The sequence below is a fragment of the Oncorhynchus gorbuscha genome, linkage group LG24, assembly GCF_021184085.1.
Source record: "Oncorhynchus gorbuscha isolate QuinsamMale2020 ecotype Even-year linkage group LG24, OgorEven_v1.0, whole genome shotgun sequence".
NCBI lineage: Eukaryota > Metazoa > Chordata > Actinopteri > Salmoniformes > Salmonidae > Oncorhynchus > Oncorhynchus gorbuscha.
In genome coordinates this window covers 45382808-45443755 of record NC_060196.1, presented here as the reverse complement: position 1 = coordinate 45443755, position 60948 = coordinate 45382808, and the positions used below count along the sequence as shown (strand labels likewise).

General features: G+C 45.4%; 2 protein-coding genes across 3 annotated transcripts; one reads left to right on the top strand and one right to left on the bottom strand.

Moving 5' to 3' along the window:
* The first annotated feature begins 290 nt into the window (after positions 1-290).
* LOC124013204 (stathmin-2-like) lies at positions 291-13285 on the top strand. 2 transcript variants are annotated; one of them, XM_046327448.1, is made up of 5 exons: positions 291-567; positions 9461-9556; positions 9874-10052; positions 10884-11075; positions 11350-13285. In XM_046327448.1, the coding sequence occupies exons 1-5, from the start codon at positions 549-551 to the stop codon at positions 11407-11409; spliced, it is 546 nt and encodes a 181-aa protein (XP_046183404.1). In that variant the 5' UTR covers positions 291-548; the 3' UTR covers positions 11410-13285. The 2 variants fall into 2 exon arrangements, with proteins under 2 accessions (XP_046183404.1, XP_046183402.1); XM_046327446.1 differs by lacking the exon at positions 291-567 and adding an exon at positions 1517-1977.
* Positions 13286-14882: 1597 nt separating this feature from the next.
* On the bottom strand, positions 14883-18557 carry LOC124012600 (hairy/enhancer-of-split related with YRPW motif protein 1-like). Its single transcript, XM_046326399.1, has 5 exons — positions 18319-18557; positions 18029-18104; positions 17823-17906; positions 17510-17591; positions 14883-17137 (listed from the first exon to the last, which is right to left on the bottom strand). The coding sequence occupies exons 1-5, from the start codon at positions 18402-18404 to the stop codon at positions 16380-16382; spliced, it is 1086 nt and encodes a 361-aa protein (XP_046182355.1). The 5' UTR covers positions 18405-18557; the 3' UTR covers positions 14883-16379.
* Between the last annotated feature and the right edge of the window lie 42391 nt (positions 18558-60948).

Here is a 60948-nt window from a genome sequence, read left to right as displayed (position 1 = left end):
CCTATGTGTTACCTTGTAATTATGTCACACACGAAACATTAGGCCTATATATTGTGATCAAGTTACGTTTCATTTACCTTCAAAGTCTATTTCCATTAAGTTAAGCTATTAGTAGGCTGCCTCGCTCTGATACCGTTTCAGCACCATGGACAAGAGCCATTAGGACCGGTTCCATCTCTGACAATACTTCAATTTACGGGCGGCACCATTAGAGAAAACAAAGAGGGATAACACCCACCCCGTCACCTTTCATAGGGGCAACTTGAGCTATCCTACACACAGGAACATTAGAGGAAAAAGCGACCGTCTCTTGTCTAGGAAATGCGCGTCAGGGGACCGCGGTAGCCAATCTGCTTGAGCACGTATAGACGCTTGTAATTCACCAGCCCCCTTGCTGTCTCGCGCAGTGCTCTCTTTCCCCACACAGCAGTGTTCTTGCTGACTCAGTGCCTTGCTCGCTTTTTTCGCCAAGCACCGATCAGTAACTGCGACGCACGCTCCCTCCATAGCCCACTTCAGCAGCACCAACGCCGCACAAACCGACAGACATGGCTAAAACAGCAATTGGTAAGCTAACGATGTACCGTTATTTATCTGTGTTTTGGGGACGAGTTGACAGTCACAGAGCGTTGGGTGGTGATTCTGCATGAGGCTGGAAGGATGCTGTGTGAGCATGCAGCGGCGACACCCTTGGCACAAAAGACTGCCAAGCATTTATTAAAGGGAGCGGTCAAAGTCTGTCGCACGTCAACAAATATTGTAGTTTTAAACTTGTGAATGGACGCAATCATGTTGCTTGTGTTTACAATTGAACCTGAACTGTACGCATTTGTTTTTTCTTTCATTCTATATCAACAGGGTCGGTTGATAATAGTGGGCTACAGTGTAGGATTAAGTAGCCCAATAACATTTTATTATAGGGATATTCAATCTCCCTTTTACATTGTGCGTAAAGCGAATACATAGCCTAGATTGAAGAAATCCTATGGACACATTTGCTGTAGATTATTCGAGCAGGATAGACGCTCTTGTGGATGCGGCTGCCGCACCTGCCGCTGTAGACCAACACATGCTCATACAACAGCATAATGCAGAACGACCGCACCCAACATCACGGTCTCTCTCTCTCCTCACCAGCCCAGAGCAGAATTAGGCTAAACCTTTACACATATGATTATAGGGACTGGGCTACTATTTATTATAATCTTATGCTCAATCAATTTGAATGATGAGAGGAATGCATGAGAAGAAATGAATCTCTAGCCGCACACTTTACATCTGAGCTAAAGCTGTCAGGTGAAGAATTACGACTTGCAATGAAAATGAATGGTCGTTTGTAGAATTAGATTTTTTTCTCTCGAATCTATATGGATACTAATCATATGGTCACATTTATTCCTAGTGGCCGATGATTGCCGTGTCATTTATTTATGATCTAAACATGTCTATTTGGTTATATGGAGGAATGGATGGAAGTGAAATGTGTCATCATATTCCGGGAATTTCATGCCTGGTCTTGATATCATTTTAATGCATGGCTAGGCCTGATTTGCTTACAGCCAGTCATGATAAATGTTTTAAGATATTTGGGAGTATAAACAGTACAGACCTATCCAAGATTGTCTAATGCTTGATGGAGCACTTTCATGCGGATTTGGGGCCCTTTTGAGTGAGTTGAGACCCGTCTCTATGGCGACAACGGTCAAGGGACTACTTGTATTCCGGATGACTAGGTCGGTGATGGATGGGTGGAGGAGGGTGCAGACAGAGAGCAATACATTTAACTGTGTCAGGTCCTGGCGTCTGCCTGCACCTGCAGCGGGCTGTTTCATTATGTCTCGGCTGGCCGCATAGCTGTTAGTTATGTATTTTTATTTATTTTATTTTATTATTGAGTTGCAGACAGACACTGGGCGAGTGGGATGGGCCAGACCCCCGGGGCACATGATCGTCATAGACGTCGTCAGTGGTCGCAAGGTAGGCAGGGCCGGCCGGATCAGTTGAGGTTTGATTATGTACCATACTGTCAATGACAGTGATTGTAATAGAACTAGAAATGTGTCCTTGCTGTTTATAGAATATTCAATGAGAATATGTTGCTTACATCTTTGGATCAACGCATTTTTAGCAGATAGACAGGCAGAAAAGCAGACAGACAGACAGGACTGTGGCAGGACAATGGCATTTAGTGGTAGGCCAATTAAATGACAAGCCAAAATTCAAATGTATGCTCTCTGCCCACTTGGTTACTGATTTGGCTAGGGACATCAAAAATGCTTACGTTAATGTACATTAAGATCCTTGTTAATTTATAAGATATACAGTGCTTACTGTGTGACCTCTCAGATAAGCCCATGAGTTAGGTGTGGCTATCAGATATCTATTCCCCATTATTTGTGTTAAGGGGCCAAAGCTTTCTGGGACAATGGCGCCCCCCAGAGGTCATAGCCGCCGCAGTGTCACTGAGTGCATCCCTGAACCCAGTTCTGCCTGAGTCACTCCTGTGAGTCTTGTTGCCATAGAGCTGTATTCATCACTTCCCAAGACCTATCAACAGTTGTAGAATAAAATGTATACGGATTAAGCAAAAGCTGAAATCAAATATCTCAGCCAGAGAGGGGAGGCTGTCATCAGCAATGTCTCTCAGTTTAAATAATCATTGTATCCTAATCAAATCAAATCAAATCTCTCAGCCAGAGAGGGGAGGCTGTCATCAGCAATGTCTCTCAGTTTAAATAATCATTGTATCCGAATCAAATCAAATCAAATATCTCAGCCAGAGAGGGGAGGCTGTCATCAGCAATGTCTCTCAGTTTAAATAATCATTGTATCCTAATCAAATCAAATCAAATCTCTCAGCCAGAGAGGGGAGGCTGTCATCAGCAATGTCTCTCAGTTTAAATAATCATTGTATCCGAATCAAATCAAATCAAATATCTCAGCCAGAGAGGGGAGGCTGTCATCAGCAATGTCTCTCAGTTTAAATAATCATTGTATCCGAATCAAATCAAATCAAATATCTCAGCCAGAGAGGGGAGGCTGTCATCAGCAATGTCTCTCAGTTTAAATAATCACTGTATCCTAATCAAATCAAATCAAATATCTCAGCCAGAGAGGGGAGGCTGTCATCAGCAATGTCTCTCAGTTTAAATAATCACTGTATCCTAATCAAATCGAATCAAATATCTCAGCCAGAGAGGGAGGCTGTCATCAGCAATGTCTCTCAGTTTAAATAATCACTGTATCCTAATCAAATCAAATCAAATATCTCAGCCAGAGAGGGGAGGCTGTCATCAGCAATGTCTCTCAGTTTAAATAATCACTGTATCCTAATCAAATCAAATCAAATATCTCAGCCAGAGAGGGAGGCTGTCATCAGCAATGTCTCTCAGTTTAAATAATCACTGTATCCTAATCAAATCAAATCAAATATCTCAGCCAGAGAGGGGAGGCTGTCATCAGCAATGTCTCTCAGTTTAAATAATCACTGTATCCTAATCAAATCAAATCAAATATCTCAGCCAGAGAGGGGAGGCTGTCATCAGCAATGTCTCTCAGTTTAAATAATCACTGTATCCTAATCAAATCAAATCAAATATCTCAGCCAGAGAGGGGAGGCTGTCATCAGCAATGTCTCTCAGTTTAAATAATCACTGTATCCTAATCAAATCAAATCAAATATCTCAGCCAGAGAGGGAGGCTGTCATCAGCAATGTCTCTCAGTTTAAATAATCACTGTATCCTAATCAAATCAAATCAAATATCTCAGCCAGAGAGGGGAGGCTGTCATCAGCAATGTCTCTCAGTTTAAATAATCACTGTATCCTAATCAAATCAAATCAAATATCTCAGCCAGAGAGGGGAGGCTGTCATCAGCAATGTCTCTCAGTTTAAATAATCACTGTATCCTAATCAAATCAAATCAAATATCTCAGCCAGAGAGGGGAGGCTGTCATCAGCAATGTCTCTCAGTTAAAATAATCATTGTATCCTAATCAAATCAAATCCCATTTTATTAGCCATATGCGCCGAATACAGTGAAATTCTTACTTGCGAGCTCCTAACCAACAATGCAGTTTAAAAAATACAGATAAGAATAAGAAATATAAGTAACAAGTAATTAAAGAGCAGCAGTAAAATAACAACAGCAAGACAATATACTGGGGGTACCAGTAGAGAGTCAGTGTGCGGGGGGAACCAGTTAGTTGAGGTAATATGTACATGTAGGTAGAGTTATTAAAGTGACTATGCATAGATGATAACAACAGAGAGTAGAAGCGGTGTAAAGGAAGGGGAAGGGGGGGGGGGCAATGCAAATAGTCTGGGTATCCATTTGATTAGGTGTTCAGGAGTCTTATGGCTTGGGGGTAGAAGCTGTTCAGAAGCCTCTTGGACCTAGACTTGGTGCTCCGGTACCGCTTGCCGTGCGGTAGCAGAGTGAACAGTCTATGACTAGGGTGGCTGTAGTCTTTGACAATTTTCAGGGCCTTTTTCTGACACCGTCTGGTATAGAGGTCCTGGATGGCAGGAAGCTACCATCTGTAATGCCTTGTGGTCGTAGGCCGAGCAGTCGCCATACCAGGCAGCGATGCAACCAGTGTGCTCTCGATGGTGCAGCTGTAGAACCTTTTGAGGATATGAGGACCCATGACAAATCTTTTCAGTCTCCTGGGGGAGAATAAGTTTTGTCGTGCCCTCTTCACGACTGTCTTGGTGTGCTTGGACCTAGATGACATTAGGTCTAGATGACATTAGGTTTAGATGACATTAGGTCTAGATGACATTACACTAAATAGGGAACATGACTCCTTGGGTGTGGTTATTAAAAACGTGTTTAGGCTCAGGCTTATTGGTCTGTTGTTTGCATTTCAATGTTCAACAATGCATACTAATGTCTGAAACCTCCCTCGCTGATAATATCCTCTATCTACCATCCCACTCAATAGCCCATTTCCACTATAGTTCTCCATTAATGCTGCAATTACACAACTGATTATATTGTCGTCTAGAGGCTAGGTTGTAAACTAAATGATGAGCTTTATCACACACACACACACACACACACACACACACACACACACACACACACACACACACACACACACACACACACACACACACACACACACACACACACACACACACACACACACACACACACACACACACACACACACACACACAGTCAGTCAGTCAGTCAGTCAGTCAGTCAGTCAGTCAGTCAGTCAGTCAGTCAGTCTGCTGTTTTAACTTATTGGGCCCTCGAGACCTGTAAGGCCCCAGTATTGGGTTAGGTAGGAGGGATGCTTATGGACAGAACAGGGCAGTATTGGGTTGGGGTGGAGGGATGGGCAGAACAGGACAGTAGAACAGGACAGTAGAACAGGACAGTATTGGGTTGGGGTGGAGGGATGGGCAGAACAGGACAGGACAGTATTGGGTTGGGGTGGAGAGACAGGCAGAACAGGACAGTATTGGGTTGGGGTGGAGAGACAGGCAGAACAGGACAGGACAGTATTGGGTTGGGGTGGAGAGACAGGCAGAACAGGACAGTATTGGGTTGGGGTGGAGAGACAGGCAGAACAGGACAGTACAGTATTGGGTTGGGGTGGAGAGACAGGCAGAACAGGACAGTATTGGGTTGGGGTGGAGAGACAGGCAGAACAGGACAGGAAAGTATTGGGTTGGGGTGGAGAGACAGGCAGGACAGGACAGTATTGGGTTGGTGGTGGAGGGACTGGCAGAACAGGACAGTATTGGGTTGGGGTGGAGGGACTGGCAGAACAGGACAGTATTGGGTTGTGGTGGAGGGACGGACAGAACAGGACAGTATTGGGTTGGGGTGGAGGGATGCTTACAGACAGAACAGGACAGTATTGGGTTGGGGTGGAGGGATGCTTACAGACAGAACAGGACAGTATTGGGTTGGGGTGGAGGGATGGGCAGAACAGGACAGTATTGGGTTGGGGTGGAGGGATGGGCAGAACAGGACAGTAGAACAGGACAGTATTGGGTTGGGGTGGAGGGACTGGCAGAACAGGACCGTATTGGGTTGTGGTGGAGGGACGGACAGAACAGGACAGTATTGGGTTGGGGTGGAGGGATGCTTACAGACAGAACAGGACAGTATTGGGTTGGGGTGGAGGGATGGGCAGAACAGGACAGTATTGGGTTGTGGTGGAGAGACAGGCAGAACAGGACAGGACAGTATTAGGTTGGGGTTGAGAGACAGGCAGAACAGGACAGGACAGTTTTGGGTTGGGGTTGAGAGACAGGCAGAACAGGACAGGACAGTATTGGGTTGGGGTGGAGAGACAGGCAGAACAGGACAGTATTGGGTTGGGGTGGAGAGACAGGCAGAACAGGACAGGACAGCATTGGGTTGGGGTGGAGAGACAGGCAGAACAGGACAGGACAGTATTGGGTTGGAGTGGAGAGACAGGCAGAACAGGACAGTATTGGGTTGGGGTGGAGAGACAGGCAGAACAGGACAGTACAGTATTGGGTTGGGGTGGAGAGACAGGCAGAACAGGACAGTATTGGGTTGGGGTGGAGAGACAGGCAGAACAGGACAGGAAAGTATTGGGTTGGGGTGGAGAGACAGGCAGAACAGGACAGTATTTGGTTGGGGTTGAGAGACAGGCAGAACAGGACAGGAAAGTATTGGGTTGGGGTGGAGAGACAGGCAGAACAGGACAGTATTTGGTTGGGGTTGAGAGACAGGCAGAACAGGACAGGACAGTATTGCGTTGGGGTGGAGAGACAGGCAGAACAGGACAGGACAGTATTGGGTTGGGGTGGAGAGACAGGCAGAACAGGACAGGACAGTATTGGGTTGGGGTGGAGAGACGGACAGGACAGTATTGGGTTGGGGTGGAGAGACAGGCAGAACAGGACAGTATTGGGTTGGGGTGGAGAGACAGGCAGAACAGGACAGTATTGGGTTGGGGTGGAGAGACAGGCAGGACAGGACAGTATTGGGTTGGGGTGGAGAGACAGGCAGAACAGGACAGTATTGGGTTGGGGTGGAGAGACAGGCAGAACAGGACAGCACCAGTGCAAGAGGAGGAAGAAGAAGAGAAGAGGGGGAGGAAGAGGGGGTAGGTTATTGATGATCTGTGGTCTCATGCTGATGGATTTCAACAGGAAACGTAACAACTGGCTCTGTTTCCGTGGTGAGGAGGAGATCTCCATGGAGATAAGAGAAGATGTTCAGTGTAGATCTTGCGGTAGAAATTAGAAAATAATTTTCCTTTGAGTCATATACATAAAAAGGAATGTATTTGTTTACTGTAGAATTGTGTGCTTTTAGTTCACCATAATAGAATAGCAATGTTTAGTTTAGAAATGTATTTCATATAAAGCTATATTACATCACATAAGGACAAGGCCCATAATGAATCACTTCAACTAAATGTGTTGACAACGTTCACTAAACAACAAAACACACAACAGGCCAGGGTAAGACCAGGGTAAGACCAGGGTAAGACCAGGGTAAGACCAGGATAAGAGAAAGTTGACACAACTACCTGCTCATTAAAACTTAACCTACAAAATCTGCTCCACTAAACCACCATTTGTTCACATCACTGACAAGATGTTATGAAGGGAAAATGGCTCCTGTCTGTGTTTCCTGGCACACACACTGCCCTCTTAATGACGACGTGACAGCCAACACACACACACACACACACACACACACACACACACACACACACACACACACACACACACACACACACACACACACACACACACACACACACACACACACACACACACACACACACACACACACACACACACACAGACACCCGTCCAGCGGGCCACCAGTAGAGATGGTCTGGTCCAGTAATAACAAATGAAAATCCCCTCCACTACCTCAGCGAAGTCAGTAGCATCCATTTGCCTGCCCTGAGGTCCCTCCATCTCTGTGGGAGTCAGCCAGCTCAAACCAGCCCTCCTTTCATCCTCTTCACCCCCCCCCCCTTTAATTTTCTCTTCTTCTCTATGGGAGGGGTTAACCGAGTCCTCCTTTTCTCCTTCTCTTCTGGGAAGGAGGGGTTAACAAGAGAGTTAACACAGTCCTCCTCTTCTCATCCCCTCTTTTATCTTATTTTCTTTTTCTTCTGGGAGGGGTTAACAAGCCCATCGGAGAGTCAGAGAGCTATTGCAACATGTGAGAGTTGATCTGATTTCCCGTGGCGTCTGCTAGGCTGAGAGCTGTCTGGTTGTGCAGTACCACTGCTGTGGGCACTAGCAACACTTCACTCAAACAGACAGAAAGACAGGGAGAGGGTTTGGCTGGTTAAGCAACAGCAGAGCGGCAGTAGGCACTAGCTACACTTCTCTCCTCCATGGAGAAGCTGTCTGAATGTAAATCTCAGCCTTATTTTGCTCAGTTTTGACTCCCAGCCAGGGAAATCAGTCAGTGATCGATGTAGCAATTTTCAGCCCTGCAGCCCACAGCGTGTGGTGGATGATAGATCATAGAGGCTTGGGTGCTGTTTGGCACGTTGAGGTGCCCGGTTGGACTCTGATTGTGCCTCCAATACACACTGTACTGACCACTACAGCACAGCAGTCAGGAGGACGAGAGCCAGAGTGTTTGCTGCAGTATGATACAGTAGTTTCACATCTTTGCTGCCTGCCTCATGGGGATGCTACAGTAGGTTCTAGTCCCAATTTGGGTGCCAAAGCTCAGGACCTTTGTAGCCTGTTATCCTAAAGTGAAATAATATTGAAATAGAGCAATACAGTTTGGATTCCAGGCTAGGATATGTTGGCAACATCAGCCATAATCATTCAGCCTCTAGGTGCTACCCCTGCTGTTAAATTACTGTTGGATGTTACCAGTGCTAGCTACAGACAAGGAGGGTAGCTTGCCTGCTAGCTAAGTAAATCAATGATATGCTGAAATGAAATGCACAGCTAATGATGAATGGAGAATGAATGCTGTGGGGAGGTGGTCAACCGTTCAGACCATATGAGGACACAGCAGACACCCTCTCACGCAAGTATGCACACACACAAACATACACACACACAGCCATCCCACTTCCCTTCAGTCTGCACAAACAAAGCTCCACAAAATGGGGCTTAGAAACCTCAGGCTGATTCATCTCACTAGACTGCCTTTGATTATCATGTTTTTCTTTTCTATTTAAGGATTTGCTGAATATTTATTTTCCTAAACATCTAAAGATGGCGATGCCATGTGGGATGATCATTTATGAGGAGGAGAAAGTGGGTTAACGATGTGTGTGTGTGTGCGCGCACATGTGTGTGTGTGTGTGTGTGTGTGTGTGTGTGTGTGTGTGTGTGTGTGTGTGTGTGTGTGTGTGTGTGTGTGTGTGTGTGTGTGTGTGTGTGTGTGTGTGTGTGTGTGTGTGTGTGTGTGTGTGTGTGTGTGTGTGTGTGTGTGTGTGTGTGTGTGTGTGTGTGTGTGTGTTCCCCACAGCATACAAAGAGAAGATGAAGGAGATTTCTGTCCTATCTCTCCTCTGCTCCTGCCTGTACCCTGAGGCACGCAAGAACCTGATGGGAGAGTTCCAAGGTATGCAGAAGAGTCACCTGACTTTTTTAGTGTTTCAAATCACTTTCAACTTACTGTAAAGGCAATGAAGAGGCAATTTTTTGTCTAAGTGAAAGTTTGATTAGGGTAATATTAATACTACTAATGCAGCATTTTGAGTTTCCTTCTGTGGTTTTCCTCCGTCTGTCCCCCTCTACCACACACACACACACACACACACACACACACACACACACACACACACACACACACACACACACACACACACACACACACACACACACACACACACACACACACACACACACACACACACACACACACTTCTCACCTTGCAGTAGCAGGCATGGAGGTGAAGCCCATCAACAAGCGTGCCTCTGGCCAGGCCTTCGAGGTGATCCTGAAGCCCCCCTCCCCGATGTCAGACGCAGCCCACTGTGTCACCTCGCCCCCTAAGAGGGAGGTCTCTCTGGAGGACATCCAGAAGAAGCTAGAGGCCGCTGAGGACCGGAGGAGAGTGAGTCACCATCTATCAGTTTACCGTAGCATAAGCCGACAACTTAATTCCAAAACTGAATCACACTAAATCACGCTAGTAAATTACACTTGGGACAAACGTTGTCCTAGCTTACTTGTCTTAGACTATTCCTTAGCTTGTTCTAGCCTATACCTTAGCTTATCTTACCCTATATCTTAGCTTGTCTTACCCTATATCTTAGCTTGTCTTAGCCTATACCTTAGTCTGTCTTAGCCTATACCTTAGCCTGTCTTAGCCTATACCTTAGCCTGTCTTAGCCTATACCTTAGCCTGTCTTAGCCTATACCTTAGTCTGTCTCAGCCTATTCCTTAGTCTGTCTTAGCCTATACCTTAGTCTGTCTTAGCCTATACCTTAGCCTATCTTAGCCTATACCTTAGCCTGTCTTAGCCTATACCTTAGCCTGTCTTAGCCTACACCTTAGCCTGTCTTAGCCTATACCTTAGCCTGTCTTAGCCTATACCTTAGCCTGTCTTAGCCTATACCTTAGCCTGTCTTAGCCTACACCTTAGCCTGTCTTAGCCTATACCTTAGCCTGTCTTAGCCTATACCTTAGCTTGGCTTAGACTTGGAATCCTACACTTACTTTATTATTACTAAGCAATGAGTACCTTCATCAGGCAAAGGAACAATAATAAAACTAACTCTTCTCTTCTTCCAACATTGTGTCTTGGCCTCCACCTGCATTCTATTCTACTTTATTCTATTCTATTTGAATTCCTTATTCTATTCTACTTCATATTATTCTACTCTTTTCTACACTACTGTACCCTACTCTACTTTACTCTACTCTATCACGTCCCCTCCTCAGTCCCAGGAGGCCCAGATTCTCAGGGCCCTTTCAGAGAAGCGGGAGCACGAAAGGGACGTGCTGCTCAAGGCCATGGAGGAGAACAGCAACTTCAGCAAGATGGCAGAGGAGAAGCTTACCATGAAGATGGAGCAGATCAAGGAGAACCGCCAGGCCTACCTAGCCTCCATCATGGAGCGCCTGCAGGAGAAGGTGAGAGGAGAACTTGGTGGGAAAAATTGTAGGTGGAGACAGCAAGACCAGGTGAATGGAAGGGGTGGACAAGATAGAAGGGTACGATGTGATAGGTAGGGGCTGGTGGCATCATGCAAGGATGGAACACTGGCAATTGTAGTTAAACATGTAAGCTGAAAGGGGGAGGACAGTAAGTTGACAGACTTGAATCAGAGAGTCTCAGGGCAGGGTCAGTATTAAGAGGTTTCTGGTATGTCCAACATGGCAGCATCTCTCTCTGTGTTGTCCTCAGGAGAGGCATGCCCAGGTGGTGCGCAGGAACAAAGAGCTGAGGGAAGAGCTGACAGCGTGAGCAGATGAGGGGCGCCACCGACCATCATACCCCCCTACAGCCACCCTTCCCCCCGACAGCCCTCCCCCAGATCCACCTACTACTACAGCCCCCACAGCATCAGACAACCCCCCCCCCCCTCCCTTGAGGGAGGAGGATGACCAACCCACCCACCGCCAGCCCACACCAACAGCGTTAGCAAATGGGGGGGTCACAAACAAATATGAAAATGTCTCCCACTCCTCCCTATAAAAGAATGTGTTTTGCTCAATTTCAAATGATGAAAAAGAAAGAAAAAGAGAAGCCAACCAAGTGAAAGTGGGTATTGCTTTTTGTAAATACTTCCTTTTTTGTTATATACATTATGATAATACAGCTAAAGTATTGCAGTTTGCTATTGGATCATTTTCTCTATCTATGGATGTACTTTGTTGTTTAGTTTTTCTCGGAACAAAAAACGTTTGCAGTTTCTCTTGTACTATCAGGCTTCTGTGATGTTGTGAGTTTGCCAGCTAGCTGACGTGTGTTTGCGGTGGTTATTATCTGACCATGTCTGTGTCTGTGTCTGTGTCTGTGTCTGTGTCTGTGTCTGTGTCTGTGTCTGTGTCTGTGTCTGTGTCTGTGTCTGTGTCTGTGTCTGTGTCTGTGTCTGTGTCGGTCAGCCAGTCAGTATGGGGATGATTAGAATGCAAGCTGCACATTGACTCCTGGAAGAGAGAGACTTCAGGAGACTTATTATAGCATTTATGAGCCGATTTTCTCCTGTCTGTCTGTCTGATCCCCCACTCTCTTACATACAGTTGTATATTCACACACACACATGCACGCACAAACAAACACATACTCTCAAACACACTTACACACACACAGAGACATTTTGAGAAATTAGGCAAACATGACACGTCGCTCAAGAGGAGCTTGCTAAATTCTGTCAGTTGGGCATTGCAGAGGTCACATGATATCCCTGGCTCATACCATGATGTCACAGAGGGGTGTTATGATCCTTCCTGGTTCCCAAGACCCCCTGCGTCCCCTGTCAATCACTCTCTCAGCATGTATGTACCATCTTAGACATGTAGATAATGTAATCGTGCCTAGAATACTACAAACTCATATAGCGGCTAACATAGAGGCAATGGTAGATCCATAAGTTACATCCATGTCCTACAAGCTTATGGGCCCTCTCATTTCTTTCACGTTGTACCAGAGAGGAACCAATGCCAAATGCTACTAGGAAGGTTTCACACTATATATGGAAAATCGTAGAATAACTCTTGCACTATGGAGAATGAATCATTGTACCTTCTTCTTAGTATTTAAACAGCTTTTAACTGGGTACAGCAGACTATGGCATACGAAGGGCATAAACAGCTAAAGTGGGCAACATGTAAGCCAATCAACACATAGACTTCAAATAACAGCTAGATGATGTTAGATGAGTTAACATGTCAAAGGAAGACAGTGGCCATCTGCAAAGGGTGCGTGTGTGCGTGTGCGTGTGCGTGTGCGTGTGCGTGTGCGTGTGTGTGTGTGTGTGTGTGTGTGTGTGTGTGTGTGTGTGTGTGTGTGTGTGTGTGTGTGTGTGTGTGTGTGTGTGTGTGTGTGTGTGTGTGTGTGTGTGTGTGTTTCAGGAGGGGTGGGTGGATTGTGTGTGCGTGTGTGTTTCAGGAGGGGTGGGTGGATTGTGTGTGCGTGTGTGATGGGGAGAACAGGGAGCACAGCCAGGAATTTGGAGCTGTATATCTGACCATCGGTCACATACTGATGACATCACAGCGTCCTGTCCATGGTGATGAATCTGCCTGCCTCTCTCTCTTCCTGTTTGTGTGTCTCCCCCCTCTGCATATATCTTTGTGAGCAACCTGTGGTTAATAAAGGTTTGGGGTTCTGTGAATGATATTGGCTGTGTGTGTGCTTATTCTATTTCTGATCTATTGTCTTTTTAGCTTGGAAGAAGACAAAAATAATTCGAATTGTTTTTGAGCATGTCCAATTACAAATGCAGATTAATCTGTCACATTAATCTTTGTTTGTATGTATTATTGTATTATTTCTATAATATAACTATATTTATTAGTCAGTCTCTGAATGAGCCTGAATATGGACATGGCCAAGGAAAGTAAGTGATCATCATCCACAGTTATAGAATCGCATATGACCAGCAGGTGGCGACAAAAGATTGCAATTGGCAGTGTTGTAACACCTTGACCCTTCACTATGAAGTAAATCCAGAATTGCCTGTAGGATTTACATGAGACAATACTAGACTCTGTAGTGTAGACTCTTCCCCCATAGTTACCGATGAGAATCACCTTACGAGTCTGGCAAACAAACGACAGGAAGAACGATAATGAGGATGGATGGAGACAGAGGGAGAGAAAGAAGGAGGGAAAGGGTGTGGGAGAGATACAGGAGAGGAGCATATTTTGGCAGAGCGTTGATGAAAGGAGGAGGAGGATGGATGGAGACCGAGTGAAAGAGAGAGGGATAGGAGGGTGGGTGAGATAGAGGAGGATGATTTGGCAGAGAGTTGATGAAAGGCGGAGGAGGAGGAAGAGGAGGAGGAGGCTCTGTTTTATCACTCCTCTGATGGGCGTCCCAGCAGCAGCAACAACAGTAACTTGGGGGAGCGTGGGAGCCAAGCACACCGGGAGGAGAGTGGGCTGCAACCATAGCTCTGGGACAAAGCAGCACTGTGCTCTCTTTTCTCTCTCCCTCCTACCTCTCCCCTCTATCCCACACTGCTCTCTTTCCCTCTCTATTCCCTCTCTTTCTCTCTCCCTTCTCTCCCACACCCCTATGTCTATCACACTCTCTCTTTCCCACTCTTTCTCGCTCTCTCTTTTCCCACTTTCCCACACTGCCCTGTCTCTCCCTCTCCTCTCCCTCTCTTCCCTCTCTGCCTCCCACACTACCCTCTGTTTCCCCTCTCTCTCCTCTAGCCTCCTCTCTCCTTTCCTCCCTCTCTCCCTCCTCCCTCTCTTCCCACGCGGTAGGGCCAGCCAAGCTGCCATTGTCCAGGACATCCCCTCGTTGTTAATCGCTTCCTGTACACACAGAGAGGCAATCAAGAGACCCAGAGGCTGTGGCTGAGACCGGGCGTCGACTGTCTCACAGCAAAGCGGAGAGCAGCGTAGGGACAGATAGGGACATGGACAGACAGGGACTGGAGCAGGGACTATTACCACTGTTACCTATGGAGAGCAGTGTGGAGTCAAAGTCGATATTACTACTGTTAATCACAACGATATCTTCCTTTATCTAAACAGACTTCGGAAATGTTGGATAATGTTGGTGAAAGATTGATCTAACAATTAAAATAAATAAGGAAGACAATCTCAACAGTTTCAGGCAGTCATATTAACCAAAGATGGATATAAATAGGGAGGGTTGAGTTTTGAATATCAGAAATCGTTATTAAAATGTGTCTTTCTCCACACGATCTCAATCACACCATAGTTTGGGACACAGAAGGAGCAAACAATGGATTTCATTTTCTCATAGCTTTTTATTGCAGATAAGTCACACAGATAGATAAGTGAAGGACGGAATAGAGTACCTCACATGCCATCCCAGCACTCTCTCTTTACATACATCCCATCTCTAGTGTACATGTATACACACAGTATATCATTATTAGATAGCTGAGAAATCTGATTTATCAGCGCTTTTTTTTATACAAAACACTTATGACAAAATCACTTTTGAGGTTTGGTAAAAATACACATCTTTACAAGAGGGGATGCTATTACTGTCACAGACTCGCCATAGAATCCACAGAGATATGGTCGGAAACAATCTAGAATTGGACCGTATAGGGGATATACGTAGTCTAGATACCTCTGAGCAATGACTATATAGAGGTACAGGGATACTGCAGTGTTTGAGCGATTGTTCCTATTGGCATCTATGTTTGAAAATGATATATGATCATTTGCCTATTAATTCATTAAAAAAAGACATGTTTTAATTGAGAAGAGTGTCACGCCTCCAGCACTTTTTATGGATCATATAATAGAATTGAATGCAAAGGAGTGTAAAGAATTTTTGTTGCAAGTCTCAGACCAACTAGTATTGTAATTCTTTGAAAAAGCATTGCATTTTTTTATTACACCAATTCCAATTGGTTCCATACATCTCAATAGCTGCCTGCTCAGCTCGCTATGACAGTATGTTGTTTAATGTTAAACAATTGTACAGCTACCACTTTTTGACTGCAATCTGCTAACAATCAGAAATATAGGGTCTTGTGACCTCTGTAAACATCACGTCTAAGGACATTAACTCTTTGTTGTCCTCACCCTTGACTCATGACCGTAAATACATAACTTCAGAGAGATTTTGCTGCGATAGAAACTCACACAGAGAATGCAAATCAAACGAATGGAAAACAAGAGGGTTCCGGATAAATTCTAACAGTCAAACAAACACCTGGTTTTAGTTCTTCCAGTCAATAAAATGTCATAAAAAGGGCACCAACAAGACCTCCCTCTCCATGCCTCTCTCTCTCCCTCTCTCTCGCTCGCTCCCTCTCTCTGGGAGATACAAGTACAGTCCAGGGCTCAATGGGAAAACAAAGGGGACAATTTGGCTGAGAACATGATGGGCGACTGATTGACAGCCTGACCATCTGTGAAATTTTCCCCTTACAGGCTGAACACACTATGGGAGGAGAAGCAAAGCCCATTAACAGACAACACATAGATAACTCAATATTGTTAATTAAACATTCACTTTGTTTGCTCTCTTGTAATTGTTTCCCTCTTTCGTCAACATCATAGAAAAACACAATTTCTAGGAAAATAAAAAATGGTATTCCTATAGCTATCTCCTTTATAGAATGTTGATATGGTATGATAGAAAAACAACATCTTCTTGGCCATGGAAAGGTCCAGCTCAGCTGGTGAGTTCTGTTCAGTTCGTAGTGATGGTGCACTCTCTAGCCATCTACTTGGTCAGTTTAGTCAGTGTGGAGGGGGGTTAAAGATTGTTCAGAAAGCCCCTATCTCCATACCCCAGGGCCGGTAAGGCTGCTTCCCCAGGCTGGCTTGGCTGGAAGGGGTGTGGACGGGGGGGCTGAGGGTGCCGGGGGACAGCAGGGGAAAGGCACTGAAGGGGAAGGGGAACGCCGATAGGGTGGAGAGGGAGGACAGGGAGAGGGGAGGGGAGAGCTTGGAGGCTGCAGCGGCTGCAGCGGCGGCTGTGGAGGTCACGGTGAGGTTCAGCCCTGGGGGAAGGGGGGCAGCACTGGGGGGGACACGGAGAGGACCCCCCTGGGCGTGACTGTGCTCAGAGAGGGGGGTGGCACCGCTAAGCCTGCTGGGAGCATGGCCATGGGGCGAGGAGCGAGGCTCTCTCTCTATCGGCGAGGAGGAGGAAGAAGAGGATGAAGAAGAAGTAGAAGAGGAGGATGACGGAGAGCTGTTGGAGGCGCTGCGTGGTAACGGTAATGTCGCCCCCTGCTGGTGTTGATGGTGCTGCTGCTGGAGGAGGAGGTGGTGGGCCAGGTGAGCGGAGGGGGGAGACCCAAAGGCCGAGCCCCATGCCAGGTGGCCCAGTCCAGACACAGAGACGGAGTGGGCCTCTCTCTGGGAGGCGTAGCTGTTCAGGTGGGAAACCAGGCGGATCCGCAGGGGGTCAGTGCTGTCCAGGCCTTCCATAATGCTCAGGTAGCGGGCCGTCTCAGCCAGACATTCCCTGAAACCTAGACCCCGGTAGTCCGAGGCCAGGACATGGGCATCAAAGTAACCTGGAAGGGAGAGGGGAGAAGCAGGGTTAATTAAGTGTTTTCAGACAATACCACCAAACAAGCAGCAGGAATAAAGGAAGTCTACTGAAGTCTACTAATAAAAATGAGTGTGACAAGTCAGGAAGATAGTTAAAGTTAGCAAAGAAACTAAAGCAGGTGTCTTGTGCTATGCCTGCCGGACTTATTAAAATATTTAATGAGATGCACATAGCTTGAGTTTACAGAACAACTCAGTGAAGAGAAAGATATTATACAAATCAATAACTTTACAGTCAATCAATATTATGTCAGTTCAAAAATATTGTTTCCTTTCATGATACAGTAATTATTGTATTATGGTAATTTATTGTAGTACAAACGACTCCACCACACCTTTTCCTCCAGCAGCATGAAGCATCTTCAGATGATCCACCGTCATCTGCAGAATCTCTGCTTTCTCCAGTTTAGCTGAACCCTGAAGGATTTCGGGACAGAAGACACATTAATTAAACGAATAAAAAGGTATTGAATATCGTTTAAATCATTAAAGATATATACTGGAAATTACTATTCGTTATTTTCTTAAAACATGTGGAAGGTTAATAAACTTTAACTGTTCTCTACCAGTTCAAAGCACGTTGACGTATCCTGTCAAACGTTTTGATAGGGCGATTGTTTTACGCATGACACAGGGATCGGATTTTACCTGTTTCTCGAACGCGCTAGGGACCAGTCTGCGCAGCTCGGTGAGGCTGTTGTTGATTCTGTCACGGCGACGTTTTTCAATGATCTGTAGGAGAGATAAGCGATTGGAACATTCAGTCACTGAAAAAAATTGAGAATTTAGTTGGTGTAAAAACGTGCGTATTACACACTTTTACGCACGACCATTCTAACAAGAAATGTACTCACTCCTCGACGGCGCTTCCTCGCATTCACTTGAGTTTTTGTTGCTGGAGACATCGGCCCAAGGGGAGAACTCATGTTCCTGAAAGAACAACACATTCAATTATTGTATTAATGTGCGTTACTAACGCACATCCGGCCTCGGAAATGACCAAATTGCTAAATATATTTTAACATTTTTGCACGTCTTTTCTTATAAACAATATCAAAGCAATGCAGGAGTAAGACCCTTGAAACGTAGGTTCGGAACATATAATAATAATTCAATGAAACGAAAATATTGGACACAATCTTACCCATTTTCATCGGCACTCTCCTTCTCAACCTCAATGTTCTCGTCCAGCTCGCTGTCCGAGGAGCTAAAATCGTGATTCCTTTTCATTTTTATCCGCTGTTGTGTTTCCTTCGTTCAGAGTACAATACAGTATGGTCCAAGTCTTTCAATTCTCCGACTCTCTGTGCGTCTATCAGCTGTGCGTCTATCAGCTATGCGTCGAGCTCATCCGTTTGAAGGACCCAGCTTTCCCACGGTATCATTTCTACATCACTGCCAGCCAGAAGGGGCTTGGCATTGCACCATAACTAGCCAATTAGAAGTCAGCTATGGTTTGAGTGACAGCACAGTTGCAAGGAAACTCTACGGCCTAAACACGCCCCACTCCTTTGAATGATTTTGACAGGGGTCCAATAGACTTTCGGTCCGTGACTGTCAACCCCCCTCCCCTCCCGAGTACTGTGGCTGTCTGTCCCGGTTGTGAGGAGTGGCTGGCCTGCTGTCACCACGCGCTTGCCGTGGGAAAGTTTCTTAGCCCAACGCTGATAACCAATCAGGGGCGACGGCAGTCTCCGGCGTTTGAAATGAATGGGGCAATTGGTCGGGGCGACGGGCGGTCTAGAGGCGAGCGTGTGAACCTGTAATCCAATACTAACTCATCTAAAGGACAGCCAGTGTTCAAGAGGAAACTATGAAGTCTAATCTTACCCATAGCGGACATGATGCACGGTAAAGATGCTTTAGGGACTGGAGAGGATGAGGACTTTGCCACACAAAAGGCATAATGCAATTAAAGGAGGCCAGCTTCTCCAGTGTGTCATCACCACACCACACCCTCTCTGGGTCCCAATAATGGCCACACTCCCAAATCATTTGACAGACATTGTTGTGTGTGTTTGTATATCCCCTCTCCTCATGTGACACGCAGATTAAGCTCTTGCTGATCCTTTTGACCTGTGTTCATGAGTCATACACACACACACACACACACACACACACACACACACACACACACACACACACACACACACACACACACACACACACACACACACACACACACACACACACACACACACACACACACACACACACACACACACACGTGAGAGGACCATACAGTACATCAGCAGTGTTTGCCCCCTGACCCTTGTCCATATAATCTTACTCATTATGATCTGAAAGGCAAAACTGATCCTAGATCAGAAATCCTATTCTGAGACAGTCTATGAATCCCTGATCCTTATCTCTAATAACCCTAGTCAGCAGCATGCATAATAGTCATCAGGCCAGGAGAGGAGCTGCCTTGGTAAGAAACATGAATGAGAGGAAGCTCTTAGGGCTGTTTTCATGTTGTTGTTATTGCTGCCTTCAGCCAGCTAGCCTCGAGTTCAGACATGACACAGACAGACGCATTCCCACACACTCCCACCTTTCTGCTGCCTGCTGATTGTTGGCGTGGCAGGGGGACACAAACATATACGTGCACACACACACGCACACGCACGCACGCACACACACACACGCACACGCACACACACACACACACACACACACACACACACACACACACACACACACACACACACACACACACACACACACACACACACACACACACACACACACACACACACACACACACACTTCCACATTCTGCTGCTGATTGTTAGTGTGGCAACAGGCAGGCAGGCTTGGCGGGCTGTGACTCGGAGGGTGGGTGGGATGGGGGGCTTCGTTCTCTCCCTGTTGTATTTCAAATTCACTGATGGTTCCCACGCTGCTGTTATTTTCTGCCTGTTGTCTTTGTTCTCCAGGCTCATCACATGTTGTGATTAGTGCCTTTCAGAGGGCTGCCTTTGAAGGTAACCGAGGCGCACGCACGCATGCACACACACACACAGACACACACACACGCACGCGCGCGCACGCACACACACACACACGCACACACACGCACACGCACACACACACACACACACACACACACACACACACACACACACACACACACACACACACACACACACACACACACACACACACACACACACACACACACACACATCCAGCCAAGGTAGTGGCTGTGACACAACATTATTTCCCTCAACCCCCCTGCGCTTGCCAATCAGACTGAAGCTCAAACAGTCTTATTTCATGTTGGCTTGGGGGTTTGTGTCCTCTGACAGTTTAGACTACACACACAGTCGCTGTGTGGTTGTCTTGAGGTTGTAGGTCATCCGACTGTCTGACACACATAGCCACGGTGTAGTTTACTCCAGGAGTTTATTACTCAAATGTCATAATGTTATTATTCCAGGAGGTGTTAATTGATACATGAAGCGTCTGAAGGATCAGTTCAATTCAAAAGAAAATCCTTCTTCACAGATCCTCCTTTTTCTCAACTCTCTTTGACTGATTTCTTTGAGTTTGCAACAAACAGACAATAATCAAGAAATCATCTGACTTCATTTACAAGCCACAAGTCCCCCGGGCCCAAATAAATGGATGCCTCTGGACTCTCTCTGAGGCTCCAGAGGAATAAATGGATGCCTCTGGACTCTCTCTGAGGCCCCAGAGGAATAAATGGATGCCTCTGGACTCTCTCTGAGGCCCCAGAGGAATAAATGGATGCCTCTGGACTCTCTCTGAGGCCCCAGAGGAATAAATGGATGCCTCTGGACTCTCTCTGAGGCCCCAGAGGAATAAATGGATGCCTCTGGACTCTCTCTGAGGCCCCAGAGGAATAAATGGATGCATCTGGACTCTCTCTGATGCCCCAGAGGAATAAATGGATGCCTCTGCACTCTCTCTGAGGCCCCAGAGGAATAAATGGGGGAGCTTCTGAAATGGCCCTCTATTTCTTTTAATACACTACTTTGTCTGCCTCGTCTAATAGCCTCCGTCTCTGAGGGCTCTTCCTCACACACAGGCTCTCTAACCGACATGGGATAAGATGTCGAACAACGGCGTGAGGCCCTTCGGAGTCCAGACAGATGTTCCCTGATGGAAACAATGAACAAGCCGACACGTCATTCTTCAGTCACAAGGACCAGTGGAGACCACATGTTATTGTTTATAAATAACCTCTGTGCATTAAGTTTCACAGAGGAAAGGCTAGCTTTGTCTCCACTCACTGGGAGAGGAAGCACTGGCTAATTCTGCCTGAGACGTGTGTGACAACCGCTCATTGTGTGTGTGTGTGTGTGTGTGGGGGGTGGGGTAGGGGGGGCATTGTTTGTCTGGTCATCTACATACACATGCACAAACACAGACACACACATACACACTAACACACAATGCCTTTGGAGGATGTGTTCAAGTGGTAACCCATTGACACCCATGCCAATTCTCACGTTGTCTCCTTCCCCCAAGGGAAGGGTTCTAGAGCCACCTCTGTCTTTCATTGTCAACCTACCACACCCCATATTTATGCCAGCCCCAGTTTTGACAGACTGAAGTCAAGAGGATCACTTCCCATTGGCATGTACAGTTGAAGTCAGAAGTTAACATACACTTAGGTTGGAGTCATTAAAACTTGTTTTTCAACAACTCCACAAATGTCTTGTTAACAAACTATAGTTTTGGCAAGTCGGTTAGGACTTCTACTTTGTGCATGACACAAGTCACAAGTCCAACAATTGTTTACAGACAGATTATTTCACTTATAATTCACTGTATGACAATTCCAGTGGGTCAGAAGTTTACATACACTAAGTTGACGGTTTCTTTAAACATCTTGGAAAATTCCAGAAAATGATGTCATGGCTTTAGAAGCTTCTGATAGGCTAATTGACATAATTTGAGTCAATTAGAGGTGTACCTGTGGATGCATTTCAAGGCCTACCTTTAAACTCAGTGCCTCTTTGCTTGACATCATGGAAAAATCAAAAGAAATCAGCCAAAAATTGTAGACCCCCACAAGTCTGGTTCATCCTTGGGAGCAATTACAAACGCCGGAAGGTACCATGTTCATCTGTACAAACATTAGTACGCAAGTATAAACACCATGGGACCACGCAGCCGGCATACCGCTCAGGAAGGAGATGCGTTCTGTCTCCTAGAGATTAACGTACTTTGGTGCAAAAAGTGCAAATCAATCCCAAAACAACAGCAAAGGACCTTGTGAAGATGCTGGAGGAAACAGGTACAAAAGTATCTATGTCCACAGTAAAACGAGTCCAAATCGACATAACCTGAGAGGCCGCTCAGCAAGGAAGAAGCCACTCCTCCAAAACCGCCATGAAAAAGCCAGACTACGGTTTGCAACTGCACATGGGGACAAAGATCATACTTTTTGGAGAAATGTCCTCTGGTCTGATGAAACAAAAATAGAACTGCTTGGCCATAATGACCATCATTATGTTTGGAGAAAAAAGGGGGAGGCTAGCAAGCCGAAGAACATCATCCCAACAGTGAAGCACGGGGGTGGTAGTATCATGTTGTGGGGGTGATTTGCTGCAGGAGGGACTGGTGCACTTCACAGAATAGATTGCATCATGTGGAAGGGAAATGATGTGGATATATTAAAGCAGCATCTCAAGACATCTGTCAGGAAGTTAAAGCTTGGTCGCAAATGTGTCTTCCAAATGGACAATGACCCCAAGCATACTTCCAAAGTTGTGGCAAAAGGGCTTAAGGACAACAAAGTCAAGGTATTGGAGTGGCCATCACAAAGACCTGACCTCAATCCAATAGAACATTTGTGGGCAGAACTGAAAAAGCACGTGCGAGCAAGGAGGCCTACAAACGTGACTCGGTTACACCAGCTCTGTCAGGAGGAATGGTCCAAAATTCACCCAACTTATTGTGGGAAGCTTGTGGAAGGCTACCCAAAAAGTTTGACCCAAGTAAAACAGTTTAAAGGCAATGCTAGCAAACACTAATTGAGTGTATGTAAATTTCTGACCCACTGGGAATGTGATGAAAGAAATAACCCTGAAGTAAATCATTCTCTCTACTATTATTCTGACATTTCACATTCTTAAAATAGAGTGGTGATCCTAACTGACAAAAGACAGGGAATTGTTACTAGGATTAAATGTCAGCAATTGTGAAAAACTGAGTTTGGCTAAATGTACTTGGCTAAGGTGTATGTAAACTTCTGACTGCAACTGTATTTTCAATGCAGCATCATAACGGCCTCTTGTTGGATCCACTTGTTGGATGAAACTACGTTAGAAACAGATTATAAATGCAGCATTATTATTAACACATTTAACATGGCCGTTAGTACCCTTAAAAAAGGTGTACGATGCCAAAGTTTGTCCAATGAGAACACAATGCTTCACTTTTTACATTTTCATTATTTCCCAGAAATATTTGAATGTGCTTGTTGATTTTAGAACGGTCCCTCTTATAAATATGCAACTGCGGCAGCCTCTTCCCAGACGCCTTCATATGTGTTGTGCTGGAGGGGGTTTCTAGTCGAGGAAGTGGGTCGACAGGTTTGGCCTGAGTCATGTCTGACTCCTGGTGGGTGGCCATGATGCATAGATACCACAGACTCTCCCCTTGGGAGGGGGGTTCTTTCATCTCTTGTCTGGTTTGGGGGACCGGAGGTACAAATGTAGGACCTTAATTTGAGCCAGTTTGCTACAGCAGGAAAATAATCCTGCAGCAACAGGATATATGAATTATAGACGGGTTCGTTGGTTAGCAACAAAACCGAAGCGTGCTCAACAATGGGGAAAAACAGACAGGGTTGTCTTAGACTTTTGATAACATGTAAGCTATATTTCTTCTCCATGTTTATTGAAAACATAAATACATTTGCAGAATGAACACTTGTTGTCTCTCAAATACATTGTTACAGTTGTTGGTTAGCTAGCCAGCGAATTTTAGCCATATTTGCATTGACATGAAATCAGTCAAAACAAAACATGGTATCAATAACATGATGAAACATGCTGAAACAAGCCACTTATGATTCCTCACATGGCAGTGTCATTCTTGCTAGAAATCTGGCCACCCAGAATCACAACACGCTTACTTCTGCTCCATGGAAGCGTGCACTTCATTTTCGTGTCGTTTTTAGCTGACCCATCTATTATGTGGATTATAATTAATGGCCATTTTTTGTAGGGATTTATACATTGTTTTTTAGGGAAAATTATGTCTGACATGTTGAAGTGGAAATTAGTATCCTTTTTAAACCTTAAATAAGCTAAAAGTTTGCTTTTCCACTTTATATTCTCATCAACAAAAGACTGATCTATATGTTTGAGGGCTAGGGCATTGAGCCAAAGACTGATCTATATGTTTGAGGGCTAGGGCATTGAGCCAAAGACTGATCTATATGTTTGAGGGCTAGGGCATTGAGCCAAAGACTGATCTATATGTTTGAGGGCTAGGGCATTGAGCCAAAGACTGATCTATATGTTTGAGGGCTAGGACATTGAGCCAAAGACTGATCTGTATGATTCATGGATAGGGCATTGAGCCAAAGACTGGTCTGTATGATTAACGGCTAGGGCAATGAGCAATAGACTGAGCTGTATGTTTGAGAGCTAGGGCAATGAGCAATAGACTGATCTATATGTTTGAGGGCTAGGACATTGAGCCAAAGACTGGTCTGTATGATTAACGGCTAGGGCAATGAGCAATAGACTGAGCTGTATGTTTGAGAGCTAGGGCAATGAGCCAAAGACTGGTCTGTATGATTAACGGCTAGGGCAATGAGCAATAGACTGAGCTGTATGTTTGAGAGTTAGGGCAATGAGCAATAGACTGATCTGTATGTTTGAGAGCTAGGGCAATGAGCCAAAGACTGGTCTGTATGATTAACGGCTAGGGCAATGAGCAATAGACTGAGCTGTATGTTTGAGAGCTAGGGCAATGAGCAATAGACTGATCTGTATGTTTGAGAGCTAGGGCAATGAGCAATAGACTGAGCTGTATGTTTGAGAGCTAGGGCACTGAGCAATAGACTGATCTGTATGTTTGAGAGCTAGGGCAATGAGCAAAAGACTGATCTGTATGTTTGAGAGCTAGGGCACTGAGCAATAGACTGATCTGTATGTTTGAGAGCTAGGGCACTGAGCAAAATACTGATCTGTATGATTGAGAGCTAGGGCAATGAGCAAAAGACTGATCTGTATGTTTGAGAGCTAGGGCAATGAGCAAAAGACTGATCTGTATGTTTGAGAGCTAGGGCACTGAGCAAAATACTGATCTGTATGATTCATGGCTAGGGCAATGAGCAATAGACTGATCTGTATGTTTGAGAGCTAGGGCAATGAGCAATAGACTGATCTGTATGTTTGATAGCTAGGGCAATGAGCAAAATACTGATCTGTATGTTTGAGAGCTAGGGCAATGAGCAAATACTGATCTGTATGATTCATGGCTAGGGCAATGAGCAATAGACTGATCTGTATGATTCATGGCTAGGGCAATGAGCAATAGACTGATCTGTATGATTCATGGCTAGGGCAATGAGCAATAGACTGATCTGTATGATTCATGGCTAGGGCAATGAGCAATAGACTGATCTGTATGTTTGATGGATAGGGCAAATAGCAAAATACTTATCTGTATGTTTGAGAGATAGGGTAATGAGCAATAGACTGATCTGTATGTTTGAGAGCTAGGGTAATGAGCAAAAGACTGATCTGTATGTTTGAGAGTTAGGGCAATGAGCAAAAGATTGATCTGTATGTTTGATGGCTAGGGCAATGAGCAACAGACTGATCTGGACAGGGCCACAGTGTCTCCCGACCCCTCCTGTCTCAGCCTTCAGTATTTATGCTGCAGTAGTTGATGTGTCGGTGGGCTAAGGTCAGTCTGTTATATCTGGAGTACTTCTCCTGTCTTATCCAGAATCCTGTGTGAATTTAAGTATGCTCTCTCTAATGTTCTCTCTTTCTTTCTCTCTTTCTCTCTCTCGGAGGACCTGAGCCCTAGGACCATGCCTCAGGACTACCTGGCCTGATGACTGCTTGCTGTCTCAAGTCCACCTGGCCGTGCTATTGCTCCAGTTTGAACTGTTCTGCCTGCGACTATGGAACCCTGACCTGTTCACTGGACGTGCTACCTGTCTCAGACCTGCTGTTTTCAACTCTAGAGACAGCAGGAGCTGTAGAGATACTCTTAATGATCGGCTATGAAAAGCCAATTGACATTTACTCCTGAGGTACTGACCTGTTGCACCCTCAACAACCACTGTGATTATTATTATTTGACCCTGTTGGTCATCTATGAACATTTTAACATCTTGGCCATGTTCTGTTATGATCTCCACCCGGCACAGCCAGAAGAGGACTGGCCACCCCTCATAGCTTGATTCCTCTCTAGGTTTCTTCCTAGGTTCTGGCCTTTCTAGGGAGTTTTTCCTAGCCACCGTGCTTCTACACCAGCATTGCCTGTTTGGGGTTTTAGGCTGGGTTTCTGTACAGCACTTTGTGACATCAGTTGATGTAAGAAGGGCTTTATAAATACATGTGATTGATTTATCTGTATGTGTGAGGGCTAGGGCAATGAGCAAAAGACTGGATCTGTATGTGTGAGGGCTAGGGCAATGAGCAAAACACTGGATCTGTATGTGTGAGGGATAGGGCAATGAGCAAAAGACTGGATCTGTATGTGTGAGGGATAGGGCAATGAGCAAAAGACTGGATCTGTATGTGTGAGGGATAGGGCAATGAGCAAAAGACTGGATCTGTATGTGTGAGGGCTAGGACAATGAGCAAAACACTGGATCTGTATGTGTGAGGGATAGGGCAATGAGCAAAAGACTGGATCTGTATGTGTGAGGGCTAGGACAATGAGCAAAAGACTGGATCTGTATGTGTGAGGGCTAGGGCAATGAGCAAAAGACTGGATCTGTATGTGTGAGGGCTAGGACAATGAGCAAAAGACTGGATCTGTATGTGTGAGGGCTAGGGCAATGAGCAAAAGACTGGATCTGTATGTGTGAGGGCTAGGACAATGAGCAAAAGACTGGATCTGTATGTGTGAGGGCTAGGGCAATGAGCAAAAGACTTGATCTGTATGTGTGAGGGATAGGGCAATGAGCAAAAGACTGGATCTGTATGTGTGAGGGATAGGGCAATGAGCAAAAGACTGGATCTGTATGTGTGAGGGATAGGGCAATGAGCAAAAGACTGGATCTGTATGTGTGAGGGATAGGGCAATGAGCAAAAGACTGGATCTGTATGTGTGAGGGCTAGGGCAATGAGCAAAACACTGGATCTGTATGTGTGAGGGATAGGGCAATGAGCAAAAGACTGGATCTGTATGTGTGAGGGCTAGGGCAATGAGCAAAAGACTGGATCTGTATGTGTGAGGGATAGGGCAATGAGCAAAAGACTGGATCTGTATGTGTGAGGGCTAGGACAATGAGCAAAAGACTGGATCTGTATGTGTGAGGGATAGGGCAATGAGCAAAAGACTGGATCTGTATGTGTGAGGGCTAGGGCAATGAGCAAAAGACTGGATCTGTATGTGTGAGGGCTAGGGCAATGAGCAAAAGACTGGATCTGTATGTGTGAGGGCTAGGGCAATGAGCAAAAGACTGGATCTGTATGTGTGAGGGATAGGGCAATGAGCAAAAGACTGGATCTGTATGTGTGAGGGATAGGGCAATGAGCAAAAGACTGGATTGTCCGTGTTCATTTTAGCACTTTGACTGACATGTTGATAGATCAAACGCAATCCAATCTGATGTATTGGTGGTGAAGTCATTTGAGGCAAAAGCGTATTTGGAATACATTTTAGAATTTAGAATTTAGTTGCATCTTTGAATACCTTCATTGTGTTATTTTTACTACACCGCTATAATTAAATTTCCAGAAAAATTGCTGCTGTGTTACCAGTACTACTCCCAGTACTCTCAGACACCACACACACACACACACACACACACACACACACACACACACACACACACACACACACACACACACACACACACACACACACACACACACACACACACACACACACACACACACACACACACACACACACACACTCTCCCACCCGTTCTCACTCATCGCCTAATTTGATAACGACTCTACGATCAAAACATGCTAGTGTTTGACATTTGGCCTGACTAAATGGCCTTTTGATGCGTGGCAGCCTGGGAGAGAGCAGCCCCCATGGAAGGCTGTGGGCCCCCCTGCAGCCCCCTGACCCTGGTAATGATGGGGAGGTCAGAAGCCAGGTTGCGTGAAAGCCCCTCCACATCCTCCTTCTCACTGGTATGGCTGAGAACCATCACTGCTTGTGTGATCCCATGAAATATATGCCTTCAGGGGCTGGGACCGGGACAGGATCGGTGCAGGACCAGGGTAGCAGATGCAACCGGAAAAGGCAAACCCTCTGCATGTTGTGGTTCGCCGCCGTGACCGTGAGGGGACTGTCTATCTGTCTGGAATGGAGGAGAAGGAGATGCTGACAGAGGGAAGGGGGGAAAAGAAATAGGTAGAGACACAGAGAGAGAGAGAGTGAGAGAGAGACAGAGAGAGAGCGAGAGAGAGAGAGAGAGAGAGAGAGAGAGAGAGAGAGAGAGAGAGAGAGAGAGAGAGAGAGAGAGAGAGAGAGAGAGAGAGAGAGAGAGAGGAAGAGAGAGAGCGAGCGAGAGCAAGAGAAATAGAGAGAGAGAGAGAGAGAGAGAGAGAGAGAGAGAGAGAGAGAGAGAGAGAGAGAGAGAGAGAGAGAGTGAGAGCGAGAGCGAGAGAGAGTGAGAGTGAGAGAGAGAGCGAGAGCAAGAGAAAGAGAGAGCGAGAGAGAGTGAGAGAGAGCGAGAGCAAGAGAGAGAGAGAGAGAGAGAGAGAGAGAGAGAGAGAGAGAGAGAGAGAGAGAGAGAGAGAGAGAGAGAGAGAGAGAGAAGAGAGGAAGAGAGAGAGCGAGAGAGCAAGAGAAATAGAGAGAGAGAGAGAGAGAGAGAGAGAGAGAGAGAGAGAGAGAGAGAGAGAGAGAGAGAGAGAGAGAGAGAGAGAGAGAGAGAGAGAGAGTGAGAGCGAGAGAGAGAGAGAGAGAGCGAGAGCAAGAGAAAGAGAGAGCGAGAGAGAGTGAGAGTGAGAGCGAGAGAGAGAGAGAGAGAGAGAGAGAGAGAGAGAGAGAGAGAGAGAGAGAGAGAGAGAGAGAGAGAGAGCGAGCGAGAGAGAGAGAGAGAGAGAGAGAGAGAGAGAGAGAGAGAGAGAGAGAGTGCGAGCCTGAAGGGCAGGAACGGTTATTCTTCTTTCATCTTGTTCTGTCTGTCTGGTGATCTCCTGGTGCTCTCCTGGTGCTCCCGTCTATAAGCCATGACTGTCTGCTAGGATTGTTATGATACAACCACATCAATGTTGCTATCCTGACCCTAATTACAGTAGCTTCAGACCAGAACGTCTAGTCAATCTCTCTGGAATCTGTTTTAAGCTCCTTTGTCTGCATCCCCTTCTAAGACCATTTAAAGAAACATTCTGGAACAATCGTCAATCATATCAATTTGTTTTGTTATTAATCTAATGCCTGTTGGCGTCATACAGAACAGTGCTGTATATTAAAACACTGCTTTTAAGACAACATCCTTCACGTCTAATGTAAGTGCATATAGGCCTTACACACTTCACTCTGAACTGTTTCTCCCTCCCTGCTGGCTGCTTGGTTTCTCTGGTGAACATGCTGCTCTCCAGTAGAGGGTAGAGAGTAGACATGTGCAGCTATGGGGGTTTGATCACACTGAGCAACTGCACATCCCTGTTCAGCTCTGCATGACATAAAGCTGTCAACAGGTTACAAGGCAAACTACCAGAGAACTCTTAAACCTGTGTCTACCAAATAAAAGGGCCCACCCCTCAAATACCCCATATCACAACCCCTGCAGTCAGTATGGTAAAACAGACCCCTCTCCACCCTACTCCTCTAACCCAATCCATTCCCCCCTGTCCCCTTCCACCCCTGCAACGTGTGTAAAATTAGGATTGGGGCCCAGTGGCCCGGGTCATCTGCTCTCTGTAATTGCATTTCCACGCTTGACTCTCGTTTGTCACATTTACAGGGTGCTGTCTGCGCGCTGGGTTAGTAGTGTTAAAGTACACTTGACTTGCTGTAATACCGATTGCACCTGGGTGGCTAAAGCATTACACTGGACATGTCTAAAAGATTCCGAAAACACCAGAAAGAACCAGAAAGCACTAGATTCTAAAAGAATCCGAAAACACCAGAAAGAACCAGAAAGCACTAGATTCTAAAAGTCTGAAACCACCAGAAAGAACCAGAAAGCACTAGATTCTAAAAGAATCCGAAAACACCAGAAAGAACCAGAAAGCACTAGATTCTAAAAGTCTGAAACCACCAGAAAGAACCAGAAAGCACTAGATTTTAAAAGTCTGAAACCACCAGAAAGAACCAGAAAGCACTAGATTCTAAAAGAATCCAAAAACACCAGAAAGAACCAGAAAGCACTAGATTCTAAAAGTCTGAAACCACCAGAAAGAACCAGAAAGCACTAGATTCTAAAAGAATCCGAAAACACCAGAAAGAACCAGAAAGACTAGATTCTAAAAGAATCCAAAACACCAGAAAGAACACACTAGATTCTAAAAGTCTGAAACCACCAGAAAGAACCAGAAAGCACTAGAAAAAGAACCAGAAAGCACTAGATTTTAAAAGTCTGAAACCACCAGAAAGAACCAGAAAGCACTAGATTTTAAAAGTCTGAAACCACCAGAAAGAACCAGAAAGCACTAGATTTTAAAAGTCTGAAACCACCAGAAAGAACCAGAAAGAACTAGATTTTAAAAGTCTGAAACCACCAGAAAGAACCAGAAAGCACTAGATTTTAAAAGTCTGAAACCACCAGAAAGAACCAGAAAGCACTAGATTTTAAAAGTCTGAAACCACCAGAAAGAACCAGAAAGCACTAGATTTTAAAAGTCTGAACCCACCAGAAAGAACCAGAAAGCACTAGATTCTAAAAGTCTGAAATCACCAGAAAGAACCAGAAAGCACTAGATTCTAAAAGAATCCGAAAACACCAGAAAGAACCAGAAAGCACTAGATTCTAAAATAATCCGAAAACACCAGAAAGAACCAGAAAGCACTAGATTCTAAAATAATCCGAAAACACCAGAAAGAACCAGAAAGCACTAGATTCTAAAAGTCTGAAACCACCAGAAAGAACCAGAAAGCACTAGATTCTAAAAGTCTGAAACCACCAGAAAGAACAAGAAAGCACTAGATTCTAAAAGAATCCGAAAACACCAGAAAGAACCAGAAAGCACTAGATTCTAAAATAATCCGAAAACACCAGAAAGAACCAGAAAGCACTAGATTCTAAAATAATCCGAAAACACCAGAAAGAACCAGAAAGCACTAGATTCTAAAAGTCTGAAAACACCAGAAAGAACCAGAAAGCACTAAAAGTGTAATAAAAAAAACACTGGAATATTAAAGCACCAGCAACATAAAGTAGTAGAATCTGCCTGTAACATGTACCAAGGTAGTTTGAGGCCCACACGCATGAATTATGCTTCTACATCTACATTGCTTGCTCTCTGGGGATTTAGGCTCTGTTTCTGTATAGCACTAAATACATTTGATTGATTGATTGTTTAGGTTTAATTTCTGTGACCTCATGACCTTCACAGTTTACAATCTGATAACTGATCAAAGTAAACATGGCTTATGTCATATGGGTAACACCAGTGACAGGCAGGTTAACACTGACATTTCTCACACAGTCATGTAGAACCTGTCACTAAACCTCCATTATACCACTCATGCCTTGTCTGATAGCTTTGAGTCAGGGCCTAGGGGCTCAGAGGGGCCAGGCGGGGCCAGGAGGGGCCAGGAGGGGCTGGTGAGTGATGTGAGAGAGTATGGAGAGCCTCACTGTGAGGTTTGTGTTAGCCTGATTACTGTTTATTTGGCTGTTAGTCTGACAGGGAACACAGTGGACAGGCACACGCATGCATAGACACACAAAGAAACACATGCACGCACGCGCACACACACACACACACAAATGCACGTACACGCGCACACACAAACACACACACACAGCACTGACAGGTTGTTTTCAGAAGGTCCCGTGGCAGCACAAACCCAAACATACTGGGGTCACACACCCTCACCCCTCCATCCGGAGCCCAGGGACTGAAGAGGTTCCCGCTCAACCAGACCTGCTTAATAAATTCATAAGCACATATGAAAAATAATGTTTTTGTCTTTCATGGCACCAGATACATTCTCTACATGTTTTTAAAGAGGGGACTTTCCAGACTCTTTCCCCAGAATTCATTCTGTTGAAGATACATTAAATAATTGTTGTGTAACTTTTAAAAAATGTAAAAAAAATTGATATAGAGAATTTATAATGAGATCCTCCCAGACATGCACATGTCTTGAAAACATCACATGCTGTTTCACCACACACACACACACACACACACACACACACACACACACACACACACACACACACACACACACACACACACACACACACACACACACACACACACACACACACACACACACACACACACACACACACACACACGCACACACACACTCTGACTTGCTCAAGATGGTATACTACGCACATGAGCACACACTTGCATGTACACTACGACCCTCTATAAATGTAGACACTTGCATGTACACTACGACCCTGTATAAATGTAGACACTTGCATGTACCCTACGACCCTGTATAAATGTAGACACTTGCATGTACCCTACGACCCTGTATAAATGTAGACACTTGCATGTACACTACGACCCTGTATAAATGTAGACACTTGCATGTACACTACGACCCCGTATAAATGTAGACACTTGCATGTACCCTACGACCCTCTATAAATGTAGACACTTGCATGTACACTATGACCCTGTATAAATGTGGACACTTGCATGTACCCTACGACCCTGTATAAATGTAGACACTTGCATGTACACTACGACCCCGTATAAATGTAGACACTTGCATGTACCCTACGACCCTCTATAAATGTAGACACTTGCATGTACACTACGACCCGTATAAATGTAGACACTTGCATGTACCCTACGACCCTCTATAAATGTAGACACTTGCATGTACACTACGACCCTCTATAAATGTAGATACTTGCATGTACACTACGACCCCGTATAAATGTAGACACTTGCATGTACATTACGACCCTCTATAAATGTAGACACTTGCATGTACCCTACGACCTTCTATAAATGTAGACACTTGCATGTACACTACGACCCTCTATAAATGTAGACACTTGCATGTACACTACGACCCTGTATAAATGTAGACACTTGCATGTACCCTACTACCCTGTATAAATGTAGACACTTGCATGTACACTACGACCCTGTATAAATGTAGACACTTGCATGTACCCTACGACCCTGTATAAATGTAGACACTTGCATGTACCCTACGACCCTGTATAAATGTAGACACCTGCATGTACACCACGACCCTCTATAAATGTAGACACTTGCATGTAGACTACGACCCTGTATAAATGTAGACACTTGCATGTACCCTACGACCCTGTATAAATGTAGACACTTGCATGTACCCTACGACCCTGTATAAATGTAGACACTTGCATGTACACTACGACACTGTATAAATGTAAACACTTGCATGTTCACTACGACCCCTTATAAATGCAGACACTTGCATGTACCCTACGACCCTCTATAAATGTAGACACTTGCATGTACACTACGACCCTGTATAAATGTAGACACTTGCATGTACCCTACGACCCTGTATAAATGTAGACACTTGCATGTACACTACGACCCTCTATAAATGTAGACACTTGCATGTACACTACGACCCTGTATAAATGTAGACACTTGCATGTACCCTACGACCCTGTATAAATGTAGACACTTGCATGTACACTACGACCCTGTATAAATGTAGACACTTGCATGTACACTACGACCCTGTATAAATGTAGACACTTGCATGTACCCTTCGACCCTCTATAACTGTAGACACTTGCATGTACACTACGACCCTCTATAAATGTAGACACTTGCATGTACACTACGACCCCATATAAATGTAGACACTTGCATGTACACTACGACCCTGTATAAATGTAGACACTTGCATGTACCCTACGACCCTCTATAAATGTAGACACTTGCATGTACCCTACGACCCTGTATAAATGTAGACACTTGCATGTACCCTACGGCCCTGTATAAATGTAGACACTTGCATGTACACTACGACCCTGTATAAATGTAGACACTTGCATGTACACTACGACCCTGTATAAATGTAGACACTTGCATGTACCCTACGACCCTGTATAAATGTAGACACTTGCATGTACACTACGACACTGTATAAATGTAGACACTTGCATGTTCACTACGACCCCTTATAAATGCAGACACTTGCATGTACACTACGACCCCATATAAATGTAGACACTTGCATGTACCCTACGACCCTGTATAAATGTAGACACTTGCATGTACCCTACTACCCTGTATAAATGTAGACACTTGCATGTACACTACGACCCTGTATAAATGTAGATACTTGCATGTACCCTACGACCCTGTATAAATGTAGACACTTGCATGTACCCTACGACCCTGTATAAATGTAGACACTTGCATGTACCCTACGACCCTCTATAAATGTAGACACTTGCATGTACACGACGACCCTGTATAAATGTAGACACTTGCATGTACACTACGACCCTGTATAAATGTAGACACTTGCAATGACCCTACGACCCTGTATAAATGTAGACACTTGCATGTACACTACGACCCTGTATAAATGTAGACACTTGCATGTACCCTTCGACCCTCTATAAATGTAGACACTTGCATATACACTACGACCCTGTATAAATGCAGACACTTGCATGTACCCTACGACCCTGTATAAATGTAGACACTTGCATGTACACTACGACCCCATATAAATGCAGACACTTGCATGTACACTACGACCCCATATAAATGTAGACACTTGCATGTACACTACGACCCCATATAAATGTAGACACTTGCATGTACCCTATGACCCTGTATAAATGTAGACACTTGCATGTACACTACGACCCTGTATAAATGTAGACACTTGCATGTACACTACGACCCCATATAAATGCAGACACTTGCATGTACACTACGACCCCATATAAATGTAGACACTTGCATGTACACTACGACCCCATATAAATGTAGACACTTGCATGTACCCTATGACCCTGTATAAATGTAGACACTTGCATGTACACTACGACCCTGTATAAATGTAGACACTTGCATGTACACTACGACCCTGTATAAATGTAGACACTTGCATGTACCCTACGACCCTGTATAAATGTAGACACTTGCATGTACCCTACGACCCTGTATAAATGTAGACACTTGCATGTACACTACGACCCTGTATAAATGTAGACACTTGCATGTACCCTACGACCCTGTATAAATGTAGACACTTGCATGTACCCTACGACCCTCTATAAATGTAGACACTTGCATGTACACTACGACCCTGTATAAATGCAGACACTTGCATGTACACTACGACCCTCTATAAATGCAGACACTTGCATGTACACTACGACTGTCACGCCTTGGTCATTGTATTTTGTGTTTTCGTTATATATTTGTTCAGGCCAGGGTGTGACATGGGTTTATTGTGTTGTTGTATTGGGGTTTTGTAGGCATTGGGATTGTGGTTGATTAGGGGTGTGTCTAGTTTAGGCTTGGCTGCCTGAGGCGGTTCTCAATCAGAGTCAGGTGATTCTTGTTGTCTCTGATAGGGAACCGTATTTAGGTAGCCTGGGTTTCACTCTGTATTTCGTGGGTGATTGTTCCTGTCTCTGTGTAGTGTTCACCAGATAGGCTGTAATTAGGTTTTCACGTTCCGTTTGTTGTTTTGTATTTGTATAAGTTATTTCATGTATCGCGATTCATTTATTAAAGACATGAGTAACCACCACGCTGCATTTCGGTCCGACTCTCTTTCGACAAACGAAGAACGCCGTTACAACGACCCCGTATAAATGTAGACACTTGCATGTACCCTACGACCCCGTATAAATGCAGACACTTGCACCCTCACATGTTCCTTGCCTAACACATAAGCTCACAGACACACAGCCGTGCATAAATGAATGCAGACACAACCACGCACACAATTTCCTATGACATTCTGCATTATACCATCTGCAGGTCATGCCCTCTCACTCCCTTTGCTTGGTACAAGGAACTCTACACACACACACACACACACACACACACACACACACACACACACACACACACACACACACACACACACACACACACACACACACACACACACACACACACACACACACACACACACACACACACACACACACACTACAGTATACACACACTAAAGTATAAACACACAATGCTTAAGAGATCAATGCTGTTCGGTCTGCTGGTCACACATCCACACCCTTCTCCCACCATGTCCTACTCTCTACCCTCACCCCCTGCCCTCTCCCCCCACCATGTCCTACGTTCTACCCCCTGACCTGCAGAGGCCTGCTGCCTGCCTTGTGTCTGTCAGACAGCTTGTTGGGCTCACCACCTGTGTGTGTCGGGTTGGGGGTTGGGGGGGCTGACTGGGCCCTGCAGTAACGGCTGCTCACCGCCGGACCCACAGCTGTCTGCCCATGTTAGTTAGCCTGGCCTGTGACCCCCCCTCCACTGCTTCCCATGCCTGGAGAGGAGGGAGGAGGGGAAATGGGAGAGGTTTACAGCTGAGGTCATGTAGCCACCACCATCCTCTCCCCACTTACCCCATACCCCCACTCCATACTACTAAACACACTACTGACACGGTACGGTAATCTGTCCTTTCTTTTGTGTGTGTGTGTGCATGTGTGCGTGCATGCGTGTGTGCGTGCGTGTGCGTGCGTGAGTGCGTGCGTGTGTGTGTGTGTGCGTGCGTGTGTGCATGCGCGAGCCTGCGTGTGCGTGTGTGTGCGTGTGCGTGCACGTGCGCGTGCGTGTGTTTGTGTTTAGACTTGTCTAGCTACATCGGTGCATCCATTTTTCTTCGAGAATGTTTCTCCCAGACTAAATTCAGGGGGAATGTTTTTCACAGAATGCCATAACACTTCAATACATGTCACCAGAGAGTAAATGCTCTCAGAGCCTCTGTCACCAGGAACCTGTTTGGTTTGCAGCTTCAACAGGATGTGGTCTTTGCTTAGCCTGGTCCCAGATCTGTTTGTGCTGTCTTGCCAACTCCTATAGTCATCATCACACCAAAGTTGGCAAAACAGCACACACATATCTGAAACCAAGCTAGTCCTGTCTAAACAGGATATGGTGGGCAGCCAGAGTGGCGGTTGTGATCCGTTCCTTTGTGTGGGGTGAAACCAAAATGCTATATGCTCAGTCTTGGGTAACAAAAGTATTGGATAATAGCCAAAATGTTTGTTTTGTTCTTATTTCCTGTGCAATGAATAAATATCAGAAATGTTTTTGTTGAAAAGTCAACCCTCTACACAACATGTGTTAAACTCATTCCACGGAGGGCCGAGTGCCTGCGGGTTTTCGTTCCTCCCTTGCACTTGATTGATTAATTAAGGTCACTAATAAGTAAGGAACTCCCCTCACCTGGTTGACTTAATTGGAATGAAAAAACAAAAACCAGCAGACACTACACCCTCCATCAGGGGTGTCAAGTACTACTGAAGTAGATTTGTGGGGTATCTGTACTTTACTATTTATATTTTTGACTACTTTTACTTTGACTTCACTACATTCCTAAAGAAAATAATGTACTTTTTACATTTTCCCTGACACTCAAAAGATCTCGTTACATTTTGAGTGCTTAGCAGGACAGGAACATGGTCTAATTCACACACTTATGAAGAGAACATTGCTGGTCATCCCTACTGCCTCTGATCTGACAGACTCACTAAACAGAGAGCATCGCTGGTCATCCCTACTGCCTCTGATCTGACAGACTCATTAAACAGAGAACATCGCTGGTCATCCCTACTGCCTCTGATCTGACAGACTCACTAAACAGAGAGTATCGCTGGTCATCCCTACTGCCTCTGATCTGACAGACTCACTAAACAGAGAACATCGCTGGTCATCCCTACTGCCTCTGATCTGACAGACTCACTAAACAGAGAACATCGCTGGTCATCCCTACTGCCTCTGATCTGACAGACTCACTAAACAGAGAACATCGCTGGTCATCCCTACTGCCTCTGATCTGACAGACTCACTAAACAGAGAACATCGCTGGTCATCCCTACTGCCTCTGATCTGACAGACTCACTAAACAGAGAGCATCGCTGGTCATCCCTACTGCCTCTGATCTGACAGACTCATTAAACAGAGAACATCGCTGGTCATCCCTACTGCCTCTGATCTGACAGACTCACTAAACAGAGAGTATCGCTGGTCATCCCTACTGCCTCTGATCTGACAGACTCACTAAACAGAGAACATCGCTGGTCATCCCTACTGCCTCTGATCTGACAGACTCACTAAACAGAGAACATCGCTGGTCATCCCTACTGCCTCTGATCTGACAGACTCACTAAACAGAGAACATCGCTGGTCATCCCTACTGCCTCTGATCTGACAGACTCACTAAACAGAGAGCATCGCTGGTCATCCCTACTGCCTCTGATCTGACAGACTCACTAAACAGAGAACATCGCTGGTCATCTGGTTTGCATGATATAAGGAATGTGAAAATATATATACATTTACTTTTACTTTTGATACTTAAGTACATTTAAAAACAAAAACTTTTTGACTTTGACTCAAGTAGTATTTTAATAGGTGACTTTCACTTTTATTTAAGTAATATTCTATTAAGGTATCTTTACGTTTCCTTAAGGATGACGATTGGGTACTTTTTCCACCACTGCCCTCCATGGAATGAACTTGACACCCCTGCTCTACACTGACTGAATCTGACAAGAGAGGACTGCAATTCTCCCAAATGGGTGGGTGTGAGTTGATGTTTAAATGAAGTTAAGTTAAGCAAATGTTTTCCTCTTTTCTAAACTATGTTTGTGCTTTTGTTTCACTCCTGATTATTTGTGGGAGCCGGGGCCTGAAAACATGGGGAGCCTCGATGCTCTGTTCGTATTGAACCTGCGTTGCTCAGTATTTGTTGACCCTTGCTGTGAAAGAAGCCGGGTAGAGTGTTTCGGAGAGGTTCACAGGCACAGAAAAGTCATTGTTGGCAATAGCGCCGGCCGAGAGGTGCATGTGTGTGCATGCGTTATCCACACAAATAGACCATGACTGTGAGGTCGGGACCTCTCCCTCAGCTCCCTTGCTGTCTCCACACAGTGCTAGCTAACTGTGAATATGGTGTTCAGAAACTCAGTACATAATGAGGCTACATGCGTGCGGAATATTCACAGTAACATGCAGAACATTCTCTAACTGTGAATATTGCGTGCAGAAACCTCACCCCAAACTATGGGCAAACGTGAGGAACCATCAAGAACAGAGAGGAACAGAGTTATAACATCCCCTTTCATTTACTCACTCTTCTATAGAAGTTCTACCCCCAAAACCACTGTTGTAATGCCTGGTGTTCACCACACATAGTTCCTTTGTTGAGGCAGAGTGGAGAGGGATTCCCATGCAGTTCTGTGGCAGATGGGTTTCTCTCTTTGTGACTGTTGTGTGATGGTAGGTAATGATGCATGGTTTTCAAACAGGCTGTGTCAGGGAAGAGCACCAGTAAATAAGGTGTGTGTGTGTGTGTGTGTGCGTGCGTGCGTGCGTGCGTGCGTGCGTGTGTGCGTGTGTGCGTATAGGAACCCTGTGAGACTGCCATGGAACTGTAAACACAACAACAGGAACTAGTGAGGATAATCACAGTCTGACCTCATAATGGAGTCGGTCTCTGTACTATCTTCCCTAAAGACAGACAGAGCCCGTTAGGCAGTCACACAGTTATATCACATAGGAACCCGTTGTGAAGGTCTCGAAACATCCAAATATACATAATATCTCTGAATAATGCCCGTCATTTGACAGCTAAAAAAGCATGCTTCTGTTATTGGGGGACCAAACTATAACTTCTTGAATCTATTTGAAATGTAACAATTTATTAAACTGCGCGACCAAGACATTATCCACTTTATATTGTAAATACAATCATACTTAGCATAGCACATTCATTATGTATACTGTATATCCTATTGTGTACATACCAGTTTTTTATTTAATCTTTGTTTAACCTTTATTTAACCTCTATTTAACCTTTATGTAACCTTTATTTAACTAGACAAGTTAGTTAAGAACTCATTCTTACTTACAATGACAGCCTACCCCGGCCAAGCCCTCCCCTGACCCAGATGACGCTGGGCCAATTTCACGACGCCTTATGGGACTCCCGATCACGGCCAGTTGTGATACAGCCCGGGATCAAACCAGGGTTTGTATTGACTCCTCTAGGGCTGAGGTGCAGTGCCTTAGACGTCTGCGCCACTCTGGAGCCCAGTTGCATTACTTCACTTACTACTTTCTTCTATTTACTTGTTATTCTTCATGATCATTTCACTTGTTATATTATTGATTACTGTTGAGGGAGCTTGCATTTCACTGCACTGTTCATACCTGCTGTAAACTGTGTACGTGACAAATAAGATTTGATTTGAAATCTACACTACGACCATCCTGATACTGTAAGAATCATAGCATCTCTCTGTGGGGTGTTTTCTCCAGGCTCAGCTGGAGACGCCCACACACCCCCACCACAGGAAGTGACATCGTCCAGTAATGGCGAGAATACAGGAAGTATGATGGCAGTGATTGAAGGACATAGGGGACACATTAGGAAGCATAATCCAGCAGCAGCTGTGGATGAGAGCTGATCTTCCCTACAGAGATTAAATCAGGGATTGAGAACAGGCCAGAACCCTGGGACTGGAAATAAGTTTTATAGGAGATGTGGTAATATTGACTGGAAGGGTATGTACATCTACAGCCCATCCATAACACAGATAATAAAATATACAGTAGCTGATCATATTGATGTCATATGACCGTGAAGACAACATCATGTAAGTGTAGCTTTTCATTCCAGGACGGTAATAAAGAATGTCAGAGGTCAACCTTCCATTATTATATTATTCAATCACATCGGAGACAAATTTGACATTTTTTCACCCTCACCAGTGGCGGGTTCAACACAGCATCGGCCTCTCTCACACTTGCCAGTTCCATGGGACCAAGAAATGTCCTATTCATTCATCACTACTGTTGGCAGCACCACCCTCACCCAAATTGCTAGTCGTGCTGCTGGGACACGTTGTTCATTAATTGGAGAGGACTGAAGAAAAATCCCATTAGCCCTAAAGAGAAACAAGCCTTGAGATCTTTCTCTCTTTCTCACTTCTCAGTGTTTGGTAGTTCCACAGAGCCACACAGATGTTGAACTTGGCACCTTCCTAGGGGCCGGTGGCTGTGGGGCCAGTGGGGCCAGTTGGGGTCCCCAGTGCCTCAATGAGAGCTTCCTTTGTGGGACACAAAGCATTGTCTGTGTCTTCTGGAAACAGCATTGGTGATGGGAACGTGGCCCAGAGCTGGAGGCTCTCTCTCCCTCTCTCTCCTTTTCTCTCCCTCTCTCTCCCTCTCTCTCCCTCTCTCTCCTTTTCTCTCCCTCTCTCTCCCTCTCTCTCCTTTTCTCTCTCCCTCTCTCTCCCTCTCTCTCCTTTTCTCTCTCTCTCCCTCTCTCTCCCCTCTCTCTCCTTTTCTCTCCCTCTCTCTCTCCCTCTCTCTCCTTTTCTCTCTCCCTCTCTCTCCCTCTCTCTCTTGCTCTCTGTCTCTCTCTCTCTCACTACTGCATTTCTGTGTGTGGGAGAGTGTTTTGGAGAGAGGGTGTGTGTGTGTTTCATGGCTGACCCAGGCTCTCTCAGGCTCTGTGAGGTCATGGTGACAGCAGGAGCCAAACGTCCCTGTCCTTCTTTGTTCCCTGGTGCTGGCCTGCTACCTTACTAACCCTGGTGCTGGCCTGCTACCTTGCTAACCCTGGTGCTGGCCTGCTACCTTGCTAACCCTGGTTCTGGCCTGCTTCCTTACAAAACCTGGTGTTAGCCTGCTACCTTGCTAACCCTGGTTCTGGCCTGCTTCCTTACAAACCCTGGTGCTGGCCTGCTACCTTGCTAACCCTGGTGCTGGCCTGCTACCTTACTAACCCTGGTGCTGGCCTGCTACCTTACTAACCCTGGTGCTGGCCTGCTACCTTGCTAACCCTGGTTCTGGCCTGCTACCTTACTAACCCTGGTGCTGCTGGCCTACTACCTTACTAACCCTGGTGCTGGCCGCTACCTTACTAACCCTGGTGCTTGCCTGCTACCTTACTAACCCTGGTGCTGGCCTGCTACCTTACTAACCCTGGTGCTGGCCTGCTACCTTACTAACCCTGGTGCTGCTGGCCTGCTACCTTACTAACCCTGGTGCTGGCCTGCTACCTTGCTAACCCTGGTGCTGGCCTGCTACCTTACTAACCCTGGTGCTGGCCTGCTACCTTGCTAACCCTGGTGCTGGCCTGCTACATTACTAACCCTGGTGCTGGCCTGCTACCTTACTAACCCTGGTGCTGGCCTGCTACCTTACTAACCCTGGTGCTGGCCTGCTACCTTACTAACCCTGGTGCTGGTCCTCTTACCTTTCTAACCTGGCCCGGCCTGGAGGTCCTCTTACCATTCTAACCTGGCCTGGCCTGGAGGTCCTCTTACCTTATTAACCTGGCCCGGCCTGGAGGTCCTCTTACCTTTCTAACCTGGCCTGGCCTGGAGGTCCTCTTACCTTATTAACTTGGCCCGGCCTGGAGGTCCTCTTACCTTACTAATCTGGCCCGGCCTGGAGGTCCTGCTACCTCACTAACCCTGGTGCAGGCCCGGCCTGGAGGTCCTGCTACCTTACTAACGACTTACCTCACTTTGCATGAGGCTGCCAAGCTAACCTCCTGTCCTTCGAGCACTTAGATGTGGGGCTTGTGAATGTTAGTTTAAGGCTAGGACTAGGCTGAATCTGTTTTCAGAAAACCAGGAAGTAATATACTGTATGAACTAGATTACTCAAACATTACGGCAGAGGAGGTGTGTGATGTAATTGTTATTTACTTGGGGAGTTTGGTGGAGTAGCACCATATTCTTTACAGAGAAATGACTCAGTGCTACTCTATTGGCAGTGACTTTCATTATCAACTAAAAGCATAATAAAGTATTTGTGTGTCAGAAACTGAAGAGTGATTCTCAAGAGAACACATGCAGAGAATGTAGTGGTTACTAAAGCACTGGGCCTCTAGTCTCGCCGCCCCTCCCTCCCATGATCCCTTTAGAGAATGATTAGACATGCTGCTGATTAAGGGTGAGGATGCTAGTGATCCATTTTAGGACTGAGTGAGGTTTATGGGGGAGAATGCATGGGGAGGGGTTACGCCAAGGAATGTCACATGAAACCCCCCCAAAAAAGAATGAAGAAAAAAAACACTAGTTTAAAATTATGTCTGGAGAACAAAGATGTAGAGAAGGATTTAATTGGGCTTTTCCTCATGGTTCCAGACTCTGTGTCTCAGGGAAGGAGACAGAGAGAGAGGGCTACGGAGGATCACACACACACATATACATGCACGCACACTCGCAAAGCAAGCACAGGACAGAGACACATACACATGTACTGTGCGTAGACACACAAACACTCTCTCTCTCTCACACACACCCACACACATACTCCAGAATGTTCCCAATCCCCTGTCCCCAGGCTTCAAGATGACAGTACAGAACCCAGACAGGTAGAGATAGAGAGACAGACAGACAGACAGACAGACAGACAGACAGACAGACAGACAGACAGACAGACAGACAGACAGACAGACAGACAGACAGACAGACAGACAGACAGACAGACAGACAGACAGACAGACAGACAGACAGACAGACAGACAGACAGACAGACAGACAGACAGACAGACAGACAGACAGACAGACAGACAGACAGACAGACCCAGAGAGACACAGACAGAGACAGGCCCAGAGAGACAGACAGGCCCAGACAGACAGATAGACAGACAGAGACAGAGACAGAGACAGAGACAGAGAAACAGACCCACAGAGACAGAGGGTATAGTACTATAGATGCTGACTGAGGTAGTTTGTGGGGAAGCCCAGGCCTCTAAATGATCACTGTCTACACTCCGTCGCCACTGCTTCTCTGCTGTCGCCACCGCTCCTCTGACACACACACACACTGCACCACCCCACACCACAATCCCGCTCCACTACAAAAGACAGGCCCCCAGTCTAAAAAACAAACACTTTGATTTTTAGAGTCGGGCTGAGGGAGGAGCCAGGCTGAGAGAGGAGCCGCGCTGAGAGAGGTGCCGGGCTGAGAGAGGTGCCAGGGTGAGAGAGGAGCCGGGCTGAGTTGGACACATGTGAACCATGCCTGCTTCAGGATGGAGTAGAGTATACATAACTTCTCCCAGCTGGGCTCTGCATGGAAACCCCTGGCCTGGCTGCTTCTAGATGGGGCTCTCAGGAGTCCTTTGTTAGCCACCACACACAGTAGAATGGTTGATGTTTTAGGTTGACTTATTTCTAGCTTCGACCATAGCCTGGTCCTAAGGATAGTCAGAGGAGATGGCTGAAGCCGTATAGATCTCAGACCAGGCCAGTAACTGTAGACTAGGACTGACTGACTTTGTTTTCCCAGTGTGCATGTGTATACAGTAGGCCTATGTGTCTTTTTCTTTTGTCATTGATCCAGGTCAGTGGCAGTAACAGTAATGACCGATGGCAACCTGTCATTCAGGGCAGGTGGGGATACCTGTTTTGAGCCCCACCTGTTTAGCTAAAAAAAACTATGTTAAAAAAGTATCTTTGCGTTAATAAAGCTGTACACAAACATGGTCTCTTTTTTTGCTTTCTTGAATAAGACAGCTCCAAAATGCAGGTGTTTCAGCCGAGCTCAGTGCTTTCTTGAATAAGACAGCTCCAAAATGCAGGTGTTTCAGCCGAGCTCAGTGCTTTCTTGAATAAGACAGCTCCAAAATGCAGGTGTTTCAGCCGAGCTCAGTGCTTTCTTGAATAAGACAGCTCCAAAATGCAGGTGTTTCAGCCTAGCTCAGTGCTTTCTTGAATAAGACAGCTCCAAAATGCAGGTGTTTCAGCCTAGCTCAGTGCTTTCTTGAATAAGACAGCTCCAAAATGGAGGTGTTTCAGCCGAGCTCAGTGCTTTCTGTGGTGGTGGGACAGCTCCAAAATGCAGGTGTTTCAGCCGAGCTCAGTGCTTTCTGTGGTGGTGGGACAGCTCCAAAATTCAGGTGTTTCAGCCGAGCTCAGTGCTTTCTGTGGTGGTGGGGCAGCCAGCGGAATATACAGAGCGTAGGGGTTGGTAATATTCTCTAGGTGCTCCATGATTGGCTCAGTGTTCTGTCACTCATGAGGACACTATGTCACTGCAAAATCTATGGGGCGAGCTCGAAAATTCAAGCCCCTTGGGTGCTGCTATAGAGTTACATTAGAGGTACGTACCCATCCAAGAAGGCTCAAGGTCATTGGCCACAGATAAAATTATGTTAAATCGCATTATATGTACAGTAGCTTTGATTGGACTGATCATGTCAACATCATACTTTCAGAATCTTAGCTTGCATGATAGACAAGCAGTCATCATCATGAATCAGGTCAACAATCTACTGACAAATCCTTTTAATTCCTGTCATATGAAGAGAAATTATAGAGAAAACGTATCGGTGCTCATCAGGCATTGGTAACATTACATTCATCAGGCAACATTACACAAGAAGTTGTAAATCGCAAATTCAACAATGAGTGGTTTAGACGGAATCAGTGGCCAACTGATGACAACATTTGCCCACAAGAAGGACTGCCGCAACACCTTCCTGTTCAAGGGAGCACAGCACCATAAGGTGAGTCCAAAAATGTCTTGTATGCTGCTGCATAAATCATACAATATACAATATGCCAGGGATGTATGTACATTGTAGCTAAGAAAGTAATACTGTGTTGTGTGTATGTTGTGTAGTAAGCTGTTAGTAGCCCATGTGTCTCACCCTGAGAATTTGGTCCCTTTCCCCCTCATAACTTAGCCTGCTATTCTGACTTGGTGATGCACATGTAGCCTATAGCCTGTTTTAGAGAAATGTAATCAACAAATGTTGTAAGAGCTTTCATTGTCTGCTTATATGCCCCTTTTATTTATCCTACGGTTCTGACTTGGTGTACAGGGAGAATACTGTATGAACAGCCCATGTTCTGATTTCTGTCGCTGTACATTTCAAAAGGGCTGAACAAATAGTTATATTGACTACATCCATCCTAGCTCACTCATTAATGTCTTAATGGAAATGACAGATTACCTCTTATCCACTCATCGTCCCCTTATGCTATAGTTTGTACATTTCAGTTGTCAGTAGAAACCGCATTTGTTTAAGCAAGTCACCCACATCAGCTATGATCTTTTAAAAGGCAGTAAATCAAGCTGAATGAACTGTTTCGCTGCCAGACAAGGCTCCGCTGATAGCCAGGTGTAGCAGTGGTAAGTGTTCACTCCATGGTGCTGAAAAGAAAACTCTGCTGTTGGGACAGCTTTATGTAGAGCCAAACAGTTGTCTGGGCACCGTTTGTCACAGTTACAGTGCAATTCATGTATGATTTAGTTTTGTATTGTGTTGTGTAGTGGCTTTGCTGGCATGCATAACAATAAAGAAAATGGGGGTTTGTCCCACCAAGATTTACATGACATGATGTTACAGCTTTTCTGTCCCCAGACACCTTTGTAGCTCCAGTGATTGCTTAGCTCCTGTAGTGGTCATCTCTGTAGCCCATCTCTAGCGTTTCAGATGACAACTGTCTAATCCGGGGCAGGTTCCTGCCTGTCTCTTTGTTTCACCTTGCTGAGACTTGACTCCTCTTCACCCCAGTGCAATGCAGCTACCTAGGGGATGAACACATGAATGTCACAACAACACTGGTTTTCTGGCCATAGTAATATCCCCTCTCTCTATAGCCTTGTTTCCCTGCAAATACCCTCCCCTCCCCTCCCCTCCACTATTTTACCACCCATGTATAAATCTCAGGGTATTATCAGGCATCACCAGGTTGATCTCTGCCACCTTGCGGAGAGGCTACCACCTAAATCCTGGGGATCATACGCACACACACACACACCTGAAGCCTGGGGATCACCCGGGGATCACCTGGAGATCACCTGGGGATCAGGGGCCAAGCGCTGAGGGATTACAGCAAGGTGTTTAACTCTGACACGCTGGCTTTAGCCTCAATACCCCTCCCAACATCTCTCCCAATACCCCTCCTAACACCCCTCCCAACATCTCTCCCAATACCCCTCCTAACACCCCTCCCAACATCTCTCCCAATACCCCTCCTAACACCCCTCCCAACATCTCTCCCAATACCCCTCCTAACACCCCTCCCAACATCTCTCCCAATACCCCTCCTAACATCTCTCCCAATACCCTTGCCAGCATCCCTTCCAATACCCCTCCCAACATTCCTCCCAATACCCTTGCCAGCATCCCTTCCAATACCCCTCCCAACATTCCTCCCAATATCCCTCCCGATACCCTTCCTAACACCCCTCCCAACACCCCTCCTAATACCCTTCCCAACATCCCTCCCAATACCTCTAGAGACCCCTTCATACCCTCACCACCACATTAACAAAAGCACCTACCTCTATCTTTTCCCCCCTGTCTCCAAACCCCATGGCCCATACAGAGAGGGTGGATGCCCAGCCCTTACAGCAGGATCCCCCGTTTCAGGTCCTACGTCGTGCCATAGATTCCGTCTAACACTAGTCATCGTCTAACACTAGTCATCGGTCGTCAGTGGTTAAGGGCTTGGGGGTTTTTCTGTTGAAGGTTGAGTCAAGGGGGAGGGGGGTGGGGGTTGATTGGTTGGTTGGTTGGTTGAAAGGGTTGGAGTGAAAAGAGGGTGATTCACCTGCACCTGTGCTGACTTAGACTTACCTTACCACACGTACCTCTGGCCCAGCGTAGCCAAGATCCTAGCCAAGAGCCTAGCCAAGAGCCTAGCCTTCTTCAAAGACATCTCTGACTGATCTGAAGATTTAATGAATGGGAGGAGGGAAACACTGTCAGGGACTGACATGATTTGGAAGTAGCCTCAGGGGGTAGATTTGATCGCCCAATGGAAGCCTTACTCTTCGCTCTAACCAGGATGGCAAAGATAACATTGATGACTGTCATTATGTTTTGATCTTTAGAAAGGGAAAGCCTTCTTAATCCTGAGATCAAAATGTGTGTGTTGTCATTGGGACTATGTAATAATAGCATGTTTCTATGCTGTGTTCTAGTTCAAATGGAATGAAAGAGAGTTGTTAAGGGTTCAATGACAGGAGAAAACAGAAGGGTGGGCCCGGGAGAAAATAACACGGGAAGCCAGTGGTGGAAAAAGTACCTAATTGTCATATTTGAGTAAAAGTAAAGATACCTTAATATAAAATTACTCAAGTAAAAGTCTAAAAGTATTTGGTTTTAAATGTTTTTTAAGTTTTTTTTTTACAGATAGCCAGGGGCACACTCCAACACTCAGACATAACTTACAAACTAAGCATTTGTGTTTAGTGAGTCCACCAGATCAGAGGCAGTAGGGATGACCAGGGATGTTCTCTTGATAAGTGTGTGAATTAGACAATGTTGCTGTCCTGCTAAGTACTCAAAATGTAATGACTACTTTTGGGTATCAGAAAATGTATGGAGAAAAAGTACCTTATGTGCTTTAGGAATGTAGTGAACTAAAAGTAAAAGTTGTCAAAAATATAAATAGTAAATAAAGTAGAGATACCACAAAAATCTACTTAAGTAGTACTTTGAAGTATTTTTACTTCAGTACTTTGCACCACTGACTGGAACTGAGACTAGGCCTAATCAGGGAGCAGAGCGAGAGAGAGACAACCCACCCACATCCACTGAGGACACACAAAAGCCACAGATTGAACTCCTTATGGACTCAAACAGGAAATGCATACAAGACAAAAAACTTTACACAGCCCCAAATACACAGTGGCTAAACTCTGGTGTCTAAACACCCAGAGCACCCTAGACCTGCTGTTAGAGGAACAATTGGGTCCCCCAGCCACGTAATAATTCACATTGGCACAAACGACCTGAGAGCACAGCACAAACCTCAAGTGAGTGATTGAAAAAGATTCTCCCACTTTCCCCAACTCACAAGTGGTTATCTCCACCCTGCTTCCATACAGCGGGTAAACGCAACCATTTCCCGTGACTGTGCCTCAAAACATAACGTTTATTTGTCCCACCCTGGACTTGAACAGCCTTTATGACTCGGGCTACCTCTACAAGGCAAGACTCCCCACCTTTGCCAGGACCCTAAAGGACGTCACCCTAAACCGCAGCCCCAACACCTCACACATGAACAACAGACCAAAGGACACCCCACCGGACCAGTGAGGGTCCTCGCCGCCAAGAGGATCTTCATCCAGACCACAGCACCACCAGCCACATGCACACACCAACCAATCAATACCCCCCACCCAAAAAAAAACACAAAAAAAAACATGCCTACACCCTACAGTGTATTCGGAAAGTATTCAGACCCCTTTCCATTTTCCACATTTTGTGACATTACAGGTCTGGGGTCCACTTACCAACCAATAATTCACAAAATGGGACAGTCACACAACTGAGACTCTTAATGCAGAATTCTGCTAGAATTTTTATATTTATTACATTTTTTATTTCACCTTTATTTAACCAGGTAGGCCAGTTGAGAACAAGTTCTCATTTACAACTGTGACCTGGCCAAGATAAAGCAAAGCAGTGCGACAAAAACAACAACACAGAGTTACACATAAACAAACATACACACAATAGACAAATCTATGTACAGTGTGTGCAAATCCTTTCTAAGGCAATAAATAGGCCATAGAGGCAAAATAATACAAATGTAGCATTAACACTGGAGTGATAGATGTGCAAATGATGATGTGCGAGTAGAGATACTGGGGTTCAAAAGAGCAAGAAGATAAATAACAATATGGGGATGAAGTAGTTGGATGGGCTATTTACAGATTGGCTGTGTACAGGTACAGTGATCGATAAGCTGCTCTGAGAGCTGATGCTGAAAGTTAGAGAGGGAGATATAAGTCTCCAGCTTCAGTGATTTTTGCAATTCGTTCCAGTCATTGGCAGCAGAGAACTGGAAGGAAAGGTGGCCAAAGTAAGTGTTGGCTTTGAGGATGACCAGTGAAATATACCTCATAGTACAACGCAAATCCCAAATAATGCATGCAGAGCCGTATTAGGACCATACCCACTAATTATCAACATCCAGAAAAGAGCCGTTAAATTCCACAACCACCTAAAGGAAAGCAATGCCCAAACCTTCCATCACAAAGCCCTAACCTGCAAGGAGATGAACCTAGAGAAGATTCCCCTCAGCCAACTGGTTCTGGGGTTCTGTTCACAAACACACCCAACACAGCTCCAGGACAGCACCACAATTAGACCTGACCAAATCATGATAAAGCAAATAGAGAATAACTTTACACACATTGGAAAGAATTCACAAAAAAATGAGAAAATGTAAATGCTATTTGGCCCTAAACAGAGAGTACACAGTGGCAGAATACCTGACCACTGTGACTGACCCAAAACTAAGAAAAGCCTTCTATGTACAGACTCAGTGCGCATAGCCTTGCTATTGAGAGGTCGCTATAGGAAGACCTGGCTCTCAAGAAAAGACAGGATATGTGGCCACTGCTCACAAAATTAGGTGGAAACTGAGCTGTACTTCGTAACCTCCTGTTCAATCATAATGACCATAAGAGGCACATATTTCCCTCAAATTACACAAACCCACAAAGAATTCGAATACAAATCAAATTTGGACAAACTCCTGTATTTGTTAGGTGAAATACCACAGTGTGCAATCCCAGCAGCAAAATGTGTGACATCCTGGCACTAGAAAAGGTTAACCAATGGAAATATAACCTATATTTATCTGTCTATTTATTTCCCACCCGTCATTCATACATTCTGCTATAAATGTTATACAAAGAAAGACAAAGAAAGAGAAGGGAAGATAAAGGAAGAGAAAGGAAGCTAAATGTGATGTCTACATTGTGTCTACAATGTGATGTCTACATTGTGATGTCTACAATGTGATGTCTACAATGTGATGTCTACAATATGATGTCTACATTGTGATGTCTACAATGTGATGTCTATAATGTGATGTCTACAATGTGATGTCTACAATATGATGTCTACATGGTGATGTCTACAATGTGATGTCTACAATGTGGTGTCTACATGATGTCTACAATGTGATGTCTACATGATGTCTACAATGTGATGTCTACAATGTGATGTCTACATGATGTCTACAATGTGATGTCTATGTGATGTCTACAATGTGATGTCAACATGATGTCTACATGATGTCTACAATGTGATGTCTACATGATGTCTACAATGTGATGTCTACACTGTGATGTCTAAAATGTGATGTCTACAATGTGATGTCAACATGATGTCTACATTGTGATGTCTACAATGTGATGTCTGCAATGTGATGTCTGCAATGTGATGTCTACAATGTGATGTCTACAATGTGATGTCTACAACATGATGTCTACAATGTGATGTCTACAATGTGATGTCTACAATATGATGTCTACATTGTGATGTCTACAATGTGATGTCTGCAATGTGATGTCTACAATGTGATGTCTACAATGTGATGTCTACATGATGTCTACAATGTGATGTCTACAATGTGATGTCTGCAGGATGTCTACAATGTGATGTCTACAATGTGATGTCTACATGATGTCTACAATGTGATGTCTGCATGATGTCTACAATGTGATGTCTATATGATGTCTACAATGTGATGTCTGCATGATGTCTACAATGTGATGTCTACAATGTGATGTCTACAATGTGATGTCTACAATGTGATGTCTGCAGGATGTCTACAATGTGATATCTACAATGTGATGTCTACATGATGTCTACAATGTGATTTCTGCAGGATGTCTACAATGTGATGTCTACAATGTGATGTCTACATTATGTCTACAATGTGATGTCTGCATGATGTCTACAATGTGATGTCTACAATGTGATGTCTACATGATGTCTACAATGTGATGTCTACAATGTGATGTCTACATGATGTCTACAATGTGATGTCTACACTGTGACGTCTAAAATGTGATGTCTACAAGGTGATGTCTACATGATGTCTACACTGTGATGTCTACATGATGTCTACAATGTGATGTCTACACTGTGATGTCTACAATGTGATGTCTACAATGTGATGTCTACATGATGTCTACAATGTGATGTCTACACTGTGATGTCTACAATGTGATGTCTACAATGTGATGTCTACATGATGTCTACAATGTGATGTCTACACTGTGATGTCTACACTGTGATGTCTACAATGTGATGTCTACATTGTGATGTCTACAATGTGATGTCTACATGATGTCTACAATGTGATGTCTACATGATGTCTACGTGATGTCTACACTGTGATGTCTACACTGTGATGTCTACATGATGTCTACACTGTGATGTCTAAAATGTGATGTCTACAAGGTGATGTCTACACTGTGATGTCTAAAATGTGATGTCTACATGATGTCTACATTGTGATGTCTACAATGTGATGTCTACATGATGTCTACAATGTTATGTCAACATGATGTCTACAATGTGATGTCTACACTGTGATGTCTAAAATGTGATGTCTACATGATGTCTACAATGTGATGTCTACAATATGTCTACAATGTGATGTCTACAATGTGATGTCTACAATGTGATGTCTACATGGATTTCTACAATGTGATGTCTACATGATGTCTACAATGTGATGTCTACAATATGTCTACAATGTGATGTCTACAATGTGATGTCTACACATGATGTCTACAATGTGATGTCTACAATGTGATGTCTACAATGTGATGTCTACAATGTGATGTCTACATGATGTCTACAATGTGATGTCTACACTGTGATGTCTACAATGTGATGTCTACAATGTGATGTCTACATGATGTCTACAATGTGATGTCTACACTGTGATGTCTACACTGTGATGTCTACAATGTGATGTCTACATTGTGATGTCTACAATGTGATGTCTACATGATGTCTACAATGTGATGTCTACATGATGTCTACGTGATGTCTACACTGTGATGTCTACACTGTGATGTCTACATGATGTCTACACTGTGATGTCTAAAATGTGATGTCTACAAGGTGATGTCTACACTGTGATGTCTAAAATGTGATGTCTACATGATGTCTACATTGTGATGTCTACAATGTGATGTCTACATGATGTCTACAATGTTATGTCAACATGATGTCTACAATGTGATGTCTACACTGTGATGTCTAAAATGTGATGTCTACATGATGTCTACAATGTGATGTCTACAATATGTCTACAATGTGATGTCTACAATGTGATGTCTACATGGATTTCTACAATGTGATGTCTACATGATGTCTACAATGTGATGTCTACAATATGTCTACAATGTGATGTCTACAATGTGATGTCTACATGGTGTCTACAATGTGATGTCTGCAATGTGATGTCTACAATGTGATGTCTACATTGTGATGTCTACATGATGTCTACAATGTGATGTCTGCAATGTGATGTCTACATGATGTCTAAAATGTGATGTCTACAATGTGATGTCTACAATGTGATGTCTGCAATGTGATGTCTACATGATGTCTACAATGTGATGTCTACAATGTGATGTCTAAAATGTGATGTCTACAATGTGATGTCTACATGATGTCTACAATGTGATGTCTACATGATGTCTACAATGTGATGTCTACAATGTGATGTCTACATGGTGTATACACTGTGATGTCTACAATGTGATGTCTGCAATGTGATGTCTACAATGTGATGTCTACAATGTGATGTCTACATGATGTCTACAATGTGATGTCTACAATGTGATGTCTACATGGTGTTTACAATGTGATGTCTGCAATGTGATGTCTACAATGTTATGTCTACAATGTGATGTCTACATGGTGTCTACAATGTGATGTCTACAATGTGATGTCTACAATGGGTCTACAATGTGATGTCTACAATGTGATGTCTACAATGTGACACACTGGCAACCACTCTCAAACATATGCACACATGGTCCAACCCACACACCCACAAACTCTTGTTGTTTTTCTCATAAATGGGGTTAGGGGGCACAGAGTTCCTTAATAGCCTGACTAGGGGTCACAGGGTTCCTTCATAGCCTAGGTAGGGGTCACAGGGTGCCTGCCTGCTATAGGGGTACACACATGTAGACCTACCCATGCATAGACACACAAACACACACACACACACACACACACACACACACACACACACACACACACACACACACACACACACACACACACACACACACACACACACACACACACACACACACACACACACACACACACACACTCAAACACACACACAACACACACACACACACACACACACACACACACACACACACACACAAACACACACACACACACACACACACACACACACACACACACACACACACACACACACACACACACACACACACACAACACTCAAACACTCAAACACTCAAACACTCAAACACTCAAACACTCAAACACACACACACACACACACACACACACACACACACACACACACACACACACACACACACACACACACACACACACACACACACACACACACACACACACACACACACACACACACACACACACACACACACACACACACTCATACTCGGTCCATACCGAGTATGGACCGAGTGCGAGGGGTACCCTCTCTCATTCTCACCCCCTCTCTCGTCTTTCAGCTCCAATCCCAGCTATGTGGACAGGAGGATCCTTGTGCTGAGAGGGAAAACAACTGCGCTGTTGCAGAGCCTGAGCCTGCACCATGACCTTACGACCCCTGACGGCATGGGAAAGTGCACTGCCCTGCTCAGCTGTCGTTCAGCCGGCCGGTGGCCTCCGCTCCCACTCAGTAGTGGTGAATCAACCTGCGGCCCAGTTGCTGTCTCTAATTGGCGGTCCCATGTTAGCCTAGCGGCCTAGCGCACTCACTTCTTCAGGTCACTCATCCATACCATCATTAACTCAGCACTGTGTGGGGCAACGTGATATGGAGAGGGGCGAGGGACCGCCGTGGGAGAGAGAAGGGCTTTAGAGGGACTAGGGTGGACATCAGATCTACTGTGAGAACAAACTCATTGGTCCCCTATGTGTGTGTGTGTGTGTGTGTGTGTGTGTGTGTGTGTGTGTGTGTGTGTGTGTGTGTGTGTGTGTGTGTGTGTGTGTGTGTGTGTGTGTGTGTGTGTGTGTGTGTGTGTGTGTGTGTGTGTGTGTGTGTGTGTGTGTGTGTGTGTGTGTGTGTGTGTGTGTACCCTCTCTTATACTCACATCTAAGGAGGAGTGACCTCTACTCAGTCCCTTCAGAATTACAAGATTCTGTGATGATAACCATTTTGTAAAATCAACAATTCTCTGCTTATTATGCGAGGGCTTGCAATTTTGACCAATCACCACAACAGTTTGCATTAAACTGTAAATTGTTGCGATATTATCGCATAAAACTGACCCATCACTCTCAATTTCAACAAATCATTGCATATTGGCCACATAATATGGTTCAATCAACCACATTTTCAAATGTATTTTGACAACAAATTTGACCAAATCAGTGCGTATTGCCATGCAAAATCACAGAATTGCAGCAACAAAATCAAGCATTTTCTTCCGCAAATATCATAAGAAATCCATACGAAATCCTGGAGGGATTGTCAACCCAGCAACAGGCTCTCCCACACTCACATCCCTCTGTATAAGCAGTTATAATAGTTCTGCCCTTCATTTGGTTCTCACAGTCAGCAGCATTGTAGGAATGTGAGCTATGTGAGACCCCCGAGGTTGAGGGTGCGGTTTGGGTGGGGATTTAGAGCAGGCCTTGCTGTTCCCATGTCACAGGCTGACAGGGGTTATGTGGAGGTATTCTGCAGCCGGCATACTCCGTCCACAGTCAGCTATACTCCTGTTGCGGCCCTCTGTGGTCATCACATGGTCACGTGTGGTTGTATACGTGGTCCAGAAAGCAGGGCTAGCTAATGGATGTTATAACACAACAAGACCATCTATTACCTGCTTTTCATAATTTTGTAACCAGAGAAGTTAGTGAGTATGAAGGTCTTCACTTGTTCATCTAGTACAGTATGTGCATCTAACAAACATAAGATTAGAGGTCTGAGGTTCACGTTGACCTTACGACCCCTTAGTGACCCACATACAGTAGTTAATCCCCTGACCCCCCTACTCCCATCTTCCACCCCTCCTCTCCTCCCATCCCCCTTACCCTCAGGCTCCCAGACACAAAGATGCACAGGCAGAGAGAGAGAACGAAGGAGAAATAGATTACAGGAGAGAGAGAGAGAGAGAGAGAGAGAGAGAGAGAGAGAGAGAGAGAGAGAGAGAGAGAGAGAGAGAGAGAGAGAGAGAGAGAGAGAGAGAGACAGAGACAGAGACAGAGACAGAGACAGAGACAGAGACAGAGACAGAGACCTATTAGAGGCATTAATTGGACTGGTGGGGGGAAGCACTAACCTTTCATCAGACATATGGCGGACCGTGGGGTCGGGGGTGTAGGGGGAGTAGGGGGAGAGGGAGGGGGAGGGGGGTGGGGCACAGCACCCGTCTCTCTCATGTCAGCAGCTGACTGCAGTTAATATTTCATTACCAACAAATGGGGGGCACCTTCACCCCTGTTGAAGGGTGGTGCGTGTGTGATGGGGGTTGGCATGGCGTTTAAAGGGGGGCAATTATGCCAATTAGGCTGCTGTCACTGGTGGGATAGATACACAGGACACTAGACAGACCTGCAGGCCCACCACGAGGTCACCTCCACTTGGCCTGTCAGCACACCTAAGCTGATGGATGGTCAAGGTTCAAATAAAGAAGGGTTCACAAATATGTCACATGAACTATCAGGCCTTTGAGTAATAGCTAAACCTCTCAATATAGTTATGGAGATTGCGAATGAGGAATTATATTATGAATTCTATATTCTATTGATACATTGATACAAATTGTTTGACCATAACAAAAGTGACAGGGCAGTTTGTCTCTCATCTGAATGAGAGTTCCCTGATAACGCTCTAAGGTACACTTTGATCTAAATGAAAGGCGGTAATGAGGTTGATGGTGATGGGGAGGGAAATGGTAAATTGCAACTCTATGGGGATGCATGGTTCAGAATGGGAGCCAGATTTAGTGCTGAAGGGACTTCAATGTGTGATGATTCTGGAGATAGAAGGATGTGGTGGGGTCACAGATAAGAATGGCTAGTGTAGTGTAGTGTGTTGGTGTGTGTGTGTGTGTGTGTGTGTGTGTGTGTGTGTGTGTGTGTGTGTGTGTGTGTGCGTGCGTGCGTGCGTGCGTGCGTGCGTGCGTGCGTGCGTGCGTGCGTGCGTGCGTGTGTGCGTGCGTGCGTGTGTGTGTGTGTGTGTGTGTGTGTTGTGGGACTAAGGGTAGCCTATTCTCTGTCAGGTGGCCTGGAAGGCAGACAGGAGAGGTCTGTGTTAGTTGTAACAAATAGGAGTCATGGGTTAGCTTCAGAGGATAAGTGTTTGGTAGATAGGGGGAGAGGGGAGAAAGAGAGAGGAGGGGGAACCAGAGAGGGAGTGGAGAGAGAGAGATGAATCAGAAGAGATCCAGGTAAAGGCTGTCTCAGCCTCCAGTATTTATGCTGCAGTAGTTTATGTGTAGGTGGGCTAGGGTCAGTCTGTTATATCTGGAGTACTTCTCCTGTCTTATCCGGTGTCCTGTTTGAATTTAAGTATGCCCTCTCTAATTCTCTCTCTCGGAGGACCTGAACCCTAGGACCATGCCTCAGGACTACCTGGCATGATGACTCCTTGCTGTCCCCAGTCCACCTGGCCGTGCTGCTGCTCCAGTTTAAACTGTTCTGCCTGCGGCTATGGAACCCTGACCTGTTCACCGGACGTGCTACCTGTCCCAGACCTGCTGTTTTAAACTCTCTAGAGACAGCAGGAGCGGTAGAGATACTCTTAATGATCGGCTATGAAAAGCCAACTGACATTTACTCCTGAGGTGCTGACTTGTTGCACCCTCAACAACTACTGTGATTATTATTATTTGACCATGCTGGTCATTTATGAACATTTGAACATCTTGGCCATGTTCTGTTATAATCTCCACCCTGCACAGCCAGAAGAGGACTGGCCACCCCTCATAGCCTGGTTCCTCTCTAGGTTTCTTCCTAGGTTCTGGCCTTTCTAGGGAATTTTTGCATTTAACATTTACATTTAAGTCATTTAGCAGACGCTCTTATCCAGAGCGACTTACAAATTGGTGCATTCACCTTATGACATCCAGTGGAACAGTCACTTTACAATAGTGCATCTAAATCTTAAAGGGGGGGGTGAGAGGGATTACTTATCCTATCCTAGGTATTCCTTAAAGAGGTGGGGTTTCAGGTGTCTCCGGAAGGGCTGCGGCGTTCTGGATGAGTTGAAGGGGTTTAATGGCACAGGCAGGGAGCCCAGCCAACAGCGAGTTGCAGTAATCCAGACGGGAGATGACAAGTGCCTGGATTAGGACCTGCGCCGCTTCCTGTGTGAGGCAGGGTCGTACTCTGCGGATGTTGTAGAGCATGAACCTACAGGAACGGGCCACCGCCTTGATGTTGGTTGAGAATGACAGGGTGTTGTCCAGGATCACGCCAAGGTTCTTAGCGCTCTGGGAGGAGGACACAATGGAGTTGTCAACCGTGATGGCGAGATCATGGAACGGGCAGTCCTTCCCCGGGAGGAAGAGCAGCTCCGTCTTGCCGAGGTTCAGCTTGAGGTGGTGATCCGTCATCCACACTGATATGTCTGCCAGACATGCAGAGATGCGATTCGCCACCTGGTCATCAGAAGGGGGAAAGGAGAAGATTAGTTGTGTGTCGTCTGCATAGCAATGATAGGAGAGACCATGTGAGGTTATGACAGAGCCAAGTGACTTGGTGTATAGCTAGAATAGGAGAGGGCCTAGAACAGAGCCCTGGGGGACACCAGTGGTGAGAGCGCGTGGTGAGGAGACAGATTCTCGCTACGCCACCTGGTAGGAGCGACCTGTCAGGTAGGACGCAATCCAAGCGTGGGCCGCGCCGGAGATGCCCAACTCGGAGAGGGTGGAGAGGAGGATCTGATGGTTCACAGTATCGAAGGCAGCCGATAGATCTAGAAGGATGAGAGCAGAGGAGAGAGAGTTAGCTTTAGCAGTGCGGAGCGCCTCCGTGATACAGAGGAGAGCAGTCTCAGTTGAATGACTAGTCTTGAAACCTGACTGATTTGGATCAAGAAGGTCATTCAGAGAGAGATAGCGGGAGAGCTGGCCAAGGACGGCACGTTCAAGAGTTTTGGAGAGAAAAGAAAGAAGGGATACTGGTCTGTAATTGTTGACATCGGAGGGATCGAGTGTAGGTTTTTTCAGAAGGGGTGCAACTCTCGCTCTCTTGAAGATGGAAGGGACGTAGCCAGCGGTCAGGGATGAGTTGATGAGCGAGGTGAGGTAAGGGAGAAGGTCTCCGGAAATGGTCTGGAGAAGAGAGGAGGGGATAGGGTCAAGCGGGCAGGTTGTTGGGCGGCCGGCCGTCACAAGACGCGAGATTTCATCTGGAGAGAGAGGGGAGAAAGAGGTCAGAGCACAGGGTAGGGCAGTGTGAGCAGAACCAGCGGTGTCGTTTGACTTAGCAAACGAGGATCGGATGTCGTCAACCTTCTTTTTCCTAGCCACCGTGCTTCTACACCTGCATTGCTTGCTGTTTGTGGTTTTAGGCTGGGTTTCTGTACAGCACTTTGAGATTTCAGCTGATGTAAGAAGGGCTATATAGAGAGAGAGACACATTGATCAGAAGAGATGCAGGTAAAGGGGGGGTTCAGTGAGAGAGAGATTGATCAGAAGAGATGCAGGTAAAGGGGGGTTCAGAGAGAGAGAGATTGATCAGAAGAGATGCAGGTAAAGGGGGGGTCAGAGAGATTGATCAGAAGAGATGCAGGTAAAGGGAGGGTTCAGCGAGAGAGAGAGATTGATCAGAAGAGATGCAGGTAAAGGGGGGATCAGAGAGAGAGAGATCGATCAGAAGAGATGTAGGTAAAGGGGGGGTCAGAGAGAGAGATCGATCAGAAGAGATGTAGGTAAATGGGGGTCAGAGAGAGAGAGATTGATCAGAAGAGATGTAGGTAAAGGGGGGTCAGAGAGAGAGAGAGATTGATCAGAAGAGATGTAGGTAAAGGGGGGTCAGAGAGAGAGAGATTGATCAGAAGATATGTAGGTAAAGGGGGAGGTCAGAGAGAGAGATTGATCAGAAGAGATGTAGGTAAAGGTGGGGGTCAGAGAGAGAGATCGATCAGAAGAGATGTAGGTAAAGGGGGTCAGAGAGAGAGATTGATCAGAAGAGATGTAGGTAAAGGGGGGGGTCAGAGAGAGAGATCGATCAGAAGAGATGTAGGTAAAGGGGGGTCAGAGAGAGAGATTGATCAGAAGAGAT

What these genes read in the sequence shown, in the direction of transcription:
- LOC124013204 (XM_046327446.1), top strand. Translation starts at nt 1,923, where the DNA reads ATGGGCCAGACCCCCGGGGCACATGATCGTCATAGACGTCGTCAGTGG. An exon ending in CCTGATGGGAGAGTTCCAAG is followed by an intron (nt 9,557 to 9,873) that starts GTATGCAGAAGA and finishes CTCACCTTGCAG; the next exon opens with TAGCAGGCATGGAGGTGAAG. An exon ending in CCGCTGAGGACCGGAGGAGA is followed by an intron (nt 10,053 to 10,883) that starts GTGAGTCACCAT and finishes TCCCCTCCTCAG; the next exon opens with TCCCAGGAGGCCCAGATTCT.
- LOC124012600 (XM_046326399.1), bottom strand. Translation starts at nt 18,404, where the DNA reads ATGAAAAGGAATCACGATTTTAGCTCCTCGGACAGCGAGCTGGACGAG. An exon ending in CGAGGAAGCGCCGTCGAGGA is followed by an intron (nt 17,907 to 18,028) that starts GTGAGTACATTT and finishes TCTCTCCTACAG; the next exon opens with ATCATTGAAAAACGTCGCCG. An exon ending in TCATGCTGCTGGAGGAAAAG is followed by an intron (nt 17,138 to 17,509) that starts GTGTGGTGGAGT and finishes TCTCCCTTCCAG; the next exon opens with GTTACTTTGATGCCCATGTC.